The sequence below is a fragment of the Neovison vison genome, chromosome 1, assembly GCF_020171115.1.
Source record: "Neovison vison isolate M4711 chromosome 1, ASM_NN_V1, whole genome shotgun sequence".
NCBI lineage: Eukaryota > Metazoa > Chordata > Mammalia > Carnivora > Mustelidae > Neogale > Neogale vison.
The window spans coordinates 149,959,297-150,031,385 of NC_058091.1; the positions used below are offsets into that span (position 1 = coordinate 149,959,297).

Consider the following 72,089-nt stretch of genomic DNA (forward strand, 5'->3'; position numbering starts at 1 on the left):
ACCTGGATGTGCTCAGGGGCCAGAGAATCTACTAAACTCTTAAGCTCAGCATTACTCTCTGCAGTTTTAAGCGTGTGCAGTAAAATCCAGCACTTTTTGGGCCACTGGCCCTGTGTCCACCCCACTGTTTGGCCGGGGCACACCTCCCAACACCACCATTGTACCCAGGGAGCAGTGCACGCTGCTTCTGCAGGGACGTCCTTCAGATACTTGGTGGCTTTCCTGATATGCATATTTCTGATGGCTGGGCAGTTTCAGGTGTGATCTTAAAGTGAACACGAAGATTCGAGCTTCTTGATTTGCATGATTTTGTAGGGTTTTCTGGGTCAAGTGAATAGTGAACTATTTTCAGAGATAACATCAGACTGCTTATGGGATGAGCTATATTTTATGCTAAACTATGCTTATCGACATCTATTATGTCTGTGTGATTAAAAAAATACTATAATACACTGCATGGGGGTGTGTTACTGTGTACAGCTCTTCAAATCTGCATTTTCAATAAAGTTACACTTTTACTGGAAGCTTAAAATCAGGTGTGGTAGAAAAAGTCACACTACAGAAATCACCAAACAGGACAAACCACACTTTTCTTCCTGTAGTTCCAGCACATGCTGTCCATGTCCCTTTGGGCCACATTATGATGCCAGAATTATGATATAGTATAGAATCTCTGAGGGCAGAAATGAGATCTAATCAGGCCAAACTAAAAAATGCTATGAATGAGGGCACCTGGGTGGCTCAGTGGGTTGAGCCACTGCCTTCGGCTCGGATCATGGTCTCAGGATCCTGGGATCGGGTCCCGCATCGGGCTCTCTGCTCAGCAGGGAGCCTGCTTCCCTTCCTCTCTCTCTGCCTGCCTCTCTGCCTACTTGTGATCTTTCTCTGTCAAATGAATAAATGAAATCTTAAAAAAAATGCTATGAATGAGATGCAGTCTTAACTGAATACTCTAACAGACAGGGAAAAAGATGCAGAGTGATCTAGAAAATAAGATGAAGAAAGGAAGGAAGCCAAGGAAGATAGGGATAAACAGCTAGAAGTCCATGAGATCAGACTTGGATCAGATATTATGAAACATTCTAATGTCAGAATTATTAGGATCCCTGAAGGGGTGGAGAGAGAGGTCTAGAAGATATACCGAGCAAATCATAGCTTGAGAACTTCCTTAACCTGGAGAAGGAAACAAGCATTCATGTCCAAGAGACAGAGAAGACCCCTCCTAAAATCAATAAAAACAGACCAACACTCTGGCATAGAATAATAAAACTTGCGTATCTTAGAGGCAAGGAAGCTACCCTAGATCAGGTAGGGGGAAAAGACTGCTTACATACAGAAGGAAGAACATCAGAATAATGTTAGACCTGTCCACAGAGACCTGGCAAGCCAGAAAGGGCTGGCAGGACATATTCAGCATACTAAATGAGAAGAACATGCAGCCAAGGATACCTTACTCAGCAAGGCTGTCACTTAGAACAGAGAGAGAGAAAAAGAACTTCCAGGACCAGCAGAAACTGAAAGAATATGTGACCACCAAGCCATCCCTGCAAGAAATTTTAAGGGGGAATTCTACAAAAGAAAAAAGACCCCAATAGCAACAGAGACCACAAATTTAGAGACAATCTATAGATACAGGGACTTTACAGGCAATATGAGGGCACTAAACTCATATCTTTCAGTAGTTATCCTCAATAAGAATGGCCTAAATGCTCCCATGAAATGGCACAGGGTTGCAGATTGGACACAAAGATAGGATCCATTCGCATACTGTCTACAAGAGACTCATTTTGAACCTAAACACACCTCCAGATCGAAAGTGAGGGGATGAAGAACCATTTGCCATGCCAATGGACCTCAAAGGAAAGTACGGGTAGCAATTCTCAAATCAAACAAATTAGATTTTAAACCAAAGACTGTAGTAAGAGATGTAGAGGGATACTACATCATACTTAAAGGGTCTACCCAAGTAGAAGATCTAACAATTGTTAATATCTATGTCTCCAACATAGGAGCAGCCAACTACACAAGCTAACTATTAACCAAAATTAAGAATCATATTGAAAATAATACATAATAGTAGGAGACCTCAACACTCTCCTCTCAGCAATGGACAGATCATTTATGCAGAACAACAAACAAGAGCTTTCAAAGACATAATAGACCAGAGGGACTTAGTAGGTATGTACAGAACATTCCACCCTAAAACAACAGAATACTCATTCTTCTCAAGTACACATGGAACTTTCTCCAGAATAGAACACATACTGGGTCACAAATCAGGACACAACTGACATCAAAAGACAGAGACTATTCCATGCATATTTTCAGACTACTATGCTTTGAAACTGGAACTCAACCACAAGAAGAAATTTGGAAGGAACTCAAACACTTGGAAGTAAAGAACACCCTGCTCAAGAATGATTAGGTCAACCGGGAAATTAAAGAACTTAAACAATTCATGGAAACCAATGACAATGAGAATTCATTGGCCCAAAACCTATGGGATACTGCAAAGGTGGTCCAAAGAGAGAAATACATAGTCATCCAAGCCTCTCTCAAAAAAATTAGAAAAATCCCAAATGCACAAGCTAAGCTTACACTTAAAGATCCTGGAGAAAGAACAGAAAATAAGACCTAAACCAAGCAGGAGAAGAGAAATAATAAAGATCAGTACAGAAATAAATGAAACGGAAACCAGAAAAAAGTAAAAGAGATCAATGAAACTAGAAGCTGGTTCTTTGAAAGAATTGGTAAGATCAATAAACCTGTGGCCAGACATATCCAAAGAAAAAGGGAAGGACCCAAATCAATAAAATCATAAATCAGCAACTTCTCTCACAACATGTCTCCAAAGGCAAGGGAAACAAAAGCAAAACTAAACTTTTGGGACTTCATCAAGATAAAATATCTTCTCCACTGCAAAGCAGTGAACAAAACTAAGAGGCAGCCCATGGAATGGGAGAAGATACTTGCAAATGACACTACAGACAAAGGGTTGGTATCTAAGATATATAAAGATTTTCTGAAACTCAAAACCTAAAAAAACAAATAATCCACTCAAAAGATGGGCAGAAGGGGGCAACTGGCAGGCTCAGCTGTTAAGTATTTGCCTTTAGCTCAGGTCCTGATCCCAGGGTCCCAGGATCAAGCCCTGCAATGGGCTCCCTGCTCAGTGGGAAGCCTCCTTCTCTCTCTCTCTCTCTCTCACTCCCCCTGCTTGTGTTCACTTTCTTGCTGTGTCTGTCAAATAAATGAATAAAATCTTTGTAAAAAATGGACAGAAGATATGAACAGACACTTCTCTAAAAAAAACATACAAATGGCTAATAAACTCAAGAAAAAAATATTCAACCTCACTAGTCATCAGGGAAATACAAATCAAAGCCGCACTGAGATACCACCTCACACCCGTGAGAAGGGCAAAAAATAACAAAGCAAGAAACAACACATGTTGGAGAAGTTGCGGGAAAGGGGAACCCTCTTACATGTTGGTGGGAAGGCAAGTTGGTGCAGCCACTTTGGAAAACAGTGTGGAGCTTCGTCAAAAAATTGTAAAAAATAGAGCTTCCCTATGAGCCAGCGATTGCACTATGGGGTACGTACCCCGAAGACACAGATGTCGTGAGAAGAAGGGCCATCTGTACCCCAGTGTTCGTAGCAGCAATGGCCGAGACAGCCGAACTGCGGAAGGCGCCGAGACGCCCGAGAGAGGAATGGATAAAGATGTGGCCCATGGATACAGCTTCTCCGCCGCCAGGAAGGGCGCACACCCAGCATTTGCCTCAGACACGGCCGGACGGCAGGGGACTGTGCGAGCGAAGTCAGTCAGCGGGGAAAGCCCGTTATCACGGGTCTCAGTCACACGTGGAGCATGAGGAACATGAGGAATGTGAGGGTCATGAGAGCACGAGGAAACCTGAATGGAAAGGGGTTAGAGCGGGAGACAAACCATGAGAGCCTGTGGACTCTGGGAGAGAAACGAGAGGGTTCAGCAAAGGGCGGTGGGGGCTGGGGCAGCTGGGCACAGGCATGGAGGAGGCCCAGCAGTTGACGCGCACCGGGTGGGACCCGCATCGGATGAGCACCGAACACTGCCCCGTGTCCCCGCCGACCGACTGTCAATGAAAACAAGACGGAAAGTCAGCGCGACGGGAAACCGGGAAGCCCCTCCTCCACCGGGTGACGACACTTAAGGTCACAAGGTTAAGCTTCTTTGATCTGTTTCTTCAAAACCCAGAAATCCAGTCTCATCAGGCAAAATACCCGAGACCCCCTTGCGGAACCTTCTACACGCACAGAGTCGTGTGGCCTGTCCAGAGGCCACCTGCCCGGGCGGCGCCTGTGACTCTCCCGCACCACGACGCTCAAGGAGAAACTGCCCCCGGGAGCCGCGGAGGCTGCACATCTCTGGCTCTTGTCGAGTCCGGCGGTCAGGGATGCGTCCCAGCGGGGCGGAAGGGGCTGCTGCGTCCGTCCGCGCTGCGGCTGCTCTGGCCACACGCAGGGCTTCGTGGGCCACCACGGGCCTCGGCCGGCTGTGCGCAAGCAGGCGCCGCAACTCCCCGATGCAGAGCATCGCACCCCCACGGACCTGTGCGCTCCCCCAGCAGCACAGTCGGCTCAGCAGCTGGCGGTGGGGGCGTCACGGCGAGGCTGGCCGGGGCGGAAGGGCGGGAGATGCCTGCGGGGATGGTGGGTGGCCAGGGGCTTGTCCTTACACCGGGACGCGACAGCTGACCCATCCCCAAGGGCCCTGACACGGGACAAAGGGCTCAACCGGTGCCAGGGGAGCCCAGCGGCCCCGAGAAGACAGCTCTCGCAGGCTGGCTGGTCACTGCGCCCGGGCCCGTGCAAACCCAGGGGTGTCCGCGGGGTGCCTGCCCCCGGGTCGGGCCGCGCCGGAAGCCGAGGCCGCGCCGGCGCAGTGGGGCTGGGGTCGGCAGCCCCCTTCCTCCGGGGCCCCGCACCCTCCGCTCTCCACGGGGCTGACTTGACTGGGAAGGGGCAGTGGTCCCGAGGACTGTCCCGCTCCTGCTCTCAGAGCCCAGGACCCAGGACAGGGTGGAGCAGCGGTCATGGGTGACCCCCGGCAAGTCCCCTCCATCCCGAAGAACTCCCGTGCACGTGGAGGAAGGGGAAGAGGGCGGGAATGCGCCAACCCAGCCCTTAACCGCTACCCCCAGCTTCACCCGACCGGGACCCGAAGCCTGACCCTTGACCCTGAGGCCGGTCCCAGTCTTCAGCCTCTAACACTCAGCTCCCCCGAGGCCTCCAACCCGGATCCGGACCCTGACCGCCCTAGGAACCCTACCCCCTCCCAGCCCCCCCGCCACCCCGACGACGGGAGCCGAACCTAGAGACTATGCTGGGGCTCCCTGAGGCTCGCCATCCAGCAGTGGACCCCGCCCTCTCGAAGTAGTGGGGCCACAGAGCCCCGGATGGAGGCCAAGAGCCCAGACAATCGGAAAGTGGCGAGAGTTGGCGGAGAGAGCCGAGGGAGGACTTGTGCAGGCCGAGAGTTGACGGCGTGGGCCGAGTGCTGACGGGGAGAGCCGAGCGGCGGTGGGGAGGGCGGAAACAGGGTATGTGCAGTGTCAAGGACTGACGGAGGGGGCCGAGTGGTGGCGGGGAGGGCCGAGTGCTGACGGGGAGAGCCGAGCGGCGGTGGGGAGGGCGGAAACAGGGTATGTGCAGTGTCGAGGACTGACGGAGGGGGCCGAGTGGTGACGGGGAGGGCCGAGGGAGGCTTCGTGCGGTGCCAAGGATTGACGCAACCGCCCGACTGGGGACGGGGAGGGCCGAGGGAGGACGCGTGCCCTGGGGAGGACTGTCGGACGGGGCGGAGTGGCGGCTGGGCGCGCCGCGCGTTTACCGAGAAGGCCGAGGAGGTCTGAAGGACGGACACCGGGAGTGCTGGGGGGAGCAGCCGAGGGGCCACGGAGAGGCCCAGGACGCTCGCTGGGGCTCCAGATGGCCGTGAGGGCTGAGAAGTGACGAGCAACGAGGGGCCGCGTGTGGGCGGGGGCGGGCTCGGTACCCCCAGGCCGGCCTGTGGCCCAGCTGGGCCCGACCGGACCTGACCTGCTGGCGGCGCAGCGGCCCGAGCCGGGGGATGGCCCCGTTCGGGGTCCGTCCGTGGGCTGCGAGCGCTGGTTGTGGGGGCGCTTCTGGGAGTGAGCCTCGGGCGGGCTGGGGCGCGGCCGGGGTCGGGACCCTCGCTCTCGGGTGCTCGGCGCCCGCGGGGACCGTCCAGCGCTCCGAGCGTGTGGCCACACGCCCCCCTGCACCGTAGCCTCCACCCTTCCCCGAGAAGTCCCAGGGGCTGCGGGGCGGAGCCGGGGTGGCCGTGACGACCTGGGACACCGGCCAGGGCTCGGTGGGGCCCGCGCGGCCTCAGGAAGGGCCGCCACACCCGCGCTGAAGCACGTCCCGAGCCACCGCGCTGACCTGGAGGACACCCGCGAGGGCCGAGCCGCCGCCCTGACCTGGAGGACACCCGCGAGGGCCGAGCCGCCGCCCTGACCTGGAGGACACCCGCGAGGGCCGAGCCGCCGCCCTGACCTGGAGGACACCCGCGAGGGCCGAGCCGCCGCCCTGACCTGGAGGACACCCGCGAGGGCCGAGCCGCCGCCCTGACCTGGAGGACACCCGCGAGGGCCGAGCCGCTGCCTGGTCTTCTCAACGGGAAGGAGCGTTCCGGGCAGCCCGAAGCTCTTGCGACCGCCAGTCGGAACAGACCTGCTTGCACGGAATGATGCTAACTCACCTCAGCAATAAGAATCGTCTCGCCGGCCAGAAATGAGCGGGGAAGTAACCGGGAACCGCAGTTCGGGACAGGCAAGTTAGGACGGAGCCCTCAGCACATCCAGCAATCCCAGGGAAGAACTTTGTTTTCTGGGAAAACAGGAAGAAGTTGGGAAGTGTTGTTTTGAACAAAATCTAATCGGCACACACATGTAGGCGCCAGATTCTCCCCATTCTCCCCATTTTGTTGTAGCTGCTCCTTGGTTTCCTTCAAATCTGCATGGCACCCACCAGAGCCCTGTGTCACCCCAGTGTCCTCTCCAGGGGCACCGCTGCCCAAAGACTGCCGTCCCCCCGCCATGTACAGGCCAACAGCTTGACAGTGTCCACTCCTCTTTAGGAGTGAGCGGGAAGACCAGCGGTCAGCTAGGACTGCTATCCCCACAGCGGGAGGGAGCCTTTGTCCAGCCCAAAGAGGCCAGTCTAAGCTGCGCTCTAGCTCCACAGGCTTCCCCAGCAGCCAGGCCAGCGAGTGGAGCCTGAGTTCACCTAGTGCATGGGTTTCGTGGAGCTGCAGGGAGTCCCTGCTGGACCATGCGGAGAGGCTCTCTGCTCACCAAGCCCTAAGGACAGATGATGCTCCTAGGGGAGTGCTGGGCCCTGTGTTCTTGCCCAGATCTGCTACTAAGGTTATAGCACCAGACACAATGTCTTTTCTAGGCTCCTTTTTTTCTTGCTAGCATTTTTTCTGTTTATCTAATAAATATGTCGTTAACATTAACCTTTGAATGGGAAAGTTATCCTAAAGAGAAGCAGTTTGAGCACAAAAATTTACACGTAAGTCAGTCGAACAAAATAGAGATTCCAGAACTAAATCCACACTTTTCTAGTCAATTGATCTGTGACAAAGGAGGCAAGAATATACAGTGTAAAAAGTTCTCTTCAACAAATGGTGTTGGGAAAACTGGACAAGCAAAAGAATGAAAGTGGACCACGTTATGGCACCATACACAACATAAACACACGGTGTTAAAGACCTAAATGTGAGGGGCGCCTGGGTGGCTCAGTGGGTTAAAGCCTCTGCCTTCGGCTCAGATCATGATCCCAGGGTCCTGGGATTGAGCCCCATGTCGGGCTCTCTGCTCCGCGGGAAGCCTGCTTCCTCCTCTCTCTCTCTCTGCCTGCCTCTCTGCCTACTTGTGATCTCTCTCTCTCAGTCAAATAAATAAAATCTTAAAAAAAAAAAAAAAAGACCTAAATGTGAGACCTGAAACCATAAAATTCCAAAAAGAGAGCACAGGCAGTAATGTTTCCAACATCAGCCATAACACCATCTTTCTAGATATGTCTCCTGAGGCAAGGGAAACAAAAGCAAAATTAAACTACTGGGTTTACATGAAAATAAAAAGCTTTCACACAGCAGAGGAAACCATCAGCAAAACAAAAAGGCAACCTAGGGAATGGGAGAAGATATTTGCAAATGACATATCCACTAAGGGATTAATACCCAAAACACAAAGAATTCATACAACTCAACACACAAAAATCCAAATAATCCAATTAAAAATGGGCAGAGGGTCTAAATCATATTTTCCCAAAGACAGACATATGAAAAGTTTGACAACATTATTGATCATCAGGGAATCCAAATTAAAACCACAATGAGATATCACTATGTATCTATCAGAATGGCTAAAATAAAAAACACAAGAAATAATGAGTTGGTGAGGATGGGGAAAAACAGAATATTCATGCACAGTTGGGAATGCAAACTAGTGCAGCCACTATGGAGTTTCCTCAGAAAATTAGAAATAGAATGACCATATGATCCGGTAATTCCACTACTGGGTATTTACCCAAAGAACACTAATTTGAAAAGATATATGCACCCCTATGTTTATAGCAGGATTATTTACGATCGCCCCAGTGTCCATCAAAAGATGAATGGACAAAGAAGACGTGAGATACACACACACAATGGAAGACTACTTGACCATTAAAAAAAAAATCCTGCCATTTGCAACAGCAACTGTATTTGTTGCTGTATTTTCTTCCTCTGCTTCCTGCCACTATACACTAACTTGTAGTCAAGCATGGTGTGCTCTGTTTACAGACGGACAGTCATGATAAAACCCTCAAGCTCTGATGACCCCTCTATCCCCCTCGTCCCTCTGGCTGCAGCTCCCATACTTGCCCCTACTCTGGCTTTGTGGCAACATGATAGTACCTCCAGAAATTCCAAGTAGATAGACACAGATATCCTTCCCTCTTTGCACTCTGCACATCCCAGTATTGTTCAATAGGTTACCCTTCTTCTAAAAATAACCAGATTTGTTTTCTGCTGCTTATAGCTTAGACTAATCATTTGACTTTAATATCTATTTCTACCATCTCAAAATCCAGCTGACATAAGACTTCCTTCGAAAGACCCACTTCCAAAGACTTGTATCTGCCTGAACCTCATATGGCTTTCCCCTCCCCACTTTCTACTGCAAAAAAAGGTAAGAACATAGAAATAGATAAGCCAGTAGCCACTCCGGATATTTCAAACCTTGGAAACTATTAATCAGGCATGAATCACATAAAAATATTTACTGTTAGAACTAATATGGATGTTATAACCAACTATTATTAGTGGCAAAGGCTGCAAACCTGTGACACAGTCTCCTTCTCATACCTTCATCTCAGGAGCAGATGAAGGATCAAATCAAAGGCAACAGAAGAAAAGATTAGCAATAGCACATATTTAATAAGTCCTTTAAAGACATTTCAACCCTTCCCCTGCAGAAAAAGCAGATCCTGTGTTATTCCTCTTTTAGAGGCAAAGTAGAGGGTAAGAGACTCCTGCCTCCACTGTGTTGCTCCCGTGATGTGAGGGTGTTCGGAAACCCAGACAAACAGTCTAGCTGAGGTAGAAAGTTGGGAATGAACCAAGGCCTAAGGGACAGATGAGGCCTTCTCTCAGGGTCTCACCCTAAGTCTAGATCTCATGCACTTAAGCCATAGGAAAGGGAAAATTCTTCCACAGAAGGAAGAGGAGAATTCATAGATAAACTCCCAAGTCCTAGCACTGGAAAAGGTTACTTTCCCACCATCATAATCCGGAGCAACTCCAATCTGCCTTGGACAGTAGGACAGAATCTGGAAGGGCTCGGGGCTAGTTCCTGTATACATGCCAGCTGAAGACAGGTGCAGGGTCCAGAATCCTTCCTCGGGGCTGACGTTGAGAAATCCTCTTCTCACCACTGACTCTCTTGCCACTCCCACCAGGCAGAATGTTGGCCACATTTCATTTTCTTGTGGCCACTCCTCCTCCAACTCTTCACTCTCGTTTCTATATCCAGTGGAACTGTAACCCTCGGTAGCGCCCGTTATTCCACCAAGACTGCTAGTGCCCAACACGCCGCTGGCTGCACCCCAGTACTTCGTTGCTGCTGCTTCTCCTCTGCGTCCCACCATATCCTGTCCACTTTCACTTCCCGGTACACTTTGCCCCATGTGAAGGCCTTACAGCACCCAGGCTCAGGGTCAAATCTCGGACCATGCTGGTATTTGTTCATCCGCAGCCAGTGGGTATCATCCTCTTCCCATTCGGGGACACTGAGAGGAAACCGTCGGCTGTCTGTGAATTCAGGATGATCCCCACTGTGGAGGCAAGGGGATAGAGATATGACATCGTAAGATATCAAGGGAGATCGTAAGATATCAAGGGAGATTGTTCCCTTAGGTTCTGGGGCCTTCTGACCATGATGGGTGATTCCTTTCAGGGACCAGGATACACCAAGAATGTGGTTGCATTAGCCACCCCAAAGACCTTCCTGTTGAAGGAGCTGATCCATGAGGGATGCCGCACAGGCGAGCTGTAATTCAGGGTAGCAGAGTTTACTCTAAGGTGAACATCAGCCACTGTCCCCCACAGACACTCACTGGTCTTATACTCCAGATCCCTCTGCAATTTTCTAGAAAGGAAGAAGTAAAGGGCAGTAAGCAGTCCTGACATGTCTTCCAGCTCAGATTCTCTTACTGTCGGTCAACACTATTTGAAAAGGTGGCTGGGCATGATGAAAGCCCAAGCCACACAAAGAAGTCAATGCAGGAGACACACCGAGGTGCCTAATCTACTGCTGGACCTATCTGCTGCTCACACCCAGTGCTTCCTTATGGAGCCTTCGAGCACATTCTCTGGGCTTTCACCACATCTTCACCTTCTAGTCCTAAGTCACACCACTTCTCTTCACTTGCAAAGACACTTCTTTGAGATTAATTCTCAAAGTAATAATCTTATTTAATTATCCCAGTATTTTTTATTCTTTTATTTTTAAGTATGATCAAAGACACATAACATAAAGTTTACTCTTTAGATGTTACGCGCACGGTTCAGTAGGGTTATGTATATCTACACTGTTGTACAACCAATTTTCACAATGGTTTTATCCTGCAAAACCAAAAGTCTGTAATCATGAAACCACAACCCCTCGTTTCCCCTCCTTCTAACCACTGGCCACCACCCTTCTACTTTCTTTTCCTATGGAATCGGTTGCTTTAGATCATTCCTCTAAGCAGAATCATACCGTATTTGGCATTTTGTGACAGTCCTCTTTAACTCAGCACAATGTCTCTAATGTTTAACCATGTGTCCATGTTACCCAGAGCTTCCCAATATTTTACCTCACTTCTAGACACAAAATACCTTTTCATCAGCTCTGGGACCTACTTGGACTCTACCTTGGGCCAGGTAACATCCTTAGACTGCTGTGTGGACAGACTCCCTGGTTTGGACGGACTGACTCTCCCTCCCCAATGTCCCTGCCCGCTGTGAATGTCCTCCATAGAAGCAGGCAGCCATGAGAACCCAAGGCCAGAGCCAAACCCTAAGGAAACATTACAGAGAAAGAAAGGGGGTTTTCTGGGCCCAGAGCCCACCCTTCACCCATTCCTTTACCATTGAATCCTCTGATTCCTTTCTCTAAAGAACAAAGTTTATCAGCAAACTCTTCTGCCTGCTTTTTGACTGCAGCACTGATAGGCCAGAACTTCTTCCAGGGGGCACCTGGAGAAAATAGAGGCACAGAAGGAGCTCCTGAAAGAAGAGCAGGTTTGCGCACATCAGCACACACACACACACAGATTGCGCACATCAGCACACACACACACAGATTGCGCAAATCAGCACACACACACACACACACCAACAAGGCACACAGGGTGGGGAGCAAGATGCACATCCAGGCATCCAGCTCCACATAAGCACAGAAGAGTAAAACGCACATAATTCTGAAGAAAGTGTGGTGATCCAAGTGCTCTCTACCCAACAATATGTCAATTATATGTGGTTTAAAAGAAGAAAGTCGGGCGCCTGGGTGGCTCAGTGGGTTAAGCCGCTGCCTTCGGCTCAGGTCATGATCTCAGGGTCCTGGGATCGAGTCCCGCATCGGGCTCTCTGCTCAGCAGGGAGCCTGCTTCCTCCTCTCTCTCTCTGCCTGCCTCTCTGCCTACTTGTAATCTCTCTCTGTGAAATAAATAAATAAAATCTTAAAAAAAAAAAAAAGAAGAAGAAAGTCATTTTGTACCTTGGAGGTTCACTGAAACATGCTACTAATAGTTCAACTTCTCAAGAAATTACCTGAGCATATGCATCAAATAAATTAAAATTAAAATATAACTTTAAATTTTAATTTTTAAAAAACCTTTAAATTTGTCAGATTTTAAACCAAAGACTATAAGAGATGAAGAGGGAAACTATAATCTATCCAACAAGATAGATTATATCTATCTATCCAACAAGAGCTGACAATTGTAAATATGCTCCTAGCTTGGGAGCAGCCAATTATATAAACCACTTAATAGCAAAATTAAAGAAACACATTGATAATAATACAATTATAGTAGGGGATTTTAACATCCCAGTCACAACAATGGACAGATCGACTAAGCCGAAGATCAACAAGAAAAAAAGGACTTTGAATGACACACTGGACCTGATGGACATCACAGATAAATTCAGGACATTCCATTCCATTCCATAGCAATGGAATATACATTCCTCTCAAGTGCACATGGAACATATTCCAGAATAGTTCACATACTGGGTAACAAATCTGGTCTCTACTGGTACCAAAATATTGGAATTATTCCCCACATATTCTCAGACAACAGTGAGTTCAAACTTGAACTCAATCACAAAAGGTAATTTGGAAGGAACTCAAACACCTGCTTGTTCCCTCAAACACTTTAGAGAACCCTGCTAAAGAATGATTGGGTCAACCAGGAAATTACAGAAGAATTTTTTAAAATTCATGAAAACACAACTGTTCAGAACCTTTGGGATGTAGCAGAGGTGGTCCTAAGAGACAATATGTAACAATACAAGCATTTCTCAAGAAACAGAAAAAGTCTCAAATACACAACCTAACCTTACACCTAAGGAGATGGAGAAAGAACAGAAAATAAGGAAGAACAGGAAGGAAAGAAACAGGAAAGAACAGGAAATAAAGCTCAAACCCAGCAGGAGAAGAGAAATAATAAAGATTAAAGCAGAAATCAATGGAATAGAAACCAGAAGAACAGTAGGATAGATCAAAGAAACTAGGAGCTGGTTCCTTGAAAGAATTAATAAGATCAATATAAGATCGATTACACAGACTTAACAAAAAACAAAGAAAAGACCCAAATAAAATCATGAATGAAAGAGGAGAGATAACAACCAACACCAAGGAAATACAAACAATTTTAAGAACATATTATGAGCAACTATATGCCAACAAATTAGACAATCTGGAAGAAATGGATGCATTCCTAGGAACTTACAAACTACCAAAACTGAACCAGGAAGAAACAGAAAATCTGAACAGACCTATAACCAGCAAGGAAATTGAAGCCGTAATCAAAAACCTCCCAAAAAACAAGAGTCCAGGACCAGATGGCTTCTGAGAGGAATTCTACCAAACATTTAAAGAAGAAATAATACCTTTTCTACTGAAGCTGTTTCAAAAATAGAAATGGAAGGAAAACTTCCAAATTCCTTCTCTGAGGCCAGCTTTACCTTAATCCCAAAGCCAGACAAAGACCCCATTAAAAAGGAGAATTGTGGACGTTATGGACCAATATCCCAGATGAACATGGATGCGAAAATACTCAACGAGATACTAACCAATACGATCCAACAGTACATTAAAAGGATTATTCAGCATAGCCAAGTGGGATTTATTCCTGGACTGCAAGGTGGTTCAACATTTGCAAATCAATCACCTTGATACATCACATTAAAGAAAAGACAAGAGCCATATGATCCTCTGAATTCATGCAGAAAAAGCATTGACAAAATATAGCATCATTTTCTGATTAAAACTCTCCACAGTGTAGGGATAGAGGAAACATACCTCAACATCATAAATAGCCATTTACAAAAAGCCCACAGTGATTATCATTCTCAATGAACTGAACTCTATATGAACTCTCAATGGGGGAAAACAGAGCTTTTCTCCTAAGGTCAGAAACACAGCAAGGATGTCCACTATCATTAGTGTTATTCAGCATAGTACTAGAAGTCAGCAGTCAGACAACAAAAAGAAATAATAGGCACCTGAATTAGCAAAGAAGTCAAACTTTCACTCTTCACAGATGACATCAGACTTTATGTGGAAAATCCAAAAGACTCCACCCCAAAATTGCTAGATCTCATAGAGGAATTCAGCAGTGTGGCAATAAATAAAATGAATGCACAGAAGCCACTTGCATTTGTATGCACTAACAATGAGGCAGAAGAGAGAGAAATTACGGAATCAATCCCATTTAAATTGCACCAAAAACCACAAGATAACTAGGAATAAATCTCAACAAAGAGGTAAAGGATCTGCATTCTGAAAACTACAAAACACTCATGAAAAAAATTGAAGTAGACACAAAGAAATGGAAAAAGATTCCATGCTCATGGATTAGAAGAATAAACATTGTTAAAATGTCTATGCTACCTAGAGCAATCCACACATTCAATGCAATCCTTATCACAATACCATCAACATTTTTCTCAAAGCTGGAACAAATAATCCTAAAAATTGTACGGAACCAGAAAAAACCCAAATAGCCAAAGGAATGTTGAAAAAAAAAAGCTGATGGCGTCACAATGCCAAAATTCAAACTATATTACAAAACTGTAATCATCAATACAATATGGTAGTGACACAAAAACAAACACATAGATCAATGGAACAGACTAGAGAACCCAGAAATGCACACTCAGCTCTATGGTCAACTAATCTTTGGCAAACCAGGAAAGAATATCCAATGGAAAAAAAGACAGTTTCTTCAACAAATGGTGCTGGGAAAATTATATAGAGGAATGAAAGTGGAACATTTACTTACACCATACACAAAGATAATCTCAAAATGAAAGAAAGACCTCAGTGTGAGACAGGAATCCATCAAAATCCTAGAGAAAGGGGCGCCTGGGTGGCTCAATGGGTTAAGCCGCTGCCTTCGGCTCAGGTCATAATCTCAGGATCCTGGGATCGAGTCCTGTATCGGGGGGTCTCTGCTCAGCGGGGAGCCTGCTTCCCTTCCTCTCTCTGCCTGCCTCTCTGCCTACTTGTGATCTCTCTCTGTCAAATAAATAAATAAAATCTTTAAAAAAAAAATCCTAGAGAAGAACACAAGCAGCAACCTCTCTGACCTCAGTCACAGCATCTTCTTGCTAGACATGTCTCTAAAAACAAGAGAAACAAAGACAAAAATAAACTATTGGGACTTCCTCAAGATAAAAAGCTTCTTCACAGCAAAAGAAACAGTCAACAAAACTAAAGGCAGCATACAGAATGAGAGAAGATATTTGCAAATGACATATCAGATAAAGGGCTGGTATCCAAGATCTGTAAATAACTTCTCAAACTCAACACCCAAAAACAAAGAATCTAGTCAAGAAAGGGGCAAGAAGGGGCACCTGGGTGGCTCAATGGGTTAAGCCCCTCGCTTCAGCTCAGGTCATGATCCTGCTAAGCAGATAGCCCGATGCGGGGCTCAATCCCAGGATCGAGCCCCACATTGGAGGGGGGAGTCTCTGCTCAGCGGGGAGCTTGCTTCCCTTCCTCTCTCTCTGCCTGCCTCTCTGCCTATGTGTGATCTCTGTCTGTCAAATAAATAAATAAAATCTTTTTTTAATGGGGGGGCAAGAGACATGAACAGACATTTCTCCAAAGAAGACATATAAATGTCAACAGACACATGAGAAAAATGTTCCACATCACTTGGCATGGGGGAAATACAAATCAAAACCGCCATGAAATACCACCTCACACCAGTCAGAATGGCTAAAACTGACAAGAGGAAAAACAGATGTTGGTGAGGATACAGGTAAGGGGAACCCTCTTACACTGTTGGTCAGAATGTAAGCTGGTGCAGCCACCCTGGAAAACAGTGCGGAGGTTCTTCAAGACATTAAAAATAGAGCTACCCTATGACCCAGTGATTGTGCGACTAGGTATTTATCCCAAAGATACAAATGTAGGGATCTGAAGGGCACTCCAAGGTTTATCCCAGTATCCACAATAGCCAGACTATGAAAAGAACTGAGATGTCCACCCACAAATGATGGATAAAGATGTGGTCCATACATACAATGGAATATTACTCAGCCATCAAAGGATGAAATCTTGCCATTTACGTCAACATGGATAGAACTGAAGGGTATTGTGTTGAGCAAAATAAGTCAATCAGAGAAAGATAATTATCATAGGGACTCACTCATATGTAGAATTTAAGAAACAAAGCAGATAATCATAGGATAAGGGAGGGATAAATAAAGTAAGATGAAATCAGAGAGGGAGACAAACCGTAAGAACTGCAGGAAACAAACTAAGGGTTGCTGGAGGGGAGGTTGGGGGCAGCGGGTAACGGGGTGATGGGTATTAAGGATGGCATGTGATGTGATGAGCACAGGGTATTTTTTTCTAGGATTGATTTATTTATTTGACAGAGAGAAAGCATAATCAGGGGGAGCAGCAGGCAGAAGGAGAGGGAGTAGCAGGCTCCCCACTGGGCAGGGATCCTGACGTGGGGCTGGGGATCCTAGGGTCATGAGCTGAGCCGCAGGCAGATGCTTAACCAACTGAGCCACCCAGTGCCCCAACAATGGGTATTTTATGCAGTTAATGAATTACTGAACTCTATATCTAAAACTAATGGTACACTATATGTTAACTAATTGAATTTAAATATAGTAAGTTAAAAAAAAGAAATCAAAAATAAAAATAAAAAGCTTTAAATCATTATAGATATACTTCTGTATACATTTGTATAATATATATATGTATAGCTGAGCTTTAAATTTAGCTGAGCAGAGATACCTAAGCTAAATACAAAATGAAAGAAATCTGAAGTCTTAATCTTATTATCAGAAAGGACTGAATTTAAGGCAGAAAGCTATTAAATAAGACAACAGAAAGTATTTATGTTACTGAGAGTATTATAATCCACAATTGAGATACAACTTCCATTAAACATCCCACAGGGAGAAAAAGCATCAAAGTATAGAAAAGCTAAACTATCAGAATAAAAAATGGGTAAGAACTGATTGCTAGTAGGAATCTTGGGCTGACCTATCTTAGTCCATGACATCTCAAGAAGTCAAAAAAATATGTATCAATACAAAACAACTTAATAACAAAATTACTAAGGCAAACCTCATGGAGATATATCAAATCCTATTCCAAGGAAATTTGAGTGTTTGGAACAGTCACAAGAATTTACAACATGTAAACACAGAATACCTTGATAAAGGGCAAAAGGTAGAAAGACCAACACTCCGTCTGATCACAGTATTTAAAACTATGAATGACAAACTATTAGGGAAAAACAAATCCAGCACCACTGACAAATATTCTCTTTCTTACACATATTTTATGCTAAAAAGCAAACCAAAGTCAGAATTTCAAAATACCTCAAAAACAACAGTCGCTAAAGTAGTGTACACTGGAAATTATGGTATTCATCAAAAGCAGGGCTATGAGCCTGCTTTTGAGTAAAAAAAACAAAACATTAAATTTAGGGGGAAAAAGACAGGTAAGTAGAAGAGACAAAAGCAGAAATACACCAAATAAGAAATGAAAAATATTTAGATATAAAAAAGAAATTAAATTTAAGAACATTATTTTCACCAACTATGCAAATGCTTTTGAAAATGTAATAAAAAATGATGACTTTCCAGAATACAAAAATACTAAACTTTCCAATTAAAAATAGAGTGGGAAAAAAAAATAATAAGGATTGCCTGGGTGGCTCAGTTAGTTAAGCATCCGACACTGGTTTCGGCTCAGGTCCTGAGCTCATGGTGTTGAGATCAATCCCGGTATCGGCTCTGAGCTCAGCAGAAAGTCTGCTTGAGACCCTCTCCTGCCCTCTCCCCCTCCTCCAGCTTGTTCTCTCTCTCTTAAGGAAAAAATAAAAAAAGAGTGAATTTTTTTGAAAATAAAAACTTTATGTTTCTTATAAAGAGAAATATAAAAAATAATATTCCTAGGTATCTTATGGTTATTGGTGCCATTATAAATGGATAGGGTCCTTGATTTCTCTTTATGCTGCTTCCTTATTGGTGTATATAAATGTAATAGATTTCTCTAGCTTGATTTTGTATTCTGCGATGTTACTGAGTCACCATATTATGCTCCTGAAACTAACACTACACTGTAAGTTAACTATCTCGAATTCAGATAAAAACTATAAAACAGGCAGGCAGAAAAGATTCAAGTGTTCGTAGTTAGTGGAGAAGCATATGGGAAAGGATGTACACTTCATGGCTGGAAACTACACTGTGTGTAATGCATCTTTCAAATAACATCTTTTTCATGATTGTATTAAAAATAATAATAAAGTAAATAAAAATAGCGCATAAAGATTGAGAGTTAAAAGGGTAGAGCTACCGTCCTAACACAAGTTACAGGACAGTGAACTTTACAGAAACCCCAGGCATGCCTTGGAATGCCCTTCGGCTTACTCGAGTCCAAGAACCTCTCTTGGAACAATCTTCTTTCTAGCCCTCGTCAGATTTTAGTAATTTTGGAAAAAGAAAACAAAGAGCCACTTAAGTAGTTAAAAAAAAAAAAGGTCAGGCAGCAGTTACCTGCTCACCGCGTCACTGGGGTGCTGGGAAGGAAGAGAAAGAGGGTCATGGACAGCAGGATCCAGGAGCTGCCGCCATTCCCTGCTGTGGACGCATCGGGGCTGGGCGCGCAGCAAAACCAGGCCGTGACCTACCCCGGCAGACCCGGACCTGCGCGGCTCCACAGAGGGCATCTGCCTCTCTGCACACGTGCTGCCTCCTCCCTTGCTCCCTCCCAGCGCCGGACTACTCCGTGCAGGCAACCCTCCCTGCTCTATTCGGAGTCCCTCCGGGGTCTCAGCCTGGGCTAGAAGTCCTGCGCTCGGCTGGCCCCATCCGACTGATCTCGTCCTCCCCGTAGTGTCCGCCCCGGGAACCAGCTCCTGGAAGTCGGGGTGTTCTTCCTGTCCCTTCCTGTCCTCCGCACAGCCTGCACCCGCCTGTCATCACCAGCTCATGCGTCTAATTCTCACCCAAGCACCTCACCGTGGTTAGCTCCTCCTTTCTGCTAATCCAAGTCTTTGCTTTTTCAAGGCCAACGTTAAGCACCTCTTCTTCCATGAAGCCTTCCCTCACTACATCCCGGTCCTTTCCAGAATTCCTGTGGCCTCCAGTCGGATCACAAGACTTAACATTTGGTTTTTTGTTCTAATTACAAATGTGTACATTTTACTAACTCATTGTATAGACTGCATATTCCTACCCCTGCCCACTGCAATTTGGGACCTAAATCTGAAGAGACCCCTCTTCCCTTCCCCCTACTTGGACAATCCTCCCTTATCCCAGCACAGCCCTGGAGTTAGGGGGGGGGCAACGGCATGTTGCGGGGGAGATAGGTACACTTGCTGCGCACGGCTTGTTACGCGCAGATAGTCACGTAGGCAAGGGGGGGGGTCGCCTAAGTATGTGGACCTAGTCACGTAGGCAGGATGTTTCTCTGCTGAGTAATAAGATCCAACTCCCCCTCCTCACTCCCCCTCCCCACCTTTCTCTTCGCTCGCTGGGGTCCTTCAAAGCCAATCTACAAACACCGAGTATGCCTTATATTCAAACCAGCCAATGAAAACTTTGTAACTATGTTTCTGCTTCTGTACGTATGTTTTCGCTTCCCCGTACCCCATAAAAAGGCCCTGAACAAAGGGCTGGGGCGCGAGAGTCCTCCTAAGACTTGACCGCCCGCAGGTACCTGTGTCTACTCAATAAACCTCGTGCTGTTTGCATCTGATCAGCGGACTCGGCTTGGTTTTTGGGTCCGGGGGTCTCCTCCTAAAACGGGGTCCATTCCGGGGTGCTTGGAGCCCCGGGGGGATCTTTCATTGGGGGCTCGTCCGGGATGTGAGACCCCCACCCAGGGACCACCGACCCACTGTCAGGAGGTAAGCTGGCCAGCGCTATATTCGTTGTGTTTGTGGTTATAGTTAGACCTGTTACTTGTGATTTCGCGTTGTGTCTGTAGTGGTGTCTGGATCTGTTACTTGTAATTTCGCGCACGCGTTTGGTTTTGGTTTGGGGTTCGATCGGATCCATTTGTATTTGGTGAGGGCCAGAAGGAGCTGACGGGCTCGGACTTCTCCCTCACAGCCCTGGAAGACGTTCCAGAGGCGTTTGTAGTCCCGCCGGGCGGGACATTTGAGTCCTTCGGGACATCTATGCCCCGGGGCAGCGGGGCATTTGGAGCTCGGCCAGTATCGGAGGGATACACGGCCTTAGTTGGAGAGGGGGAATCCGGACCCCCTGAATCTCCGCTTGAGTTTTTGCTTTCGGTTTGGCGCCAAAATCGCGCAGCGCGTTTGTTTGTTCTGTGTCTGAGTCTAGTCTTTGTCTCTGTGATAATAACTCTTTTTTTTCTTGAAATTATGGGACAGACAGTGACTACTCCTTTAAGTCTGACCCTAAGCCACTGGAGCGATGTCCGAGACCGGGCAAACAACCAATCGGTGGAAATACGGAAAAAGAAATGGGTCACCCTTTGTTCCTCCGAGTGGCCCACTTTCAATGTGGGATGGCCACGCGATGGCACTTTTAACCTTGATATTATTTCTCAGGTGGAAGCCAAAGTTTTCAGCCCCGGACCCCATGGGCATCCCGATCATGTGCCCTACATCGTCACCTGGAGGGCTCTGGTTTCAGACCCCCCACTCTGGGTCCAGCCCTTTGTTCTCCTTCCCAAACCCTGCTCCTCCCCTATCACCCCCACTGCGCCGCCTCCCCTAAAAGAGCAACTGTCCCACCCCCAAACCACGCCCTCCAGGGAGACTGCGCAACCCACCCCTCCTCCACCTACTCCCACTTCCTCTTCTCTTTACCCTGCCCTTACCCCACTCCAGGATAAATCCCCAAAACTTCCCAAGCCTGTTCAGCCTGCTCCCGAGCCTGTTCAGTCTGCTCCCGTTTTGCCTCCAGACACTGAGTCCCCTCTTATCGACCTGTTAACAGAAGAACCCCCTCCCTACCCGGAGGCCACAACAGAAGAGCGAAAGCCTAGTTCCCTGGCGTCACCCATTGCGGGGCGACTCAGGGACCGACGTGCACAGCCACCAAGTCAAGTCTCCCAAGCTTTCCCCTTGAGGGAAGGTCCTAACGGTCGGCCACAGTACTGGCCCTTTACTGCTTCTGATCTCTATAACTGGAAGCAACATAACCCTCCCTTCTCTAAGGACCCCGCCACCCTGACTAACTTGATTGAATCTATTCTAGTTACCCATCAACCCACTTGGGATGATTGTCAACAGCTGTTGCAGACTCTGCTGACCTCGGAGGAAAAGCAGAGAGTTCTTCTGGAAGCCCGAAAGAACGTACCGGGCGATGACGGGCGACCAACCCAGTTGCCTAATGAGATCGACATAGCTTTTCCCTTAACCCGCCCTAACTGGGACTTCGCCACTTCTGCAGGTAGGAAGCACCTTCGTCTCTATCGCCAGTTGCTCATAGTGGGTCTCCGAGCAGCCGCAAGGCGGCCCACTAATTTGGCTCAGGTTAAGCAAGTAATACAGGGAAAGGAAGAGACACCTTCTGCCTTTCTAGAGAGACTTAAGGAGGCTTATAGGATGTACACCCCGTATGACCCTGATGATGAAGGGCAAGCAACTAGTGTATCAATGTCCTTTATCTGGCAGTCAAGCCCTGATATTAGGGGCAAATTACAGAGATTAGAAGGGCTACAGGGGTATACACTTTCTGACTTATTAAAAGAGGCAGAAAAGGTGTTCAATAAAAGAGAAACTCCGGAAGAGAAAGAGGAGAGAATATGGTTAAGAATGAAAGAGGCACAGGATGAGAGAGATAAAAAGCGGAGCAGGGAATTGACTAAGGTATTGGCCACCGTAGTTACTCAGGGACAGGACAGAGAGGGAGTCAGGATGGGAGAGCGAGAATGAAGAAGGACCAAATTAGACAGAGACCAATGTGCCTATTGCAAGGAAAGAGGACACTGGGCCCGAGAGTGTCCCAGGAACCCCAAGAATCTCAGAGGACCCTTGACGCCCAAACCATTGACTTCCCTACTGACGTTGGAAGACTAGGGAAGTCAGGGCCAGGAGCCCCCCCCTGAGCCCAGGATAACTTTAAGCGTCGGGGGGCAGCCAGTTACCTTCCTAGTCGACACCGGGGCCCAGCATTCAGTCCTAACCCAGACTCTAGGACCACTTAGCAACCGAACTGCTTGGGTACAAGGAGCAACTGGAGGAAAGAACTATCGATGGACCACGGAACGCAGGGTCCAGCTGGCTACCGGTAAGGTGACGCATTCATTTCTACACGTACCCGATTGCCCCTACCCGTTACTGGGGAGAGACCTTCTAACCAAACTAAAGGCCCAAATCCACTTCAACCCAGAAGGGGCGGCAATAACAGGCCCCAATGGAGGACCCTTACAGGTCTTGACCCTCCATTTGGAGGAGGAATATAGACTATATGAACCTGAACAGACCCCAGAGGTCCAAAATGAAGCTTGGCTGAGAGAATTCCCTATGGCCTGGGCGGAAACGGGGGGCATGGGGATGGCTCGTCAACAGCCCCCTCTCTTAATCCAACTTAAGGCAACAGCCACCCCAGTGTCAATAAAGCAGTATCCAATGTCACATGAAGCCCGCCAAGGCATAAGGCCCCATATTAAGAGGCTTCTTGATCAAGGAATCCTAATTCCCTGCCGGTCACCTTGGAATACACCTCTCTTACCAGTAAAAAAACCTGGCACAGGAGATTACCGGCCAGTACAGGATCTAAGAGAAGTCAACAAAAGAGTTGAGGACATACATCCCTCTGTGCCCAACCCATATAATCTACTGAGCACCCTGCCCCCTTCCCATGAATGGTATACGGTGCTAGATTTAAAGGATGCCTTTTTCTGTTTAAGGCTACATCCAGTGAGCCAGCCGCTCTTCGCCTTTGAGTGGAGGGACCCAGATCTAGGGCTCTCAGGACAGTTAACTTGGACCCGGCTTCCCCAGGGTTTCAAGAACAGTCCCACTCTGTTTGATGAGGCGCTGCACAGAGACTTAGCTGATTTCCGGGTGCAGCATCCTTCCCTGGTACTTCTTCAGTATGTCGATGACCTCCTCTTGGCTGCTAACTCCAAGGAAAATTGCCTGAACGGCACTAAAGCCCTCTTACAGGCACTGGGACAATTAGGGTATCGGGCCTCAGCCAAAAAGGCCCAAATATGCCAAAAACAAGTCACCTACTTGGGATATCAGCTGAGAGAAGGACAGAGATGGCTCACTGAGGCACGAAAGCAGACTATTCTCCGCATTCCCACACCTACCACCCCACGCCACCTAAGGGAATTCCTGGGAACTGCTGGATTTTGCCGCCTATGGATCCCTGGGTTTGCGGAAATGGCAGCCCCTTTATACTCCCTCACTAAGCAGGGGGCTCAGTTCCACTGGGGCAAAGAGCAGCAACGGGCCTTTTCCGACATTAAAAAGGCCTTATTAGAATCCCCAGCCCTGGGACTCCCAGATGTGACTAAGGCCTTCGAACTGTTCGTAGATGAAAAACAGGGCTATGCCAAGGGAGTACTAACCCAAAGGCTAGGGCCTTGGAAGCGCCCAGTGGCCTACCTGTCAAAAAAGCTAGACCCTGTGGCCACTGGTTGGCCACCCTGTCTGCGGATGGTGGCTGCCATCGCCATCTTAGTCAAAGACGCGGGCAAACTAACTTTGGGCCAATCACTAACCATCTTGGCCCCCCATGCGGTCGAAGCTTTGGTCAAGCAACCCCCAGACAGGTGGCTTTCCAATGCTCGCCTGACTCATTATCAGGCCATGCTTCTGGACACTGATCGTGTACAGTTCGGACCCGTGGTGGCGCTCAACCCTGCCACCCTACTCCCCTTACCCGAGGTTACGGAAACACATGATTGCCTCCAGATCCTAGCTGAGGTCCATGGCACCCGAAAGGATCTGACGGACCAGCCCCTCAAGGGAGCGGACTACACCTGGTATACAGATGGCAGTAGCTTCCTGCACAATGGCGAGCGAAGAGCCGGAGCTGCAATAACTAATGAGACAGAGGTGATCTGGTCCAAGATGCTATCCCCTGGGACATCAGCTCAGCGGGCAGAGCTCATCGCCCTGACTCAGGCTCTACAGATGGCAGAAGGTAAGAAACTGAACGTTTATACCGACAGTCGCTATGCCTTTGCTACGGCCCACGTACATGGTGAAATCTATCGGAGGAGAGGGCTCCTCACCTCCGAAGGAAAAGAAATTAAAAATAAACCTGAAATATTGGCTCTGCTCAAAGCTTTGTTCCTGCCCCAAAAGTTGAGCATTATGCATTGCCCGAGTCACCAAAAGGATAATAGCCCAGTGGCAAGGGGAAACCGACTGGCAGATCAAGCTGCTAAGGAAGCTGCCCTAGGGGAAAAAGAGACCGGGCCCATTCTTACCCTGAGCACATGGCCCCCACAAGAAAATATTAAACCTATGGAATACAGTTCTGAGGATCAGGAGCTGCTAAAGAAAATGGGGGCTACATGGGACCCAAAAGAAGGGGTGTATACCATGGACGAAAAAATTGTTATGCCCACTCTGTATTCTCACCATATAGTCCAATCTTTGCACTCACTGACCCATCTGAGCGAAAACAAAATGAAAACCCTCCTAAATAATGAGCACCAACCGTACTTGTTACTAAACCAAGACAAGGCGTTGCGATCCATAATTAAAAATTGCTTAGTCTGTGCACAAGTAAATACCAGAAAAACCTATGCTGCCCCTGGAGTGCGCATTCGAGGACATCGCCCTGGTGTTCACTGGGAAATCGACTTCACGGAAATAAAACCTGGACTCTATGGCTATAGATATTTATTAGTTTTCGTAGACACTTTTTCAGGATGGGTAGAAGCCTTCCCCACCAAGCACGAGACTTCGAATGTGGTCACCAAGAAACTACTTGAAGAAATCTTCCCCAGGTATGGAATGCCCCAGATATTAGGCACCGACAATGGTCCAGCCTTCGTCTCCCAGGTAAGTCAGAAAGTGGCCAAGTTATTGGGGATTAATTGGAAATTGCATTGTGCATATAGACCCCAGAGCTCAGGACAAGTAGAAAGAATGAATAGAACAATCAAGGAGACTTTGACTAAATTAACGCTTGCAACTGGCTCTAGAGACTGGGTCCTCCTCCTGCCCCTGGCCCTATATAGGGCCAGGAATACCCCCGGGCCCCTAGGATTAACTCCTTTTGAAATATTGTATGGGGCCCCACCCCCTATTGTAAACCTTTTCAATCCTATTGATTCTTATGTTTCTTCTTTTGCTGATCGTGCTACCCTACAAGCTCACCTCCAGGCACTCCAGATCGTTCAGAGAGAAGTCTGGAAGCCACTGGCTGCAGCTTATAGGGAACAGCTAAAAAATCCTACTGTGCCACATCAATTCCAGATCGGCGACCTCGTCTGGGTCCGCAGGCATCAGATCAAGAGCCTTGAACCCCGATGGAAGGGACCCTACACTGTACTCCTAACCACCCCGACGGCGCTAAAAGTCGACGGCATCGCGGCCTGGATCCACGCCTCTCATGTGAAACCAGCCCATCTGGGACCAGACGACTCGGAAACACCCGATCTCAAGGAGGGATGGCGAGTTCAACGCACCCAAAATCCGCTAAAGATAAGACTCGTGCGATCATAACACTGACTATTCTTGTTATAGGCATTCCGAGTTCCCATGGGTCCCCTCACCATGTAAAACAGCTCACCTGGCAAGTCCTGTCGCAAACAGGACAAATAATTTGGAACACCTCTCAGCAGCATGCCCCATTCACTTGGTGGCCTAACTTATACCCTGACATTTGTAAGTTAGCCATGGGAGCTCCAGCCAACTGGGATATAGAAAATTACTTTGACCTACAGAAGCCGCCTTCACAACCGTCCCCACGGGGACGACTCGGGTTGGATCCTTGGGGAGGCTGTGGGGACTGGAGTCAGCGAAGTATGTTAAGGACACTCACCTTCTATGTATGCCCCGGGTTTCACAGACCCAGAGAGTGGACCTCATGCAGGGGGGCATCCCACTTTTTCTGTCACAATTGGGGCTGCGAAACCACTGGTGACACTTATTGGAAGCCCACCTCAGGTTGGGACTATATCACCGTAAGGGCAAATTATTCTCACGCCAGGAGCAGCCCCAAATGGACACAAAACCCAGCCTGTCACAATCAATGGTGTCACCCACTTGAAATAGCCTTCACCGAAGCAGGAAAGAAACAACTTAATTGGGTAAAGGGATATACCTGGGGCCTCAGACTCTATAAAGAACGTTATGATGACGGCCTAACGTTCACCATAAAACTTCTTATAGAAACCCCAAGGGCCGCCATAGGACCCAATCCAGTTCTCGCCTCACCACCTCAAAGGCCTCCCCAAAGATTAAGGTCAACACCAAGACCAATACCTACTTCTACATCATGCTATGAATGAAGATCTTAGGGCCTTAGAACAGTCAGTTCGAGCCCTCAAGGAATCCCTAACCTCCCTGTCAGAAGTGGTGCTACAAAACAGAAGAGGCTTAGATCTACTGTTCCTAAAAGAGGGTGGCCTATGTGCTGCTCTTAGAGAAGAATGCTGTTTTTTTGCTGACCAGACTGGAGTAGTAACAGAAACTCTAGACAAATTGAAGGAAAGGCTAGATAAGCGTAAGAGAGACTTTGAATCCCAACAGTCTTGGTATGAAGGAGTTTGGAATCGTTCACCCTGGTTTACTTCCCTAATAACCTCCTTAATAGGACCTATAATACTCTTAATGTTAATTCTAACATTTGGGCCATGCATCATTAACAGGTTAACCCAATTTATAAAAGATAGATTGTCGCTTGTCCAAACCATGGTATTAACCCAACAATATCATGCAGTAGGGCAGCGAGAGACTGGCCCCTAATAAAGTAAAAGGTTTTACTCAGGCCAAAAAGAAAATGGGGGAATGAAGAGACCCCTCTTCCCTTCCCCCTACTTGGACAATCCTCCCTTATCCCAGCACAGCCCTGGAGTTAGGGGGGGGGCAACGGCATGTTGCGGGGGAGATAGGTACACTTGCTGCGCACGGCTTGTTACGCGCAGATAGTCACGTAGGCAAGGGGGGGGTCGCCTAAGTATGTGGACCTAGTCACGTAGGCAGGATGTTTCTCTGCTGAGTAATAAGATCCAACTCCCCCTCCTCACTCCCCCTCCCCACCTTTCTCTTCGCTCGCTGGGGTCCTTCAAAGCCAATCTACAAACACCGAGTATGCCTTATATTCAAACCAGCCAATGAAAACTTTGTAACTATGTTTCTGCTTCTGTACGTATGTTTTCGCTTCCCCGTACCCCATAAAAAGGCCCTGAACAAAGGGCTGGGGCGCGAGAGTCCTCCTAAGACTTGACCGCCCGCAGGTACCTGTGTCTACTCAATAAACCTCGTGCTGTTTGCATCTGATCAGCGGACTCGGCTTGGTTTTTGGGTCCGGGGGTCTCCTCCTAAAACGGGGTCCATTCCGGGGTGCTTGGAGCCCCGGGGGGATCTTTCAAATCCTCCTGGCTGGCTGACTAAGGCTTATCAGTGACTTCAACAAATGAGAATAAAACTTTTCTCTCTCTCTTTTTAAAAAAGATTATATTTGTCAGAGAGAGAGATCAAGCAGGCGGAGCAGGAGGCAGAGGGAGAAGCAAGCTCCCCTCTGAGCAGGGAGCCTGACGGGGAGCTCGGTCCCAGGACCCTAGGACCGTGACCTGAGCAGAAGGCACACGCTCAACCGACTGAGCCCCCTGGGCGCCCCACAACTTTTCTCTCTTGACTCCTGGTCCAAGTCTCATGCTGATGGGGGGCCCGCACTGCAGCTTAGGGCAAGACGACCCACACCGAGTCGAGTTGGTTCCTCACCTGCAGAAGCTCTACTGCCGGCTGCTGAGGCTTTTCTTCCGACTCAGAAATCAGGGCTCCAAGTTGGAGCACTTGCTCAGAGTCCTTGCTGACCGGGCCGCTCCTGCCTTGGCCCGCTCCTGCCTTGGCCCGCTCTTGCACAATCCCTTCCCCCGGCTCCAGCAGGCCCTGCGCTCTCTCTCTGGCTCAAGAAGTGCTGCCCCGGGATCAAACACTGACGCAGTGTCCTGCTGTGGCTCTGCAATTTCGTCTGCAGAAAAAGCAGAAAGAGAAAGGGGCTTCTCCTGAGAGGCTCGTGTGTGAGATCATCTGGGGGGCAGTGATCCCTGGGTCACCCTCCTCCCCACTCCCCGATGCCCGCCCCCCACTCTGCCACCCACAGGTGTCACAGAGACTTTGCTCGCCAGCAGGGCCTCAAGCCCCTCTTCTCCCGCAGACTGAAATTTCTCAATCCCATCCCTGTCTCCCTTCAGAATCTTCAGATGCTTTAAAATTTTACCCTGTGGAATGAACACGGATATGGTCAAGATGAACAGGAAAATGCCCTCTAACAAAAGAGAGATTCAAAGGGATTCCAGAGTAAAACCAGACACACTTGCCTTTGGTAGTGATGAAGTCCCAGAACGTAGGTGAGGTTCGGTGGGGTGAGGTTTGGAGCCGACGGCTAAAGAAAGAATTCTTAAGACGTGTCTGGTGCAAAAAGGTGGTTTATTAGAGCACAGGGACAGGACCCGCGGGCAGGCAGAGATGCGGCTGCCCAGGGCCTGTGAGGAGTGGCTGGTTATATACACAGGAGTTGGGTAGGTGAGGACAAAGGGGTGTCAGAAGGGCTATTGGGGCAAAGAACACTATCAGGATATTGAAGGCCTGGTTACTATCAAGTCAAGGCCACTTCCCTTCTAATGAGGCACTAACATAAAGACAATTGGGAGTCTCCTGGTGGAATGTGACATTCCTGCTATCAAGAGTCCTTGTGAGTGAGATTTAGGTTTAGAAGAAATTTAACTTGGGGTGCCTGGGTGGCTCAGTGGGTTAAGCCGCTGCCTTCAGCTCAGGTCATGATCTCAGGGTCCTGGGATCGAGTTCCGCATCGGGCTCTCTGCTTGGCAGGGAGCCTGCTTCCCTCTCTCTCTCTCTCTCTCTGACTGCCTCTCTCTCCATCTACTTGTGATCTCTCTCTGTCAAATAAATAATCTTTCAAAAAAAAAAAAGAAGAAGAAATTTAACTTTATTTACTTTTCTTTTTACCTCCGCCTCCTTTGGTTTCTTATGGAGGGGAGGGTGACGTTAGGGCTTGAGGAACTGAGTTATGTGTCTTTGGAAATGGGGCTACTGATAAGGTAACTTCTTTGTTTGTAAATCTCAAGGACATTTGCAAACAAAGGGAGACTCCTGCCTTGCAGGACTGTGATCTCTGCAATATAACCATTTGCTCTTCTTTCAGGGCAGTCAGGGGTGCCTGAGGAATGTCACACATATTACTAAGGGGAGTGGGTGGAGAGGGGGTGCAAGGCTCCAGCCCCTGCTCCGTCCTCAGCCAGCCTCCTGCTCCCTCCTCAGTAGCACAGTAACAGTCATGTGTCATAGTTTCCGTTCTAGTTAACAAAGAAGAAACAAAGCGAATGCTATGCTAGTTAGAACGATTTCTTAGGCTTGAGATACAAGTTTATTATCATTAATAATGAAACATATAGTGTGGTTCTTACTTACAGTCTCCATCAAAATTATAGACAATTTACATTTTAATGAATTAATAACCTAGAAATAAAAGAGAAGCTCAAAACTGAAAGTGAAGGAAAGCATATATAATAACTCCAAATTGAGAGAAATGACTAAGTTGGTTTTAAGAATCCTGTCAGTCAAGGAGAAAAGAGAAACAATTAATTGCTTAATTCTTTGTTAGCAGACGGAAGGAAACAAACTAGCACCTCAGGGGAAATAATGTCTTCCCTGAGATTAAGCTCCGAATGAAATCCATACAGGACAAAATACCATCAGAACGATTTCGACAGTCCTGTGCTAGAACACACACCATTTGAAGCTGACGTCAGGGGCTGTCCAGGGTGCTGGTGTCCTGTACGGGCTAGTGGAGGCCTGTTCCAAATGCCTCAGAAGACAGACAGGGCAACAGGACAGACTGACTATTATAGAAAGATATGGGAACAAACCAGTTCTACTACCAAACTTCAAAGGGCAATGCTTTACCAAGAACTTTCACCTAACACTTGTTAGGACAGCTACTTTCTTAAAAAAACAGAAGATAACAAGTCTTGAGGACAATGTGAAGAAAAGGGAGCCCTGCTGCATTCCTGGTGGACATGTTACCTAATGTGGCCATCACGGAAAACACTGTGGATGCGCCTTAAACAGTTAAAAGCAGAACTACCAAATGATCCAGCTTCTAAATGTTTATCCAAAGGAATTGAACTCGGGATCTCAAAATGACGCCTATACTCCTGTGTTCATTGCAGCATTATCCAACTGTCCATCAACAGATGAATGGATAAAGAAAATGTGGTATTTGCAAACAATGGAACCTTCCTCAGCCTCACAAAAGAAGGAAATGCTGGAGGACATCATGCTAGGTGAAAATAGCCAGACACCAAAAGACAAATACTGTGTAATCTTACTTGTAAGTGGCAATAGTCAAACTCAGAAGCCAAGAGGGGAATGGTGGTTGCCAGGGGCTAGAGGGGAGGGAAACAGGGACGCGGCGGTCAACGGATTCATAGTTTCAGTCCTGCGAGACAAACAAGTTCTGGAGATACTCTCTACAGCATAGTTCTTACAGCTAATAATACAGTATTGTGTACTTAAAATTTGCTAAGAGGGGGGCATCTGGGTGGCTCAGTGGGTTAAGCCCTTCGGCTCAGGTCATGGTCTCAGGGTCCTGGGATCGAGCCCCGCATCGGGCTCTCTGCTCCGCGGGAAGCCTGCTTCCCCTCCACCCCCACCTGCCTCTCTGCCTACTTGTGATCTCTTTCTGTCAAATAAATAAATAAAATCTAAAAAAAAAATTTGCTAAGAGGATTAATCTTACCTTATATTAAGTATTCTTACTATGCACATACACACACAATGATAATAATAAAGAGGGTGGGAAGAAACTCCTCGAGGCCAGGGATAAGCGTCTGGCTTGAAGACAGTGACGGCTTCACAGGTGTGCACTGATCTCCAGACTCGGGGAGATGTCTACACGAACTATGCATGGGTTGTCACGTGTCAATCATACTTCGACATAATATTTTCCTAAAAAAAAAAGAAAAGAATTTGGACCTTGCCCTGAAGGCACCATAGTAGAACTGTTTTGGCCATGACAATGAAGTTAGGGCCCAGCAGACGTCTTACCCGATAAGGCTGCGCAGCCTTCTTCAAGAGGACGGCAGGATGAGGCCTGTCTCCCGGGCCTCCGGGCCCATCACACACAGTATTTGCTGGTCACCCTCGCGGCAGTAATGGAACTTCTCCAAACGTAGCCCACATAGCTTCTCTGCATTTTCTCAAGTGGTCTGTCCTCTCCGGGTGGTCCCTCGCCATCTATCTTCATCCTCCAGATGTTTTCCGCTAGGCCGGCCATCTGCCGCACGTGGCGAATATTCCTTCTCTTAAAGACGGCCTTGCAGAGAGAACAATGCCATGGCTGCCTGGGAGATTCGCATACCCGGATGACGCAGTGAAAGCAGAGGACATGACCACGGTCAGGGGCTGCGGGGTCTCTCAAGTGGTCGAGGCAGAGAGAGCGGAGCACCTCACCTTCCAGCTCTCTCGGAGGGGAGGCGGCAGCCAGGACAGCAGTGCGCAGAGCCTTCACAGAGCTCCTTCTCCAGGCGAGCAGTCGCTTTCTAAGAAGACATGAAAGACGAAAGAAATCGTGAATTTAACCAACATCAAGAAAGAACCTGTGAGGAAAGTTTTTGTGTTTAGTCTGTTCCCACATGTTTTTAAGTGGGGTATTCTAGAAGACTGGGGAAAAGCCAATCCCCGGTGAAGTCTAAGGAATTTGCTTCACTTTTAGTAGATAAGCTCAGTAAATTATATTTTTATATAAAATAATTTTATATTATTTATAATTATTATAAATAATTCAGTAGTAGAGAATAAGAATTATAAAAATGTAGGGCTGTATCTCAAAACTCATTGAGAACATGAAAGTTAGATGACTAGAAAGCACTAGGTCTGTTATTCATATCCTGCCTAGAAAATCTCATCATCATGGCTTAAACTAATGGTTTTCAACCATGTTTTGAAACATAAGAAATGTATTCACATCCCAATTTAAAATACTTGCATATACACGCGCACATAAACACACACACACACACAAATGTAAATTTTGGTAAATACATTTATTCTTTTTTTTTTAAGGTTTTATTTATTTGAGAGAGAGAGATCACAAGCAGGCAGAGAGGCAGGTGGGGTGGGGGGAGCAGGCTCCCTGCTGAGCAGAGAGTCCAATGTGGGGCTCAATCCCAGGACCCTGGGATCATGACCTGAGCCGAAGGCAGAGGCTTTAACCCACTGAGCTACCCAGGTGCCCACACTTATTCTTTATTACATATAATATACTCTGATTTCTTATTAGAACCATTTTTTCATGTTTTGATATGTTTTATTGGAGCAAAATCTCAACAAAAGGTTTCTTTTTTTTTTTTTAAGATTTTTTTTTTTTTTTTTTTTTTTGACAGAGAGAGATCACAAGTAGGCAGAGAGGCAGGCAGAGAGAGAGAGGAGGAAGCAGGCTCCCTGCTGAGCAGAGAGCCCGATGCGGGACTCGATCCCAGGATCCTGAGATCATGACCTGAGCCAAAGGCAGCGGCTTAACCCACTGAGCCACCCAGGCGCCCCTCAACAAAAGGTTTCTTTTGTTTATGTAGAGACAGTCCAAACCACTTGGATCCAAGTGAGAACAGCCACTAAATCTCTTTACGTATTTAATTTTTGCATACAAAAAAATATTGTAAATTACAAACCCATCCCTCAATTAACTACAAAAACAGCTTAAAAACACACAATTTAGACTGGTTTAATCTTGAAAGGTACCCCAATAAGACTAAAATCTAAACATTCCAGGTCCTGCACGAACTAAACATTCCAGGTCATGCTTTGACTGATTTGCATCAATAAGAGACCCTGGTTTTGATGTGGTAAAGAAATGTGCTCATCTCCAGCTCCAGCTCACAGGTGCTGTCACTCTTCCGTCAAGCTCTTGTGCACGTCAGCCTCCTTCTGACCGTGACCCCTCTGTGCAGCTGCTAACCTTCCAAGTATTTTCAGTCCCTTGGACACAGGCTTTGAGGTGCTCGTCCACTCTCTTCCAGGGCCGGCCTCTGGAGTCGATTCCTTCCTCGTTTCTCCACCGCTCAGTGCTCAGTATTCTGCCTTCTATCCGTGGTGAGCCGCTGGGAGCCCCAGAGCCAGGTGCTCCTGCAGCCCCTACAGCGTCCGCTGCTGCGGTCCCGAGGAAGCTTTCCCCGACTCCGGCACACAGCCCTCCCCACCGCACTCCTGCAGCCACTTCTGCAGAGCAGGTCTTGTTCAGGTTCCTTGGCATGTGGTCTCATACACAATGCCTGAAGGAATACAGTGTTTGAAAGGGGATTCTGAAAATTGCTGGTCCTGGAAGATTTTAAGCATCCATTGGACCATTTCATGGTGAGATATTCTTTAAAATGTTCAAGTATGGGGCCACCTGGGTGGCTCAATCAGTTGGGCGTCTGACTCTTGATTTTGTCTCGGGTCATGATCTCAGGGTTGTGACACTGAGCCCAATCAGGCTCCATGCTCAGCGGACAGTCTGCTAGAGATTCTCTCCCTCTCCCCTTGTCCCTCGCCCCTCTACATAAAATAAAATAAAATAAAATAAAATAAAAACTCAAGTATAATGTCAAGTAAACTAGATGGCTTTTAAAGCCTTTTCCGGTGCCCTGACTGTAGTATTCTGACTACTGTACGTTCAAGTTTTCAGTGTCATCCAGCTGAAACTCAAACTCCAGAAACTCGTGTCCAAACTTGTCTTTTTGCCCTTTGCAGTAGCACAGGTAGAAATTACTGGACATGGCCATTTTGGGCCCTGCAGAGCCTACCAAAGGCCCAGCCAATGTGCCATAAGCTGCCTTATGACTGTCAACTTTTAAATGCTGCTTATAACCCACAAAATTGATGTCATGATACAACGTATTGCAACAAACACTTGGAAAAACACTGATTTGAACTATAACAACTTTATCACTAACCCTGAACTCTACCCAGAAATGCAACTCTAGGGAGCTACAAAGACCTCCTCTGTGACCACTTGAATGTACTGAAGAAGATGTACCATATGAGCACTAACCGAAAGACAGCTGGAGAAGCTACATTAGTATCAGTAGCTACGTTAGTGTCTTCAGAACAAGACATACTACAAGAAATAAAGACGATGATCACATTATGACAAAGTAGTCAATTTTCTAAGACCCTTATCAAATACACGTGTCCCAGAGCTGCAAAACACAGAAAGCAAAAAACTCCATAGAATTGATATGAGAACAGGTAAGAAAGAAAGAAGCTGGACATTCCGACCACTCACAAATTGAAAAAAGGGGCACTTCGGTGGCTCAGTTGTTAGGCATCTGCCTTTGGCTCAGGTCATGATCCCAGGGTTCTGGGATCGAGCCCCGCATCAGGCTCCCTGCTCAGCGGGATCTGCTTCTCCCTCTTCCACTCCCCCTGTTTGTGTTCTCTCTCGTGCTGTGTCTCTCTCTGTCAAATAAACAAATAAAAATCTTTAAAAATAAAATATTGAAAAAAAATGGGAAAAAAATTAGACAGACTGCCAGTAAGGATGAAGAGGACCTGAAAAACCCTGTCGGCAAACTTGACCTGGTGGATTTACAACACATTCTTCCCACCCAAAGCAGAAGGCACCTTCTTTTCAAGTGCAGACAGAATATTTGCACAAAGGGACCATATTGTTCACCATAAAACAAACATTAACAGGGCGCCTGGGTGGCTCAGTGGGTTAAGCCGCTGCCTTCAGCTCAGGTCATGATCTCAGGGTCCTGTGATCGAGTCCCGCATCGGGCTCTCTGCTCAGCGGGGAGCCTGCTTCCCTCTCTCTCTCTCTGCCTGCCTCTCCGTCTACTTGTGATTTCTCTCTGTCAAATAAATAAATAAAATCTTTGAAAAAAAAAAAACAAAAAACAAACATTAACAAACATAAAAGAATTGAAATTGTATAAAGTATGTTCTTAGAATGTAATAGAATTAAACTAGAAATAGATAATTGAAAAATATTGTAAAATCTCCAAACATTTGGAAATTAAACAACACACTTTTTAAAAAGATTTATTTATGTATTTGAAAGAGAGAGCACAAGCAGGGGGGCAGAAAGGGAGAGAGAATCTCAAGCAGACCCCACACTGAGCCCTGAGGCCAACACGGGACTCGATCTCAGGCCCCTGACATCATGACTGGAGCCAAAACCGAGTTGGACACTTAACCAGCTGTGCCACCAGGTGCCCTGAAACAACACATGTTTAAATAAGCCATGAGTTACCAAGAAAAACATGAGGGCACAGCTTGTGATGAGCACTGGGTGTTAGTAACAACTGATGAATCTTGAAAAAAAAAGTAATGATGTACCATATAGTGGCTAACTGAACACAATTTTTAAAAAAGAGAAAAAGGAAAAAAAGGGGGGAATAAATACATATGTACATACATAGTTACTGGTGGGAAAAAAGAGAAAAACATGAGGGATATTAGAAAGAATTTTGAAATGAAGGTAAATAAAAATATACGAAAATTTGTGAAATGCAATTAAAACATGTGTATATGCAGGATGCCTGGGTGGCTCAGTCTTTTAAGCCGCTACCTTCAGCTCAGGTCATGATCCCAGGGTCCTGGGATTCAGTCCTGCATTGGGCTCCTTGCTCAGCGGGGAGACGACTTCTCTCTCTGCCTCTGCCTGCCACTCTGCCCGCTTGTGCTCTCTCTCTCGGACAAATAAATAAATAAAATCTTTAAAAAAAAAAAAAAGCATGTTTATATTAGACAAGCAATGTCCTCTAGTCAATTATTGAAGATTTCACTTGAGGAAATGGAAAAAAAGAAAAACAAATAAAACCCAAAGCAAGTAAAAGGGAAAATACAGATAAAAACTGAAATCCTAAAAGAATCTTAAATTTTGTATGTAACCATAGAAGGCTCCAAAAAACCAAAGCAATCCTGAAAAAGAAAGCCAGAGCTGGCAGCATCACAATGTCTGACTTTAAGCTCTGTTACAAACCGTGATCATCAAGGCGGTGCGGGGCTAGCACAAAAACGGGCAGATAAAACGACCTGTCGGATAAAGGACTGGTGTCCAAAATCTATTAAGAACTTCTCAAACCAGGGGCGCCTGGGTGGCTCAGTGGGTTAAGCCACTGCCTTCAGCTCAGGTCATGATCCCAGGGTCCTGGGATCGAGTCCCACATCGGGCTCTCTGCTCGGCGGGAAGCCTGCTTCCCCCTCTCCCTCTGCCTGCCTCTCTGCCTACTTGTGATCTCTGTCTGTCAAATAAATAAATAAAATCTTTAAAAAAAAAAAAAAAAAAAAAGAACTTCTCAAACCAAACAGCTGAAGAACAAACCAATCAAGAAATGGGCAGAAGAGGAATTCTACCAAACCTTCCAAGAAGAAATAACACCTATTCTCCTGAAGCTGTTTCAAAAAATTGAAGCAGAAGGAAAACTTCCAGACTCTTACTATGAAGCCAGCATTACCCTGATCCCCAAACCAGGCAAGGACCCTACCAAAAAGGAGAGTTTCAGACCAATATCACTGATGAATATGGATGCTAAGATTCTCAACAAGATCCTAGCCAACAGGATCCAACAACACATTAAAAAGATTATCCACCATGATCAGGTGGGATTCATCCCTGGGCTACAAGGATGGTTCAACATTCGTAAATCAATCAATGTGATACAACAAATTAATATGAGAAGAGAGAAGAACCACATGGTCCTCTCAATTGATGCAGAAAAAGCATTTGACAAAATCCAACATCCGTTCCTGATTAAAACGCTTCAAAGTATAGGGATAGAGGGAACATTCCTGAACCTCATCAAATCTATCTATGAAACACCCACAGCAAATATCATCCTCAATGGGAAAAAGCTTGCAGCCTTCCCGTTGAGATCAGGAACAAGACAAGGATGCCCACTTTCACCACTCTTGTTCAACATAGTATTAGAAGTCCTAGCAACAGCAATCAGACAACAGAGAGAAATAAAAGGTATCCAAATTGGTAATGAAGAAGTCAAACTCTCTCTCTTCGCAGATGACATGATTCTTTATATGGAAAACCCAAAAGACTCCACCCCCAAACTACTAGAACTCATACAGCAATTCAGCAGTGTGGCAGGATACAAAGTCAATGTGCAGAAATCAGTGGCTTTCTTATACACTAACAATGAAAATACAAAAAGGGAAATTAGAGAATCGATTCCATTTACTATAGCACCAAGAACCATAAGATACCTGGGAATAAACCTAACTAAAGAGGTAAAGGATCTATACTTGAGGAACTATAGAACACTCATGAAAGAAATTGAAGAAGACACAAATAGATGGAAGACCATTCCATGCTCTTGGATCGGAAGAATAAACATTGTTAAAATGTCTATACTGCCTAGAGCAATCTATACTTTTAATGCCATTCCGATCAAAATTCCACCGGCATTCTTCAAAGAGCTGGAGCAAATAATCCTAAAATTTGTATGGAATCAGAAGAGACCCCGAATCGCTAAGGAAATGTTGAAAAACAAAAATAAAGCTGGCGGCATCACCTTACCTGATTTCAAGCTTTATTACAAAGCTGTGATCACCAAGACAGCATGGTACTGGCATAAAAACAGACACATAGACCAGTGGAACAGAGTAGAGAGCCCTGATATGGACCCTCAACTCTATGGTCAATTAATCTTCGACAAAACAGGAAAAAATATACAGTGGAAAAAAGACAGTCTCTTCAATAAATGGTGCTGGGAAAACTGGACAGCTATATGTAGAAGAATGAAACTCGACCATTCTCTTACACCGTACACAAAGATCAACTCAAAATGGATAAAAGACCTCAACGTGAGACAGGAATCTATCAGAATCTTAGAGGAGAACATAGGCAGTAATCTCTTTGATATCAGCCACAGCAACTTCTTTCAAGATACGTCTCCAAAGGCAAAGGAAACAAAAGCGAAAATAAACTTCTGGGACTTCATCAAAATCAAAAGCTTCTGCACAGCAAAGGAAACAGTCAAAAAAACAAAGAGGCAACCCACGGAATGGGAGAAGATATTTGCAAATGACAGTACAGACAAAAGGTTGATATCCAGGATCTATAATGAACTCCTCAAACTCAACCCACACGAAACAGACAAACACATCAAAAAATGGGCAGAAGATATGAACAGACACTTCTCCAATCAAGACATACAAATGGCTATCAGACACATGAAAAAATGCTCATCATCATTAGCCCTCAGGGAGATTCAAATTAAAACCACATTGAGATATCACCTTACACCAGTTAGAATGGCCAAAATTAACAAAACAGGAAACAACATGTGTTGGAGAGGATGTGGAGAAAGGGGAACCCTCTTACACTGTTGGTGGGAATGCAAGTTGGTGCAGCCTCTTTGGAGAACAGTGTGGCGATTCCTCAAGAAATTAAAAATAGAGCTTCCCTACGACCCTGCAATTGCACTCCTGGGTATTTACCCCAAAGATACAGATGTCGTGAAAAGAAGGGCCATCTGTACCCCAATGTTTATAGCAGCAATGGCCACAGTCGCCAAACTATGGAAAGAACCAAGATGCCCTTCAACGGATGAGTGGATAAGGAAGATGTGGTCCATATACACTATGGAGTATTATGCCTCCATCAGAAAGGACGAATATCCAACTTTTGTAGCAACATGGACGGGACTGGAAGAGATTATGCTGAGTGAAATCAGTCAAGCAGAGAGAGTCAATTATCATATGGCTTCACTCATTTGTGGAGCATAACCAATAGCATGGAGGACAAGGGGCGTTAGAGAGGAGTAGGGAATTTGGGTAAATTGGAAGGGGAGGTGAACCATGAGAGACTATGGACTCTGAAAAACAGTCTGAGGGGTTTGAAGTGGCAGGGGGGTGGGAGGTTGGGGTACCAGGTGGTGGGTATTATAGAGGGCACAGCTTGCATGGAGCACTGGGTGTGGTGAAAAAATAATGAATACTGTTTTTCTGAAAATAAATAAATTGGGGAAAAAAAAAAAAAAAAGAAATGGGCAGAAGACATGAAGAGACATTTCTGCAAAGAAGACAACCAAATGGCCAAAAGACACCTGAAAAATTGCTTGACATCACTCGGCATCAGGGAAATACAAATCGAAAACCACAATGAGACACCACCTCACACCAGTCAGAATGGCTAGAATCAACAAGTGAGGAAATGACAGATGCTGGCGAGGATGCGGAGAAAGGGGAACCCTCCTAACGCACACACTGTGATTATAATGAATAGTACTCCACTTTAGACTTAAAAATTACTAAAAGTAGGTATTGATGTTCTCACCACAAAAAAGTGGTAAATGTGGGTGTTAGCGCAGTATGATGGGATTAAGGCGTCAGCTAATGCAAAGCTGGTGATCATGTTGCAATCCGTACATGTATCAAACCGACACGCTGCACAAGTTCAACTGACAGTGTTTACCTTGATAAAGCTGGGGGAATGAGAAAATGCCAGAGATTCCACAAGAAGTAGACAGAGTAATAAAAGAGTTTAGTAGAGGCGCCTGGGTGGCTCAGTGGGTTAAAGCCTCTGCCTTTGGCTCAGGTCATGATCCCAGAGTCCTGGGATCGAGCCCCTTGTCGGGCTCTCTGCTCAGCGGGGAGCTGGCTTCCTCCTCTCTCTCTCCCTGCCTCTCTGCCTTCTTGTGATCTCTGTCTGTCAAATAAATAAATAATTAATTAAATAAGAGTTTAGTAAAGGCTTCAGGATATAGAGTCAACATGGAAAATCAATTTTATTTCAATAAATACAAATAAATAAACAACTGGAAATTGAAATTTAAAAATAAAAATAGTGCCATTTAAAGTAATAACATAAATCATGAAATACTAAGGTATAAATCTTAGAAGGTATGCATAAGACCTCTATCCTATAAACTAAAAAGGTGATAAAAGAAATCAAAGAACAGCTCAATAAATGGTGGAGTAAACTGTTATTTATGAAGCCAAGACTCAATATTCTTAAGGTGTCAGTTCTCCCCAAACTGACCTACTGATTAAACGAAATGCCTATCAAAATTCCAACAGGATTTTTTGTAAAAATTGAACAGCTGATTCTGAAATTTTTATGGAAAGGAAAAGACAGTATAATTGCCAAAACAATTTAAAAAAAACACTCAGAGGACTCACACTATCTGCTTTCCAGACTCCCTCGAAGGGTACAGAATTTAAGGCAGTGTGCTGTTAGAGAAGGAACGTGTGTACAGAGCAACAGAATGGAAGAGAGTCTAGAAGCAGGCCCCCATATTGGTATGAACTATCAGTGTTGGACAAAGGACTCAGTAGAAAAAGGGTAATTTTTTCAACAAATGTTGCAGGATCGGGGCACCTGGGTGGCTCAGTGGGTTAAAGCCGCTGCCTTCGGCTCAGGTTGTGGTCTCAGGGTCCTGGGATGGAGCCTCACATTGGGCTCTCTGCTCATCGGGGAGCCTGCTTCCCCCTCTCTCTGCCTGCTTGTGATCTCTCTCTCTGTCAAATAAATAAATAAAATCTTTTTTAAAAAATGATGCAGGATCAACTGGATATTACATGCAAAATATAAAAAATAAACCTCGACTCATCTCTCACATCATGTACAAAAATTATTACAAGAGGGATCACAGACCTAAAGGAAAACCTAAAATAACTAAACTCCTAGAAAAAAACAGATTAGAGTCTTTGTGTCTTTCGACTGGGCAAGACACTTAGATATGATGCCAAAACCACCATCCACACACTAAAAAATTGATAATTTGGACTTTATCAAATTTAACAACTTCTGCTCTTTTAAAGATTGAGATATTAAAAATTCAAGGCACAGACTGTGAGAAAACATTTGCAAATCATTTATCTGATACAGGACTTTTTTTAAAAGATTTTATTTATTTATTTGAGAGCGAGTGGGTGACAGAGAGCATGAGCAGTAGGGAGGGGAACAGCAGAGGCAGAGGGAGAAGCAGGCTCCCCACTGAGCAGGGATCCCAATGCAGGACTCGATCCCAGGACCCTGAGATCATGACTGAGCCAAAGGCAGACACTTAACCGGCTGAGCCCCCCAGCACCTGATTAAGGATTTTATCCAGAATATTTAATAGCCCAATAAAAATATGATTAAAATTTTAAGAAAAAAAATCAGCGAAGAGCACACACACACACACGAATGTAACAGGTGACAAGATACCCCATGAGAAGATGCTAAGCATCACTGACTCTAGGAAAATATGAATGAGACATACTATACAATTAGGTATCACTACAGCTACTGAAAGGGCTAACATTAACAAACAAAAAACTTACAAAACCAAGAGCTGATGAGGATTTGGAGCTAGTGGAACTCTCACACACCACACACAGAATGTCAGTGAGGGGCTCCTGTGGGGCTCAGTCAGTCAAGGCTCTGCCTTCAGCTCAGGACATGATCCCAGGGTCCTGGGACTGAGCCCCGCATCGGGCTCTCTGCTCAGCGAGGAACCTGCTTTTCCATCTCGGTCTGCCTGCTCCTCCCCCTGCTTGTGTTTCTCTCTGACAAATAAATAAATAAAATCTTAAAAATAAGTACATAAAAGAAGGCAGAATGGCACCACCACCTGGAAAACAGTGTGGCTGTTGTTTTGTTTTTTGTTTTTTTTTTTCAATTTATTTATTTTCAGAAAAACAGTATTCATTATTTTTTCACCACACCCAGTGCTCCATGCAAGCCGTGCCCTCTATAATACCCACCACCTGGTACCCCAACCTCCCACCCCCCCGCCACTTCAAACCCCTCAGATTGTTTTTCAGAGTCCATAGTCTCTCATGGTTCACCTCCCCTTCCAATTTACCCAAATTCCCTACTCCTCTCTAACACCCCTTGTCCTCCATGCTATTTGTTATGCTCCACAAATAAGTGAAACCATATGATAATTGACTCTCTCTGCTTGACTTATTTCACTCAGCATAATCTCTTCCAGTCCCGTCCATATTGCTATAAAAGTTGGGTATTCATCCTTTCTGATGGAGGCATAATACTCCATAGTGTATATGGACCACATCTTCCTTATCCACTCATCCGTTGAAGGGCATCTTGGTTCTTTCCATAGTTTGGCGACCGTGGTCATTGCTGCCATAAACATTGGGGTACAGATGGCCCTTCTTTTCACGACATCTGTATCTTTGGGGTAAATACCCAGGAGTGCAATTGCAGGGTCATAGGGAAGCTCTATTTTTAATTTCTTGAGGAATCTCCACACTGTTCTCCAAAGAGGCTGCACCAACTTGCATTCCCACCAACAGTGTAAGAGGGTTCCCCTTTCTCCACATCCTCTCCAACACATGTTGTTTCCTGTTTTGTTAATTTTGGCCATTCTAACTGGTGTAAGGTGATATCTCAATGTGGTTTTTTTTTTTAAAGATTTTATTTATTTATTTGTCAGACACAGAGGGAGAGAGAACGAGCGAGCACAGGCAGACAGAGAGGCAGGCAGAGGCAGAGGGAGAAGCAGGCTCCCTGCCGAGCAAGGAGCCCGATGTGGGACTCGATCCCAGAACCCTGGGATCATGACCTGAACCAAAGGCAGCTGCTTAACCAACTGAGCCACCCAGGCCTCCCAGTGTGGTGGTTCTTGTGAAGTCCAACAGACACCGCCAGAGCCAGCAATCCCAGTCCCAGTACTGGTCCAGCGAGGGGAGTACATTCCTGCAAATGTTTCCAGCAAGTCTGTCCCCTCCGCCGAGGAAAGCAGGAACAAACTGTGCTCTAGCCGTACAATGAAATACCACAAGGCCATAGAAAAACGACTGATACCTTCAATAACACAAATGAATCTCAAACGCATTATGCCAAGAAAAACAGGCCAAAGTCAAAATTTTATGATTCTAATTATACGAGAATCTCGCAGAGACAAAAACCGTGGGAACGAAAACAGAACAACTCTTGCTCCGGGCCAGGCTCATGCGGGAGTTTGAGGGGAACGATAGATCTGTTCTGCATGTCCATTGTGCAGGTCCTTATAGGACCAAACATCTATCTAAACACGGCACTGCATGTGAATACATGCTCACTGCAAAGGGGGGAAGCCAGCAGACAACTCAGCACTACACTGTGCTCCCAGAGCACCAGTCAAAATCCTATCCCATTAATTTCTTTGCCCACATGTCTCAGTTCAGAGTCTTAAAAAGGACAGTGTTGTCTTTATTTATTCCTATTCCTAGTTCCTAGTTGTTTGCAGAACTGCCCTGAATAACCTTGGAAAAGTACCCCAGAATCTTCAAGTTCCTCATTTGTAAGGGGATTTAAAAAGTCTTTCTCTTTGTGCCCAGTGACAACCTTCATCTACTGCTGTCCTCCCAACATCCCTGGGAGACACGCCTGATCTCCATTTATTACAAGAGGAAACCCAGGCGGACAGCAGACCTGTGAAAAGTCACAGGTCAGGAAAGACAGAGGCCAGGACTGGACCTGGGCCCGTCCTTGTCCACAAGCCACCTTCCAGCCCTGGATGAACCGCGGAGCAAACAGGCCCAGGTCAGGGTCCAGGTTGTTCCTGGGCTCTCAGGCCTCCACGCTTTCCCCCCCACATGCAACTTCAACAGTTTTTTTAAAATCGTAATTGTCAAGTTCGACTTCCCCCTGCATTATTTAAAGCTGATTTTATCCGACTTGGTGAATGACTAAACTTGAAGAGTTTGGTTTGAAAAAAAAAACAGTTTGATTTGAGGATGTCATCAGATGTCATATTCTCTTCTGTCGCCTGCTGACTGGGCAATAGAGCCCTGGGCTCTTCGTATTCACCCAAAGCAGGGCCAGGGGCGCTGCTGGGGCGTGGGGGGAGGGGCTTCAGGGCCTCAATCCAGCCCCGAAGCCCCCAGTACCACCACCATCCGCACTAAAGCGGACGATCGCAATCACACACGCCAGAGCCGTGGCAGGGTTCAGTGCGATCGGGGGAAACGAGAACTACTTCGCACAGAGACCGCTGGTCAGTTTTCCCGCGGCGGCTCAGAGCTCGAACCGGACGACCGCGAGCCCCGACCTCCCTTTTCTCCGCGCGGTCCCTGCGCGCCGCGGCCGGAGCAGAGCCTGACCCACCGGTTCTCCGCCCCTCAGGCCCGGCCCACCCTCACCGGGTCCCCTCACCGGGTCCCCTCTCAGCGACCCTCTCGGCCAGCCCGGCCCCCGCCCCGCCCCCGCCTCCAGGCCCGCGGAGCTCAGGCCCTTGCCGGCTCCTCGCGCGCAGATCACCCCGGGGAGGGAAAGGCCCAGCGGCGCCGGGGGCACCAGCGGGCGAAGGACGCTCGCAAAATCCTTCTGTCTGCGCCGTGACGGTCCGGCGAGAGGGCGCGCGGGTGCCGCCGCCCCGGGTCGCCGCAGCCCGACTCCAGCCCTCGCTCCGACCCGTCCCGCCGCCTCCGCCGCGCCCTCCGGTTGCCTGGCAATGGGCACCTGCTGCGGCGGCCTCGGCTGCGGGACGCAAGGTGGGCATGTAGCCCGGGAGCCGGACCGCTTCTCCGGGGTCAGGCAGGGCTGCCGCGCTCGTCATTCGGTTGCCCCTGCCCTTTGGCACCCGCCCCACTCCCGCGTTTGAAGAGGTTGTGAACCTTGGAGCCCTGCTCCGTGATGGGGGCACCGCCCAGCTCTAATGGGCATCCAAGGTGGGAGGGCGCAGAGCCAGTGCAGGGACACAGGGACGTGGGGTCCGGCTGTCCTCCGACAGACTGAGAGCTCATCTGCTCATCTGGACCAAACCTTATTTTTCCGCAGAAAGGAAGACTCGGGAGAGCCCGGTAACTACTGAAGACGAAAGGCATCATTCTGTGCTAAGACTCAAAGACAGCTACATCCATTGCTACCCAGAATTCCTGCCCCACCTTTTCCCTACAAGAATGTGTAAGGTCCTAGCAACGCTTCGTGGGAAGCCAAGCACCCCGTTATTTCGCATCTCAGCCTGGGCGTGCGTGATGGCGAGGTTCAATGCCACCTATAGCTGACCTGTCAGTCCGAAGACATCGGAAGCCTCCCAACACCACAGAGGAAGCCGAGGACAAGTTGTGGGGGTTAGAATGTGGGCCTGACTTTGGGGGTCATCATTCAATCTGCTACTGAGGAAGTCCACACGAGGGAGAGAGGGCCACTTCTCCAGGCCAAGAGAATGCAGAGGAATCCGACTTGTCAAGAATTTTTACTGCATTTACCCACATATTCCCCATCCCATGCATCAAAATTCTATTCTTTCCCAAACAAGTCCCCAAGGTGGGCATAACTGACCTGTTAGTGCTGAGAACTCCCCCTTCTCTGGGGCTCTGCTTGCCTGAGAACGGCGGCTGGGCCTGGTCCTCAGCCTCCTGTACCCCTGACTGCAGGAGGAGAGAGCGCCGTGGACACTGCCAGGAGCTGGGTCATGGGGCTTTCACACGTGGCCTCCAGCACTGGCGATTACCGATTACTGTCAGCGCTAACCTCCTCCCACTTCGGTGGCTGCCCTCAGAGGCGGCCCATCCCATTGCATTTTTCTAGTTCTCTTTTTCCTGTTTCCCTCGGTCAGTTCCCCCACTGTGTGCATCAGTGCATTTCCTTCCACCGACCAGGGGAAGCTGGAACGCCACGCTCCCACCTCTGCCAGGGGCCATGAGTGCCCCGCCCAACACTAGTAATAAACACAGCCAGCCTGGGTGAATGCGGCTTCAAAACCCACAGTTTAGAGCCTACTTCTCAGACTGCAGATCTGGCAGCCTCTGTCACAGACGGGTTCCCTGAGAGCCGACTCTGAAACAGAGAGTAGTGTGAAGGCGGCTTTAGGGAGTGCTCTCCGATCAACTCCTGCAGGGACGGGAGGCTGAAGGAGTGGGCAGAAGCAGAAGCTGACGTGACACAGTCACAGCAGAGGCCTCAGGCCGTCCTGTGAGGAGCTGGGAGCTGAGATGTTCCTGCAGCATCACCCCAAACAGCAAAGAGCTTAGGTCTTTATAACCCCTTATTGACTAGAGGGCATGTGGGCAGCCACGGGGACAGGCGCATAACCTTGAACAAGACAGCTGTCTTAGGCAAAGGACAGTCTTTGGAGGTAGCATCCCCAAGACTTTCAGCCACTGGGGGAATTGGACTTGGTCCTGACGGCGGGAAATTCTGGGAGGCACCTCTGAGCATGCATTACGTGACCCACTGCTGCTTCATCAATGGGCCCATATGCAAAGTGGCCAAAGCCGGCGGTCACACATGCCTCAACAGAAACAGACCTCCGCTCTCGGTCAGCGCTCAGCCTGAAGGTCAGTTCCTAGCTCCCAGTACAGCATCGCTCCTGAGAGACCCCAGCTAGCTGCCCAGGGACAGGCTTGTTTTATTGGGCCCTTTCCTCCAGGGACGTCCCAGGGATAGACGCCCTGATAGACGGGGACAAAGCCATCACAGCCCAGCCTCGATGGCCAGCTGGGAAACTGTCGTATTTGCAGTTATGGCTTATTACATAACACACACCATAGCACGTAACAAACAAAACTATGCCAAGTAAAATCCGCAGAGGAATCAGGCACACGGGGTAATGTCCGGAGGACATCAGAAGTCCAGGACGCCCGAGCAGTCACACCGCACATACCGAATTCCTCCGGCAGCACCGTGTGACAGCACGGGGGACGTGCTGCCCATCAAGGAGGCTCGCCCAAGCCGAGGAGTCTGGGTTTCCCTGGGAGTCACTCACGCAGGCACACAGTGACCGTCCAGAGGGGACGCAGGCATTCACCATAAAATACGTACGTGTCCGTATAAACTGTCCAGACGAACTGGTACAGCGTGACGCAAAACCCCCACAAGCCCTTTCATCATCTTCTCTTCAGATTCCCGCCTCAGGGCTACGGGGTGGCCAGACAGAGGACACCCCGACACTGGACGGGTGAGTTCAACGGCAGGTATCAGCCACGTGTCCTCACAGCTCCCAGGACACCACACACCCGGGATGATCAAACACATGATGGACGGCACTGGCCCAGCCCTTTCTTGTGAGCTCGTGTGTGGGCGTTTCTAGGTCCCCAGTGAGTGTCGAGCGACCCTCCTCAGAGAACGTCGCCTTCGACGTAAGGTCATTCGTCAGTGCGCTCCTGGGCAGTCAAGTAAGGTCTCCCTGCAAAGTGTGATGTGCAGAGTCCCCCACGGTGCAGCGTGCGGGGCACACGGGCTCTGCTCTGGTGACACGGTGAGAAACCGGGGACTGTGGGGGCAGACTGTGCGGTGCCATGAGGCCGCGGCGGCCCCTGGTTCCAAAAGGGCATGTGCTCGGCTTGGTGGAATGATTCTATAACCATCGGGAAGCTGAAACTCACTGGTACGCGGGGCGGGCCAGTGCCTCGGACAGGAATGCGCACCCACAGGAGCCGAGTGGGGAGGGGACCATAGAGTGAGGCCCCCGGGAGCTCTCCCGAATTTCCCAGACGTCAAGGCGGCACGCGATAACCACTTCATGAAAGTAAACACGCAAGTTTGGGCCTTCTGCCACAGGGTGAAAAGCATGTTACCAGTCAGGACAGCCCACAGGAAACCAAGTGCCAGTTCAACCAGCGGCCAGCTGCAGGAAGTCCCTCCCGGCACCACCACACACTCTTGGCTTAAAACAACACAAGACTCATTATCTTCCCAAGGCCACAAGTCCAAGTGCGAGTTGAGAGGCTAGCTAAGCTACTCCAGGCGTGGCTGCCGTGGCATCCACTTTCCGTGGCCTGCAGGGAGCATCAGGGACGCCTGGACCTCCTATAAGCTTAGGCCATGCGGAGCAGCCCACAGAGTCACCAGCAAATGTCATCTCCTGTGAGGACTTCCCCAACCCGCCTGTGATCAACAGTCCCCCCTGCCTCCCAGGACCATGACCTGGTGCTGTCCTTAGATTAGATTACACCCCCGTGGATCTCCCCCAAACCCCTCTTGTGGTCCGGAATGACTAATCCAGCCTTAGCCCCGGAGCGCCCAAGCACTCCACCCACAGACCCTAATGAAGGCGGGTTCCCAGGTCCTGCCTCCCTCTCCGTCTCCCTCTCACTCGCCCTCCCCCTGAGGATCCTCTGCACCTCGTCCGGGACTTCTCAGTAAGAAGAGTCTCTATTTCCATTTCCCTCGTGCTCTGTGGACAAACCACAGCTCACCATGCAGGACTCCATGCTTCACTTAACAAAAATTAATTTTAAAAAGTCGTGATGATGAGTCTTACAGGACTAACCTCAAGGTGTCAGTACATTTGATTGCTTCTAGAGGTTCGGAAGGGAGCACCCCTTTCTTCACCTGCTTCCGATTCCAGGGGCCACCGATATTCCTGGGTCTGCGGTTCCTTCTCCCACGTTTGCACCACTCTGCTGTTTTCTTCGCTGCTGCCGTCGAATGTCATTCTTCTCATACGGACACTTGTGATTGCGTCTACGCCCACCCGGACAATCGGGGATGTGCTCCTCATCTCAAGACCCTTCGCTTAACTCCCATCTGCCAAGTCCCCTTCTGTCGTGGAAGGAACAAGTTCTGGGAATTGGGCATTGATCTCTTTGAAGCCCATTCTTCAACCTACCACACACTCTACCCTCTGGCTCACCAAAATTCATGTCCATCCCATATGCAAAATGTGTGCACCCCAACATCCCTGAAAGTCTGCACCCATGACAGCACCAAGTCAAGTCCAAAGTCTCATCTGTCACCAGCTCAGAAGACCCAAACCTCGTAATCTAAATCATGAAACCAGGTCTGCGTGCTCTCTGGCCGTGATCCTCCCTGGGTCAAAATTCCACTCTGGGGAGCTTGGGAAGATGGCGGGGCCGGAGGACCCTGAGCTCACCCCGTCCCTCATGTACCACTAGGTAGCAACCCCGCCCGAGTCAGTAACCCAGGGAGCCATCGAAGACCGGCAGGACAAACTCACAACTAAGTACAGAGAAGCAGCAGCATCTGAATGGTTGGGAAGGTGGGACAGGCAGAGGGAGGCACCTGTGCCCATGGGGAGGACACACGAGCCCCGCAGGAGTGACCCCGTAGGGCGAAGACTAGTCCCCATAATATCTGGCTTTAAAAACCAGAGGGGCTGAGTTCCCCGACGTTTTAAACACCGGGGGTACTTGAGCCTGGCACTGTGACAGTCAGCTGACTCCGCACCGGCCAAGCCGTGGAGGGTGAGTGAGAGCGGGGGCTTCACCCCCGTGGAGAGGGCAGCCTGCGTGGACAGACAGCACTGAAATGGCAGGTTACGCGCTTCCAGGGGCAAATGGGAGACAGGCCTGTTCACAATGATTTGGGGGCATGCTGGGGGCTTCTCGGCCACTTCCTCTCTCCTCCCCCTGCATGAATTCCGAGTTTCCCTGGGGCGAGTAAGGCTACACTTACATTCTTGGTACAGGACCCTGGGCAAATTTTGTTAAAGCTGTGCCCGCGATCCACCCAGCTGCCGGGCACACACCCGCTGCCCCTGTTGGCTGGGCCACAGAGTCATGGTCAGCCGCCACCCTGCGCCCAACGGCCCTCCCCCAGCCTCCGCAGCAGGGATCTTGTGTAGGATTAGTAACCCAAGGCACATTTTGCTGACGCTGCCACCGGGCTCACAAGACCCCTGGCGGGCATGCCCTCTCGCAGCCCACCTGCCTGGGTCGCACTCACACCGCGGAGAGCAAGCACGGACCCCAACAGGCAGAGGGTCAGTACAGACGGCTGCACTGTTAGAAGAGGGACTCAGAAAACACGCATGGGACACTCTCCCAAAGTACCGGGTCCGGGCGAGCAGGGGACACCACCCTGCACGGCACACCAGGACCTCCTCTGCGTGAAGTCACTACTTCCAAGAGCAGAGGACAGAGTTGACTTCATCCACACACAGGAGCAGACCAAGGGAGGCAGGCAAAACAAGGAGACAGAGATGTTTATCTCCATGAAAGGAACAAGGCCGTGCCCAGAGTTGTCAGCAAAACAGATACAAGTAGAATGCTTGATAGAAAATGTAAAGCAATGGGGCGCCAGGGTGGCTCAGTGGGTTAAGCCTCTGCCTTCGGCTCGGGTCATGGTCTCAGGGTCCTGGGAGCCATCCCGGCATCGGGCTCTCTGCTCAGCGGGGAGCCTGCTTCCCCCTTTCTCTCTCTGCCTGCCTCTCTGCCTACTTGTGATCTCTGTCTGTCAAATAAATGAATAAAATCTTAAAATATATATATAAAGCATCGTAGAGATACTCACTGGGTTTGAGAAAAGAGTGGGAGACGGTAGTGAGGCCAGTATCCCTGATGAGCACGGAGGCCAAAACTTTCAGCAAGATCCTAGCCAATCAGATCCCACAGTACGTTAAAAGGATTATTCATCCTGACCAGGTGGAGTTTATTCCTGGGCTGCAAGGTTAGTTCAACAGCTGCAAATCAATGTGATAGAATAAATACATTAATAAAAGAAAGGACAAGAACCATATGATCCTCTCAACTGATGCAGAAGAAGCATTTGACAAATTAAACACCCTTTTTGGATCAAAACTCTTCGCGGGGGGGGGGGGAGATAGAGTGAATATGCCTCAATTTCGTAAAAGCCACTTATGAGAAGACCATAGCGAATATCATTCTCAATGGGGAAAAACTGAGAGCTTTTCCACTAAGGTCAGGAACAGGGCAGGACTGTCCACTATCACCACTGCTATTCAACATAGTACTAGAAGTCCTAGCCTCAGCAATCAGACAACAAAAAGGAATTAAAGGCATCTGAATCAGCAAAGAATAAGTCAAACTCTCACTATTTACAGACGATATCATACTCTATGTAGAAAACCTGAAAGACTCCACCAAAAAAATTGCTGGAACTGATACACAAATTCAATAAAGTATCACAAGATACAAAATCAACATGCAGACATCTGTCGCATTTCTATACACTAATAACAAAGCAGCAGAAAGAGAAATTAAGGAATTGGTCCCATTTATAACTTCACTGAAAATCATAAGATACCTAGTAATAAGTATATAATAATATCTCACCAAAGAGATAAAGCATCTGTACTCTGAAAACTATAAAATACTTATAAGAGAAATTAAAGATGACACAGAGAAATGGAAAAACATTCCATGCTCACAGATTGGAAGAACATCGTTAAAATGTCTATGCTACCCAAAGCAATCTATATATTCAATGCAATCCCTATCAAAATACCATCAACATTTTTAACTGAGTTAAAACAATCCTAAAATTTGTATGGAACCATCAAAGATCCTGAATAGCCAAAGAAATCCTGAAAAAGCAAAACAGGAAACATCACAGTTTGGGACTTCAAGCTCTATTACAGAACTGTCGTCATCAAGACAGCACGGTACTGGCACAGACACACGGATCAGTGGAACAGAACAGAGAGCCCAGACATGGACCCTCAACTCCATGGCTAACTAATCTTCAACAAAGCAGGAAAGAATGTCTAATGGAAAAAGGACAATCTCTTCAATAAATGGTGTTGGTAACACGGGACAGCCACATGCAGAAGAATGAGACTGAACCATTTCCTCACACCAACACAAAAATAGATTCAAAATAGATGAAAGACCTCAATGTGAGACAGGAATCTCCGTGAGAACACAGGCAGCAGCCTCTGTGACCTTGACCTCAGCAACATCTCCAAAAGCAAGGGAAGCGGGGGGAAAATGAACTATTGGGACTTCATCAAGCTCAAAAGCTTTTGCACAGAAAAAGGAAACAGTCAAAAAACCAAAAGAGAACTTATAGGATGGGAGAAGATATTTGCAAACGACTATCAGATAAAGGGCTGGTATCCAAAATCTATAAACTTATCAAACTCAACACCCACAGAACAAATAACCCAGTCAAGAAATAGACAGAAGACATCAACAGACATTTCTCCAAAGACATCCAGATGGCCAACAGACACATGAAAAAGTGCTCCATATCACTCGGCATCAGGGAAATACAAATCAAAACCACAATGAGATATCACCTCACACCAGTCAGAATGGCTAAAATCAACAAGTCAGGAAATGACAGATGCTGGCGAGGAAGCAGAGAAAGGGGAACCCTCCTACACTGTTGGTGGGAATGCAAGCTGGTGCAACCCCTCTGGAAAACAGCATGGAAGTTCCTCAAAATGTTGAAAATGGAACAGCCCTATGACCCAGCAATTGCACTACTGGGTATTTACCCCCAAAATACAGATGTAGTGATCTGAAGGGGCACCTGCACCCCAATATTCATAGCAGCCATGTCCACAATAGCCAAACCATGGAAAGAGCTCAGGTGTCCATCAACAGATGAATGGATAAAGGAGATAAAGAAAATAAAGGAAATTTGCCCAGAGCCCTGCCCTTACAGCCTTAGTGCAGGGCCCTGGGCAACTGTTGTTAAATATACACAATGGAATATTATTCAGCCATAAAGAGGAATGAAACCGTGCATGGACGCAGCTAGTGTATTATGCTGTGTGAGATAAGTCAGTCAGAGAAAGACAATTATCGTATGGTTTCACTTCTGTCTGGAACATAAGAAAGAAAACATAAAGACATGGGAAGAGGGAAAAGAAAAAATGGAGAGAGGGAAACAAGCCTTAAGCAACTCTTAATGACAGAACAAACTGAGGGTTGATGGAGGCAGATGGGTGAGAAAAGGGGCTAAGCGGGTGACGGGCGTTACAGAGGGCGTGTGCTGGGATATAAGGACTGGGTGTGTGTGCACGAAATTCTACTCCTGAAACCAGGATTACAGTATCTGTTCACTAACTAGAATTTAAATAAAAACTTAAAACAAAGAAAGAGATGGATTTGTGAGGTTGAAGATGAAAAGGGAATTGTGTTTTCCCTTCAGTTAGCATCAGGAGAGACTGCAGAACCCAGCTCCCGCCCTGCCCAGCCAGGGAACCATGCACTCTGGAGCTCATGCAAGCTGAGCGCAGTTTTATTCCTGCAGACCCTCGTATCACTGCTGTGGGTAGAAAATCCACCGCCTCACTGGCGCTGGGCGGCAGCTTGGGAATTGTTAATGCTGGCTTTCCTGCCGGCTACCGAAGAGGGCTAAGTCTTCGAGTCATGCAGTGGGCTCTTGCCGTACTTCACAGAGGTTTCAAAGCATTCTGTAATATGCCAGGCACGGATTAAATACGCCTCAGCACATTTCCTGGTACTGCACCGAGAGCCCCCAGAAACCGCTTAGATCACATCGCATCCCTGTTTAAGGCTGGGTGGTCCTTCGGGGAAGGTACAGTCCAGAGTCCTCTGTCTTTCTCAGGAGCGACCTGGACATCGCACAAGCTAGAATGGATAGGTGGTTCGTCTCACATCCTCCAACTACAAAGGGAAAGTGCCGCCACCGTCCTGCCAACATCTCATCGACCTCTTTAGGTATTGGAGGTAAAGCATCGTATGACTTTGTAGCAAATTCCCAGACAAGCAACACAACTTCCACAGGACCCTGGTCGCGAGAAGCTTGGGAGGCACCAAAGCTGCTGTCACACGTGCCGTGCCATTGGGCTCCCTGTGTCCCTTTGCAATAGGTCTGTGACCACTGTCCCTGTGATCTCTGGCGAGGACATTTTCCCGGCATCCAGCAGCCCCGGTCTTGTGAACCCAAGAGCTACCTCCTACCGACGAGTGTGGCCCTGGACAGCCGCTGCCAGTGAGCTTGAGAGCCAGAGGACCATGTCGCCCACAGGGAGGCTGTCCGTCTCTGGTCAGCATCCTCATCGGTGTGGTTCTGTTGGGGGGCAGCTATGGCAACCTTCTTTTTTTTTTAATATTTTGTTTATTTGTCAGAGAGAAAGAGCGAGCACAAGCAGGGAGCAGCAGGCAGAGGGAGAAAGAGGCCCCCACCAAGCGAGGAGCCCAGTGTAGGACCCCATCCAGGATCCAGGGACCACGACCGGAGCCAAAGGCAGGCGCCTAACTGACTGAGGCACCCGGCATCCTTATGGGCAACTCTTCTCTTTTTAACCTCCACATGCTTTGCTAATTTTCTGTTCTGAAAACTTAGTATCAAGGCATTTACATGATTGTGTAGTCAAACAGTAAGAAGCTTTACAGATGTTTTTGCCGTAATGGTATGTGTGCATTCCTGAAGGAAAAAAATCACAAACGGCAAAATGTCCACAAAAATCACAGGGTTACGGGGCAGCCGTGTTTTCACAGCCGACTCGAACTCTTCACGTCCATGACCGTAGCGCCCAGACGATCCCTGCAGCAACCCGCGCAGTTTGGGAAAGACGTATCGAATGGCAAATCGGTACAGATCATAACGTGGGGTGAAGGGTTCCGCTCCTGTAAGAGGAAACATAACGAGACCCGGGACTGAGGAGAGACGGAAGCCGGTGGATCCGCAGACAAGGCAGGAGGCCCCGAAGTGGCAGGATGAGCAGCGGAGGCTTCGCACAACACGGAGATGCGGCTGGGGCTGCGGCTCCGGCTGCGGCTCCGGCCGCGGTTGCGGCTCCGGCTCCCCCGGCTGTGCGCGGGGCCCCGGCACCTGCCCCAGCGCTTCCGCAGCCCAGTCCGCAGTAACCGGAGCGCGGAGGCCGCTGAGAGGCCTGCGGGCGGCGGACAGGACGTGCGGTCCGGAGGCCGCGGAGCCGAGTCCGGAACCCCGCCGGCCGGCCGCCCACCCGGTCCGAACAGCCACAGGAGTCCGAGGACAGCGGCGACCCCAGCCACGGGAGGGCGACCCTTCCTGGACGCCAGGACGTGCGCAGCAGAGACCGTGCTGCGGCTCCGGGCGACAGCGAGCGCCGCGGGGCACAGACGCCGGCCGACCGCGGACAGTCCGCTCCGTGGACGGCGGCCCCAGAGGCTGCGCCGGGAGCCGCCCTCGGGGGACCGTGTGGCCTCGGGGGGCCGCGGGGTCCCAGAAAGACCAGCGGCGCCCGGGGCTGGCAGGGCCCCAGCATCGGAGCGGGGAAGCCGACCCCAGACACCGAGTCCGGTCGTCACGTCTCCGCTCGGGCTGACCTTAAACGGCGACCCAAGGCTCAGTCGGGCCGCTGCGCTCGGAGCAGGGACGCCGCGAGCAGCGACCCGGGGGGACCCTTCCTGCTCTGGGAAGGACGGCACCGGAGGGCGCGGCGGGGTCTGCGGCTCCGGAGACCGCACACGGCCGTGCCCCCGAGAGAGAAGCACCGGCCGGCGGCCGAGTGGGCGGCCCACCAGGGAGCCAGGAGGGACTGACTTCACCTCTGAGGCGCGCCGAGGACACAGAGCCGCGCTCGACTTCCCGGCGGAGCCTGCGCGGCCGCTGTCTCACGGCCCGGCCCCCAGAGCCCTACGGAAAGCCTTCGGGGAACAAAAGCTCCTGAGACCAAAACCGCGCAGAGTACTCAGCCCGGCCCCTGGCAAGGGCAGCACAGTTCTGCCCCGAGCAAGGACATCTGAGAATCACAGCAACAGGCCCCTCTCCCAGAAGATCAGCAAGAAGGTCCAGCCAAGTTCTGATCAATGAGAACTGTGGAACCGGGGGAGGGCAACACATAGAATTCATGGCTTTTTCCCCATCATTCTTTAGTCTTGCAAAGTTAATTTTTTTAGTTTTATTTTTTTCTTATTCAATTTCTAAAAATTTCCTCTTTCCTATTTTAACCTATTTCAACTATATTATCTTATCAATGCCTTTTTAAAAATCTTTAAATTTTCATTGTTGAAGCGCGTGGGGGGCTCAGTGGGTTAAAGCCTCTGCCTTCGGCTCAGGTCATGATCCCAGTGTACTGGGATCAAGCCCTGCATCAGGCTCTCTGCTGAACAGGCAGCCTGCTTCCTCCTTTCTCTCTCTCTCTCTGCCTACTTGTGATCTCTGTCAAATAAATAAAGAAAAAAATTTTTTATTTCATTGTTATATTCTCTCCCTTCATTGTATTTAACCTTATTTTTTATATACAAATAGTATTTTTTTCTTTAAAATGTTGGGATACAATTTCTTCTAATAGATCAAAATATACCCTAAATCTAGCAAATGTTAGTTTATTCTAGTCAGTTTGTTAGTTTGTTCTAGTTTCCAGCCTGATCACATTCTTTTCTCTCTTTTTTTTTCTTTTTTCAACCAACTTCTTATTTTATCAATTCCCTTTTAAAGAATATTTTTTGGTTTTCATCTTCACAGTCATATTCCATCCCTTCATTGTGTTTACCCTTATTTTGGTAATGTATATAAGTTTTTCTTTCTTTCAAATTTTGCAAGGCAGTTTCTTCTAACAGATCAAAATACACCCAAAATCAAGGGTGTGGCTCTGTTCTAGTCACCAGTCTAATATATAAATATATATATATATATATATTTTTTTTTCTTCCTCCTTTCTTCTTCCCCCTGGTTTTGGGTCTCTTCTGATTGGTTAGCATATATTTTTCTGGGGTCTTTGCCATCCTATTAGTATTTTACTCTCTCATTCATATATTCTTTTTTTTTTTAAGATTTTATTTATTTATTTGACAGACAGAGATGACAACTAGGCAGAGAGGCAGGCAGAGAGAGAAAGGAGGAAGCAGGCTCCCTGACGAGCAGAGAGCCCGATGCGGGGCTTGATCCCAGGACCCTGGGATCATGACCCAAGCTGAAGGCAGAGGCATTAACCCACTGAGCCACCCAGGCGCCCCACTCATTCATATATTCTTATCTGGATAAAATGACAAGGTGGAAAAACTCAACACACACACACACGTGCACACACACACACACACAAAGAATAAGAGGCAGTACTGAAGGCTAAGGACCTAATAAATATGAACATTGGTAATATGTCAGATCTAGAGTTCAGATGACGATTCTCAAGGTGCTAGATGGGCTCGAAAAAGGCATGGGCAATATTAGAGAAAACCTTTTGGGAGAAATAAAAAAAGCTAAAATCTAACCAAGCTGAAATTAAAAAAAAAAAACTATTAATGAGGTGCAATAAAAAATGAAGGCTCTTACTGCTAGGATAAATGAGGCAGAAGAGAGAATTAGTGATATAGAAGACCAAATGATGGAGAATATAGAAGCTGAGAAAAAAAGAGACAAACAACTACTGGACCATGAGGGGAGAATCTGAGAGATAAGTGATACCATAAGATGAAACAGTATTAGAATAATCTGGATTCCAGAAGAAGAAGTGGGGGGAGAAGGTATATTGGAGTGAATTATTGTAGAGAATTTCCCTAACATGGCAAAGAATTTCCCTAACATGCCAGGAGGCACAGAGATCCCCCTCAAAATCAATAAAAATAGGTCCACACCCCATCATCTACTAGTAAAACTTACAAGTCTTAACGACAAAGAGAAAATCCTGAGAGCAGCCCAGGACAAGAAATCTGTAACATACAATGGCAGAAATAATAGATTGGCAGCAGATTTACCCACAGAGACCTGGCAGGCCAGAAAGAACTGGCATGATATATTCAGAGCACTAAATGAGAAAAACATGGAGCCAGGAATATTATACCCAGCTAGGCTGTCACTGGAAAGAGAAGGAGAGATAAAAAGCTTCCAGGACAAACAAAAATTAAGATAATTTGCAAACACCAAACCAGCCCTACAGGAAATATTGAAAGGGGTCCTCTAAGCAACGAGAGCCTAAAAGTAGGAGACCAGAAAGGAACAGAGACAATATACAGTAAAAGTCACCTTACAGGCAATACAATGGTACAAAATCATATCTTTCAGTAGTAACCCTGAATGTAAATGGACTAAATGCCCCAATCAAAAGACACAGGGTATCAGAACGGATAAAAAAACAAGACCCATTGATATGCTGTCTGTAAGAAACTCATTTTAGACCTAATGACACCCCCAAATTTAAAATGAGGGGGTGGAAAACAATTTACCATACTAATGCACATCAAAAGAAAGCTGGGGTGGCAATCCTATATCAGGTATATTAGATTTTAAGCCAAAAACTATAATAAGAGATGAGGAAGGATAATATACCATACTTAAAGGGTCCACACAACAAGAAGATCTAACAATTTTAAATATCTATGCCCCTAACATGGGAGCAGCCAACTATATAAACCAATTAAGAACAAAATCAAAGAAACACATTGACATTAATTAACAGCCCCCTCACTGAAATGGACAGATTATCTAAGCAAAAGATCAACAAGGAAATAAAGGCTTTATTTTTTTAAAGATTTTGTTTATTTATTTGACAGAGAGAAATACAGCAAGACAGGGAACACAAGCAGGGGGAGTGGGAGAGGGAGAAGCAGGTTTCCTGCTGAGCAGGGAGCCAGATGCAAGGCTTGATCCCAGGACCCCAGGATCATGACCTGAGCTGAAGGCAGCTGCTTAATGACTGAGCCACCCAGGTGCCCTGGAAATAAAGGCTTTAAATGACACACAGATGGACATCACAGATATATTCAGAACATTCCATCCCAAAGCAACAGAATATACAGTCTTCTCTAGTGCACATTGAACATTCTCCAGAATAGATCACATCCTGGGTCACAAATCAGGTCTCAACTGGTACCAGAAGACTGGGATCATTCCCTGCATATTTTCAGACCACAAAGCTATGAAACTAGAACTCAAGAGGAAAGTTGGAAAGAACTCAAATACATGGAGACTAGAGAACATCCTACTAAATAATGAATGGGTCAACCAGGAAATTAAAGAATTTTTAAAATCATGGAAATAAATAAAAATGAAAATACAGCTGTTCAAAATCTATAGGACACAGCAAAGGCTGTTCCAAGAGGGAACTACATAGCACTAAGAAACTTTCTCAAGAAACAAGAAAGTTGGGGCGCCTGCTTGTGCTTTCTCTCTCTGACAAATGAGTAAATAATTAAAAAAAAAAAAAAGCTGTTTCAGGGGCGCCTGGGTGGCTCAGTGGGTTAAGCCGCTGCCTTCGGCTCAGGTCATGATCTCAGGGTCCTGGGATCGAGTCCCGCATCGGGCTCTCTGCTCGGCAGGGAGCCTGCTTCCTCCTCTCTCTCTCTCTCTGCCTGCCTCTCTGCCTACTTGTGATCTCTATCTGTCAAATAAATAAATAAAATCTTAAAAAAAAAAAAAGAAGAAAGTTCTCAAGTACACAACCTAACCCTACACCTAAAGAAGCTGGAGAAAGAACAGCAAAGGAAGCCTAAAACCAGCAGGAGAAGAGAAATAATAAAGATCAGAGTGGAAATCAATGAAGTAGAAAGCAAAGAACAATGAAACTAGGACCTGGTTCTTTGAAAGAATTAATGAGATTGATAAACCCATGGCCAGACTTATCTAAAAGAAAAGAGAAAGGACCCAAATTAATAAAATCATGAATGAAAGAGGAGGGATCACAACCAACACCAAAGAACTACAAACAATTACAGGAACATATTATGAGCAACTATACACCAGCAAGTTTGACAATATGGAAGAAATGGATGCACTCCTAGAGATGTATAAACTACCAAAACTGAACCAGGAAGAAACAGAAAACCTGAACAAACCCATAACCAGTAAGGAGATTGACGCAGTCATCAAAAATCTCCCAGAAACAAGAGCTCGTGGACAGATGGCTTCCCCGAGGAATTCTACCAAACATTTAAAGATGAATTACTACCTATTCTTCTGAAACTGTTCCAAAAAATAGATGGAAGGAAAACTTCCAAACTCATTTTATGAGGCTAGCATTACCTTGATCCCCAAACCAGACAAAGACCCCATCAAAAAGGAGAGTTACAGACCAATATCCTTGATGAATGTGGATGCAAAAATTCTCACCAAAATACTAGCCAGTAGGATCCCACAGTACATTAAAAGGATTATTCACCACAACCAAGCAGGATTTATGCCTAGGCTGCAAGGATGGTTCAACATGTGCAAATCAATCAGTGTGATACAATACATTAATAAAAGAAAGAAGAAGAACCATATGATACTTTCAATAGATGCTGAAAAGGCATTTGACAAAGTACAGCATCCTTTCTTGACCAAAACTCTTCACAGTGTAGGGATACATACCCCAAGATCATAAAAGCCATCTATGAAAAACCCACAGCGAATATCGTTCTCAGTGGGGAAAAACTGAGAGCTTTTCCCCTAAGGTCAGGAACATGGCAGGGATGTCCACTATCACCACTGCTATTCAACATAGTACTAGAAGTCCTAGCCTCAGCAATCAGACAACAAAAAGAAATTAAAGGTATCCAAATCAGCAAAGAAGTCAAACTCTCACTCTTTGCAGATGCTACAATACTTTATGTGGAAAACCCAAAAGACTCCACTCCAAACTGGTAGAACTTGTACAGGAATTCAGTAAAGTGTCAGGAAGTAAAATCAATGCACCAAAATCAGTTGCATTTCTATATACCAACAGCAAAAGAGAAATTAAGGAGTCGATCCCATTTACAATTGCACCCAAAACCATAAGATACCTAGGAATTAACCTAACCAAAGAGGCAAAGAATCTGTACTCAGAAAACTATAAAGTAGTCATTAAAGAAGTTGAGGAGGGACGCCTGGGTGGCTCAGTTGGTTAAGCAGCTGCCTTCGGCTCAGGTCATGATCCCAGTGTCCTGGGATCGAGTCCCACATCGGGCTCCTTGCTCGGCAGGGAGCCTGCTTCTCCCTCTGCCTCTGCCTGCCATTCTGTCTGCCTGTGCTCGCTCTCTCCCCCCACCCTCTCTCTGATAAATAAATAAAATCTAAAAAAATAAAATAAAATAAAGAAGTTGAGGAAAACACAAAGAAATGGAAAAATGTTCCATGCTCATGGATTGGAAGAACAAATATTGTGAAAATGTCTATGCTACCTAAAGCACTCTACACATTTAATGCAATGCCTATCAAAATCCCATTCATTTTTTTCAAAGAAATGGAACAAATAATCCTAAAATTTATATGGAACCAGAAAAGACCCCAAATAGCCAGAGGAATGTTGAAAAAGAAAACCAAAATTGGTGGCTTCACAATTCCAGACTTCAAGCTCTATTACAAAGTTGTAATCATCAAGACAGTATGGTACTGGCACAAAAACAGACCCATAGATCAATGGAACAGAACAGAGAGCCCAGAAATATACCCTCAACTCTATGGTCAACTAATCTTCAACAAAGCAGGAAAGAATGTCCAATGGAAAAAACACAAGTCTCTTCAACAAATGGTGTGGGGAAAATTGGACAGCCACATGCAGAAGAATGAAACTGGACCATTTCCTTGCACTACACACAAAAATAGACTCAAAGTGAATGAAGGACCTCCATGTGAGACAGAAATCCATCAAAATCCTTGAGAAGAACACCTCAGCTGCAACAACTTCTTCCTGAAACATCGCCAAAGGCAAGGGCAGCAAGGGCAAAAAGGAACTATTGGGACTTCATCAAGATCAAAAGCTTTTTACAGCAAAGGAAACAGTCAACAAAACCAAAAGACAACTGACAGAATGGGAGAAGATATTCGCAAATGACATATCAGATAGAGGGCTAGTATCCAAAATCTAGAAAGAGCTTAGCAAACTCAACACCCAAAGAACAAGTAATCCAATCAAGAAATGGGCCGAGGACACGAACAGACATTTCTGCAAAGAAGACATCCAGATGGCCAACAGACACATGAAAAAGTGCTCCATATCACTTGGCATCAGGGAAATACAAATCAAAACCACAAAGCGATACTACTTCACCCCAGTCAGAATGGCTAAAATTAACAAGTCAGGAAATGACAGATGCTGCCGAGGATGTGGAGAAAGGGGAACCCTCCTACACTGTTGGTGGGAATGCAAGACGATACAGCCACTCTGGAAAACAGCATGGAGGTTCCTCAAGAAGTTGAAAATAGAGCTACCCTATGACCCAGCAATCTCACTACTGGGTATTTACCCTAAAGATACAAACGTAGGGATCCAAAGGGGCATGTGCACCCAAATGTTTCTAGCAGTAATGTCCACAATAGCCAAACTTTAGCCCTCAGGGAGATTCAAATTAAAACCACATTGAGATATCACATTACACCAGTTAGAATGGCCAAAATTAACAAAACAGGAAACAACATGTGTTGGAGAGGATGTGGAGAAAGGGGAACCCTCTTACACTGTTGGTGGGAATGCAAGTTGGTGTAGCCTCTTTGGAGAACAGTGTGGAGATTCCTCAAAAAATTAAAAATAGAGCTTCCATATGACCCTGCCATTGCACTCCTGGGTATTTACCTCAAAGATACAAATGTCGTGAAAAGAAGGGCCATCTGTACCCCAATGTTTATAGCAGCAATGGCCACGGTCGCCAAACTATGGAAAGAACCAAGATGCCCTTCAACAGATGAATGGATAAGGAAGATGTGGTCCATATACACTATGGAGTATTGTGCCTCCATCAGAAAGGATGAATACCCAAATTTTGTAGCAACATGGACGGGACTGGAAGAGATTATGCTTAGTGAAATAAGTTAAGCAGAGAGAGTCAATTATCATATGGTTTCACTTATTTGTGGAGCATAACAAATAGCATGGAGGACAAGGGGTGTTAGAGAGGAGAAGGGAGTTGGGGTAAATTGGAAGGGGAGGAGAGCCACGAGAGACTATGGACTCTGAAAAACAATCTGAGGGGTTTGAAGTGGCGGGGGGGTGAGGTTGGGGTACCAGGTGGTGGGTATTATAGAGGGCATGGATTGCATGGAGCAATCTGGGTGTGGTGAAAAAATAATGAATAATGTTTTTCTGAAAATAAATAAATTGGGGGGAAAAAAAAGAACCTAGATGTCCATCAACAGATGAATGGATACAGAAGAGGTGGTATATGTAGATAATGGAATACTATGCAGCCATCAAAAAAACCAAAGTACTGCCATTTGCAATGACATGGATGGAACTAGAAAGTATTACACTAAGCAAAATAAGTCAATCAGAGAAAGACAACTATCATATGATCTCTCTGAAATGAGGAATTTGAGAGGCAGACCCAGGATGTCGTGGAGGGTAGGGAGGGAAAAAATAAAATAGGATGGGACTGGGAAGGGAGACAAATCATAGGAGACTTTTTTTTTAAGATTTTTATTTATTTGACAGAGAGAGATCACAAGTAGGCAGAGAGGCAGGCAGAGAGAGAGAGAGAGAGAGAGGAAAGCAGGCTCTCGGCTCAGCAGAGAGCCCCATGTGGGACTTGATCCCAGGACCCTGGGATCATGACCTGAGCGGAAGGCAGCGGCTTAACTCACTGAGTCACCCAGGCACCCCTCATAGGAGACTCTTAATCTCAGGAAACAAAGTGAGGGTTGCCGGGGGTTGTGGGATAGGGAGAGGGTGATTGGGTGATGGACATTGGGGAGGGTATGTGCTATGGTGAGTGCTGTGAAATGTCGACTGATGATTCACAGACCTGTACCCCTGAAACACATAATACATTTTATGTTAATTTTTTTTTAAAAGATGTGATTCATATACACAATGGAATATTATTCAGCCACCGGAAAGGATGAATACTCGCCATTTGCATTGACACAGATGGAACTAGAGGGTATTATGCTAAGCACAATGTCCATCAAAGAAAGATATCGGGGCGCCTGGGTGGCTCAGTGGGTTAAGCCGCTGCCTTCGGCTCAGGTCATGATCTCAGGGTCCTGGGATCGAGTCCCGCATCGGTCTCTCTGCTCGGCAGGGAGCCTGCTTCCCTCTCTCTCTCTCTACCTGCCTCTCTGCCTACTTGTGATCTCTCTGTCAAATAAATAAATAAAATCTTTAAAAAAAAAAAAGACATCATTTGATCTCAGTGATATGTGGAATTTAAGAAACAAAACAAAAGATCATAGGGGAAGCGAGGGGACAATAAAATAAGAGAAACCAGAGCGGGAGAACAAGCTTAAGACTTTATCACTGGAAACAAACTGAGGCTGCAGGAGGGGTGGGTACTTCGGAGGGCATGGGATGCGATGAGCCCAGGGTGTTGTACGCAGCTGACGAATCACTGATCTCTACCTCTGAAACCAATTATATATTAATTAATCAAATTTAAATACATAAACGTGAAATGGGTGCAGGAATGACAGCCCGTGCATACAGAAAGTGAAAGAGACGCTTGCCCGGCGGGACCTGACTCGGCGATGGGAGGCCTTCGGAGACGCCGGCTGAGCCGACCGGCAGGAAGGGGGCAGCCGCGTCCGGAGCTGGGACGGCGCGAGCTATCCGCGGGGCCTCCTGGCTGCAAGTGTGCGGGGAAGAGGCCGACGGTCGCAAGCAGGGCACGGGGCCTCTCCGGCGGGGCGATCCCCGACGGCCTCTGGGCGGGGCTGCCGGGTCCTCGGGGCGCGAGAGCAGACCCGGCCGAAAGCACCCGCCGTCTTCCCGGCGTCTAGCGGAGCCGGCGCTCAGACCCCCGCCCGCGCCCGCGCGCCCCAGTCCGGTCCGGGAGGGGAGGGCCACACCCTCGCCGGGAGAGGACGGCCCGGCGCGGGGGCGGAGACCGAGGGCGCGTAGGTCGCAACCCGCACCCTCCACACCGCCACTCTTCAAAGCCGGTGTTTCGCCTCCAATTCCTGCCCCACCGCGCGCGAGGGGCGGGGCCCGGGCGGGTTCCAGGGTTTGGGACCCTGAGAGCCACCCTCTCCTCCGGCGAGGCGGCCGACCCGCGCCCACTGCGGGACCTCGCGACCACGCTTCCGGGCGGGAGCAGGTAGGTGCCCGGCGCGGCGACCCTTTCCCCGCCGCCCGCGACCCCGCGCAGCCCAGGGTGCGGGGATGCGCCGGAGCCCAGGAAAGCCCCCCCACCGCGAGGGCTCGGGACCCCGCACCAGCCACCCGCAGGGAGGCCGCTGCACGGAGCGGGGCCGGGCCGCCAGCGCCTGCGGCCTCGCTTGTCCCTCCTGTGCGGTGGGGACCGTCGCGCTGCCCGCCGAGAGGTGTTTTGGGTAAAGCTCCTCGCCCATCGCGGATGCCTCGAAAAGCGTAGCTGGTTTTTGTAAAAACCCTTTAAGGACGTGCTTGGTGGAGGCCTTCCGGGTTCCGCAAGCGAAATGAGGCCAGGCTGGGGGCAGGGCGTCCGAGTTAATGCCGAGCCTGTGGCGGGACCCGCCGGCCCCGAGCGCGCGCAGAGGGAGGGCGTGGGGTTCCGGCTCGGCGAGGCCTAGCCACGGCGCCCCTCTCCAGCGCCCCGGGAGCGCGCCCTGCCCGCCCCACCCCCGCTGCGGCTCCCGCGCACCCCGGCTCCGCCCGGTCGCAGGTCCCGGCGCTCCGGCCCTCGTCGCCCCGCCCCCTTCAAAGGCCCCCGGATTTGCCCAGTGATGGTGACGTAGAGGAGACTCGCGCTCCAATTGGGAGACGGTGTTAGGCAGGAGCCAATCCGGGCGCTGATCCGGGGAGAAATCTCGGAGCCGCGCTCGGCGGATCCCGGAGGCCGCGCGGTGGGGACGCGACCCGGAACCGGCCGCGGCGGGAGAGCCGGGAGGCCCCCGAGGTCGGTGTTAGCGGCCGGGAGCGCGGCAGTGCGGTGAGTCGGGGAAGCCGACGCGGGGTCGGGTGCGACGTGGTGGGCGATCTGCCGCCGCGCGCGCACTGGGCCCGGGCCGGCCTCCGCCCCGAGCGCCAGCAGGTGCCCGGGGCCCCGGGGCGGGGTGGGGGGTGTAGGTTGTGCAGTAAGTAAGGCAGGTCGGCCCCCGTCCTCGGAGCCGTGCACGAGCTCCCTCTGCCAGCCGCAAGCGCCCTCCCTCATTATCTGTCCCCACTTGGCTCTCGAGGAAGGTCCGCTGCACCCTGGCTCCTGACCCCGCCGCGAGGATGGGGGCATGGCATCCGGTCATGCCTGCTGCAGATCGTGCGGGGACACTGCCCGAGCCTCCCCCAAGTTTAGAAGCAGCAGCTCTTTGAAAAAACAGGCTTTATGGGTTTTCTTCCCCAAAGTACATTTTTTTTTTCTGAATAGATTTGTTTAGAACAACTCTAAGCTCATAGAAGAAATTGCAAAGGTAGTAGGGTTCCCACATATCCCAGACCTTTCTCCCCTTGATTAACATCTTACGTTCTCCTGATGCATTTGTTACAGTTAATGAACCGGTATCGATCTGTTATTGGCCCAAGTCTGTCCTTCTCCCGATTGACCACGTGTCCACCTAAGCACCTGTTCTGTGCGGTGATCCCCGCCAGGTTGTCAGGTTGCATTTGGTTGTCATGTCTGGTGAGGCTCTGCTTCGCTGTGGGGTGATCTTGACAGTTTTGAGAAATGCTGGTGGAGTGTACGGTGCCCCCCTACTGGAATTGGATGTTTTTCTCCTGAGACCAGGCTCTCGCTTATTGGAAGACTACTGAGGTAGGTTTCCCTGTTGATGACCTGGCGTCAAGGGTACATACTGTCCACACGATTTAAGACTTGATGTTGGTTGTGATCACCTGAGAAAGTGTTTAGCAGGTTTCTCGGCTGTCAAGTTACTGTATCTCTTGTGCCCCCCCCCCCCCCCCCCCCCCCCCCCCCGCCATTTCACACCGTACTCTTTGCAAAGAAGTGACTGTGCAGCCCACACCCGAGGAGGGGCCGGTATGCTCCTCCTCCTTGAGGACAAGTGGCTACACCCAGTGTTTGGAACTCTTTGCATGGCAAATCCTCTCTCTTGTCCTTAATTTATTAACTTATTGAACCCATTGACACCAGCACGGACTCAGGGATGTTTATTTTGTACTTTCGGGTATAATCCAATCCTCCTTTATTTTGTTGCTCCAGTTGTTGTGGCTTTGGTTACTAGGGGCTCTTCCAAGTTGGCTCCTGTGGCCTTCCCAGCGTGTATTTTTATAGAGCTTTTTACTGTTGAAAGCACTTTGCCTGGGGGGTGTCCCATGAACGTCAAACAGTGTGATGAACTTGACAAGACGTTGTTATTCCCCTCCTTGAGAGGTAAGTAAGGAAGCGGAGGGTCAGGAGAAGGTGATATCTTAGCCGTCTCTTTCCTGCAAGGGAGGGACAGGCTGGTGTCAGACCACCCCAGAATGCATTGCGAGCCGCAGGGGAAGTCCATGGTCCGAACTGAGGTTTCTAGAGGTGACTCCAGACTTGGGCCTCGGGATCAGAATGGAAAGACAGTGGCTTTGGAAGAGAAAGGCTTAATTGGACTGTTAGCCAGATCGGTACACATGAAACGTTGACCTTCTCCCCAAAACAGTGTGTGTGGAGGGAGGCAGGGGGAGATCCGGAAATGTCTGTGGTCAAGAACGTCTAATCAGAGGGGGCCTTCTGCAGAAGCAAGATTGTGAGGGGGCCAAGGGAAGCCTGGTGGGGGTGGGGGGGATGAAGAAGAGGGTGGGGTCTGGAGGCATGGAGCACGTCTGTGCCAGGTCCTGGGGATAGGGACCGGCAAGGAATGGTGCCTGGGTTCACCTTCTGGTCGGGAGAGGCGGGTAGCCGCGTCGGCTGCTGGTAGTACTGTAATGATCCGTGGCACTTGCAGAGCTTCGGGAGCCTCCCTGGGTGGGGGGAGCCGTTCAGCTGGAAGGTGGGATGGGCATTGGGGGGGGCCTCACACGGGTGGTGTCTGATTCCAGCCGTCCACGGTGCGCTGGGACAGAGACCATGTGCAGGCACAGGGCGTGGGGAGTGGAGACCCTAGAGAATGAGCTGCGTTAGGCTGAGGCCACAGTTGGGGGCCCGATCGTGGGGGCTGCGTGGGCCCTGCGGTGCATTGCTGGCCACGGCTAGGACGGAAGGGGGAGAGGGCCAAGAGGAGAGCGGTATGTTCACGGCGCCTGGTAGGAGACGGGCTACACTGCACCAGATCTAAGAGGCGGTCAGTTTATACATGCTCCACATGGAAAACACGTCCCCCCAGTTCAGTTAGGATATGCTACGGATCACGTTTGGGAGAGGCTGCAATGCAATGTGTGGGTATCTTACGTTCGATGAGAAGTGTACCCCGTTGCCAGTTCTCAGATCCCTCCTCGCTCCGGGAAGTGAGTGGTCGAGTGTCTCCGTCTCACTAACCTGCAGATGGTGAGTTCCAGGCTCCACTGATGATCTTGAAAGAACTCGTCTGATAAGCTGGCCCTGTCCTGCCTGATGGCCAGATTGTGGAAACCAGCACAGAGGGTGCCTGACCCACAGATTCCATCTGTGTGTAGTGATGTCGGCCGTGACGTTAGGCTGCACACAACGCTCGTGTGCTCACGGCGCTCTGACTTTGGTCTGCCTGCACATGGTCTAGGTGCCCCCCCACCCCCACCTCTTCCGGTCCTATGGAGCTGTGCAAAGGTCAAGAACACGGCCCCAGGCTGCACAGCTGAGTCGTGGCAGCTGGGTGAAAACGGGGTTTCGGTGGGGAGTCTTCCCTGTCAGCTTTGGTTAGAGTAACAGCCAGGGACGGAAGAAGATTCTGATCGTGTCCCTGGAGCTGTGGATGGGGCCCGAGGGCCAAGAGCGGCTGGGGCATCTGGCAAGTCCTGGCTGGTTGCATTCCACCTGTGGGGTGGGAGGGGGAGCCGCCACTGGGTGTCTATCTTTGTCTAGAGAAAGAGGCAGATTTGGGGGGGTGGGCACAAATTCTTTGTGTATTTCAGCCCAGTCACCTTCAATAACGTCCTGTGCTGTATCAGGCAGGATTCCCTTTTTTGGTCAGGTGACTCCCAGGTGCACGGGGCTGAACATAAAGGCCATTTACTGCCTCGAGCAGTGGCACAGGTCAAGGGTTGATCCAGCTCCTGGCGCAGCCCGAGGAGGGTTTTAAGAGGTGCCCTGAGGATCTGGTTTCTTCTGCTTCCTCTCCGGGTTGGCTTCCTTCTCAAACGGGCTGGCCCTCTGCTTGGCAGAATGGCTCCTGTAGCTTCAGACCCTAATGCTGTCACCTCTCGAAATCGGTCTTGCCTCTGCAAGGTCTCCTTGTGACTGGCAGACTGGAGAGTCATAGCCTCTCCTCTGAAGCAAGCCCCGAGGTCAGGCAGGGGTAGACCCATTCCCTTGCTCCACCGTGAGCCGAGGGGGAGCTGTGGCGGAAGAACCTGCTCCAAGGGAGCAATGTTAGCAAGGGAGGGGCGCGTGGAAGCCGGGCAGACCCCTCCCTGAAGGTAAAGCGCCTGCGGGGCGACTGCTGGGAGCGGGGAGCACGGTGCCATCCTGCTGCCGTCTGCTGCAGGGCTCTGCCCCAGCTGCCCTGCCCTTCCCACTTCGTCCCCCTCCCTTCCTCCTTCCCTTCAGCATTCAACACAGACATGCACACACCGCGGGATTCCCTTTCCCTCCTGGAGACGCACCCGTGTCGGCGCCCACAGCAGCAGGTCCTGGCACGGCCGTGAGGCAGCATGAGCACCCGTGGCCTGCCGCTTGGAACGCACACTGCTACAGTTCGTGTGGGAACAGGTGGCGACTGGGTCAAGGATGCATCTGCTTGCTTGTGTGTCCCAGGACACGTGTACGGACCTTCACAGAACGGTGTTTGCCATTGTCCCAAACAGGAAACGGTCAGGGGGCCGGGAGAAGGGGCCCGCGGGCACACTTCATCTTCGCGCGTCCGCAGACGCCGTGTGTGCTACGGACGGGGGTTCTTGGCGACCCTGCAGCGGGCAAGTCTGTCGAACCCACTTTGCAGCTGCTGTTTCTGGCTCCGTGTCTGTGTGTCTCGGGATATCTCAGACATCTCAGACTGTGTGTCGTTAGTACAGTTAACGTAGTTGTTACTGTGATCTCGTGGGCTCCTGTGACTAATGCTTAGGTGACAGCAGTTCTTGGAATGAGTCATTTCATAATCAAGGTCTGTCTTTAGCTCTGACAGGACTCTGCACTTTGTGCACTGCCGCAGAGCGTAAGCACAACTGTTTTCGTGTGTGCTCCTGTCTGGCCCTGTGGCAGTATTCACTCCGTTGTGCTGGTCTGGGACCGAGCCGCCAGTATCTCCAAGGTCGAGTCACATCGGAAAGCAGTGAAAATGAACAGAGGCAGCTCCGTGTCCGTGAATGAGCCGCACAACGTGGTGTTTGTGCGCACCCCTGCAGACAAGTGCCGTGCGATCACATCTGTACCAGGGGGCGTAAAGTGTGCTTGACGAAGCACGGTGCGGTGTAGACGGGAGGGAGTGGCGGGCATGGTCCCGCACCCCCTGCCCTGCATCTCCCCGGCCTGCTGTTCTTGCCGCTCGGGGCACCGGGGAGTGCGGCTGTCGTCAGACGGGAGGGGCAGGTGGGGAGGATGGCTGCCTCCTGCGGGTAAGGCGGACATGTCCGCGGGTAAGGCGGACATGTCCGCGTCCACGCGTGATAGGGAGAGCTGCCGAGAAACCGGAGCGTACTGATGAGCCTGGCCTCACCCCTGCCAAGACGTGCACAAGGGCAGCGTGGGGGCAGAGCATGTGGCCTCTGCCTGTCCCTCGGGAAGGATCCGATGAAGGGGTGGCTTTCAGCAGATACTGCGGGCTGGGCCAGGAGTGGGGCTTCCTGGGGGTGAGGGGGGCAGCCCTTTCAGATGGCTCATGCCGCAGGGAGGCTTGGGTGGGGGGAGCATGGCACCTTTCGGGACCAGGAGAGGGGTTTGGTTTGGCCGTGGGGTCAGGTCTGGGGGGGAATAGCAGGAAATGAGCCTGCAGACCAGGGCTGGGCATCGCAGAGGCTGGAGGGAGATGTGACTTTGCCCCTGGAGCCGCAGAGAGCCTTGGAGGGGTTTCCCCGGGGTGGCCATGCGGACACAGGGATGTTTGAGCACAGGGAGGGGTGTGTTTGGAGAGCTGAAGGCTGGCCTTGGAGGCCGGCACGCTGAGCAGCGGAGGCCGGAGCCATAAGTAATCCTTGGGAGCCATACGTTTGTTGGGAAATCCTTGGGGTTTGTGGCCCCCACCATCAGCCCCAGTCCCAACCCCCAGAGTCTCACCCGGCCGTATGACAGTGTGCTGGGGGCTCTGGGAGGGCAGGGATTTTTGCCCTGTGTGGCATCCCCAGTGCCCAGCACATAGTAGGTCTCCAGCACTGGAGGACCTCTGCCCCCGAGAGCTCTTCCTTGGCACCCTAAGGCCCATCCCATGCCCCACTGAGCCCTGGAGCCGTTCCCGCCGTTCAGAGCGCATCTCATCCTGGCCCCGGGGATTCAGAGCACGCTGACCCCAGCCCTGGGGAGAACGGTCACCCACCCATGACCTCAGGAATGCACTGTCCAGGGGTCTGTGTCCCCTGAGGCCACCCAGCGCCAGGCCCATAGCCACGGCTGTAGACTCTGAGGGGCCCTGTGACATCATCTGCCGCGCTGTGGCCGCTCATCCGGAATCAGAATTCCGTCCTCTCCAGGTTTGGAAGAGGCGTCACAGACATTGACTTTGAGGGGAATTTGCTCGTTGAAATGGGGCTTCACCGCATCGGGCTCCCTGCTCAGCGGGGAGCCTGCGCCTCCCTCTCCTGCTCCCCCTGCTTGGGTTCCCTCTCTCACTGTCTCTCTCTCGGTCAAATAAATAAAATCTAAAAGGAAAAAAAAAGCAATGGGGCTTCACCTGGGGCCCCAGGAGCCCCGGGTGGGTTTCCCACAGGGACTGGAGCCCTCAGCTACGTGCTCTGATGATGGGAAAGGCGGGGCTCCTGTCAGACCCGAGGGAGGGCACCAGGAGCAGCCCCGGAGGCCAGGGTGCAAACCACGGCCCAGCCGCGAAGACTGCGGCTGGGGCTCGGTGTCTCCTGGGCCCCTCCCAGGGCATCCTGGGGGGATTGGTGTGGGGCAGCAGGAGCCACGGAAGGCGGAGGGAGAGTTCCGGTCCAGAGCAGAAGTTGGCAGCTGTTAAGAAACAAGGGCCGGAGTTCTGACCAGTTCCGCGGCTGCAGGGCCAGCGCAGGGGTCGGGCGAGGCGTGTGAGGCGCGGACTCCGACTG

The 72,089-nt window shown here is 48.7% G+C and overlaps 2 protein-coding genes across 5 annotated transcripts in view; both read left to right on the forward strand.

The window, feature by feature from the left end:
* Positions 1 to 20,468: 20,468 nt before the first annotated feature.
* LOC122914964 lies at positions 20,469 to 25,337 on the forward strand. The gene is given in 2 exon segments (XM_044261330.1): positions 20,469 to 25,222; positions 25,225 to 25,337. Coding segments are annotated over 2 exon segments (4,854 nt in total). The 5' UTR covers positions 20,469 to 20,481.
* Positions 25,338 to 64,736: 39,399 nt separating this feature from the next.
* The window catches only part of LOC122914974 (tripartite motif-containing protein 26), a 16,778-nt gene continuing 9,425 nt past the window's right edge, over positions 64,737 to 72,089 (forward strand). Inside the window, exons 1-2 of one of the 4 annotated variants that reach the window (XM_044261363.1) lie at positions 65,662 to 65,763; positions 66,316 to 66,579. The gene's annotated coding sequence lies outside the window, so the exon portion shown is untranslated. Of the gene's footprint in view, positions 64,951 to 65,661; positions 65,764 to 65,914; positions 66,580 to 72,089 lie in introns of those variants that run through there. The other 3 variants (XM_044261352.1, XM_044261373.1, XM_044261342.1) reach the window with 3 other exon arrangements.